General features: G+C 36.7%; 1 protein-coding gene and 1 long non-coding RNA gene across 2 annotated transcripts; one reads left to right on the plus strand and one right to left on the minus strand.

The window, feature by feature from the left end:
- Positions 1–6,587: 6,587 nt before the first annotated feature.
- On the minus strand, positions 6,588–15,746 carry LOC135971243 (uncharacterized). Its single transcript, XR_010587308.1, has 4 exons — positions 15,660–15,746; positions 14,350–14,525; positions 12,563–12,656; positions 6,588–10,879 (listed from the first exon to the last, which is right to left on the minus strand). It is a non-coding gene; the product is annotated as an uncharacterized lncRNA (long non-coding RNA).
- Positions 15,747–17,343: 1,597 nt separating this feature from the next.
- Positions 17,344–36,393, plus strand: PRDM9 (PR/SET domain 9). The gene is made up of 10 exons (XM_015451241.4): positions 17,344–17,412; positions 17,778–17,901; positions 18,228–18,335; positions 26,124–26,173; positions 29,916–30,072; positions 31,194–31,295; positions 31,503–31,774; positions 32,164–32,231; positions 33,219–33,412; positions 35,139–36,393. Exons 1-10 carry the CDS (start codon positions 17,344–17,346, stop codon positions 36,236–36,238), a joined length of 2,244 nt encoding a protein of 747 aa, XP_015306727.4. The 3' UTR covers positions 36,239–36,393.
- Positions 36,394–72,089: the final 35,696 nt, after the last annotated feature.

Genomic DNA, 72,089 nt, shown 5'->3' on the forward strand with positions numbered 1-72,089 from the left:
ATGCTGTCTTGGTTACTGTAGCCTTGTGGTATAGTTTGAAGTCAGGTATCACAAGGCTCCAGCATTTTTCATTTTGCTTAGGATTACCTTGAGTATCCAGGATTTTATTTGGTTTGATATACATTTTAAAATATTATTTTCCTAATTCTATGAAAATATCACTGGTAGTTTGAGAGGAAAAACACTGAATCTGTAAATTGCTTTGGGCAGTATGGCCATTTTAACAATGTTGATTATTCCTATCCACGAGCATTAAATATTTTTCCATTTATTTATGTTAGCTCTGATTTCTTTGAGCAATGTTTTGTAATTCTCATTATAGAGATCTTTCTCCTCCTTAGTTCGTTGTATCCCTAGCTCTTTTATTCCTTTTGTGGCTATAGTGAACCACATTACATTCTTGATTTTAATTTCAGCTTGGCCGTTGTTGGTGTACAGAAATGCTCCTGATTTTTGTGTATTGATTTATATCCAGAAACTTTGCTGAACTTGTTTATCAAATCTATGTACTTTTGAGCAGAAACTATTCAGTTTTCTAAGTATGAAATCATATTGTGTAAAAACAGAGATAGTTTGACTTTCTCTCTTCCTATTTTGGATAACTTTTATTTCTTTCTCTTCCCTGATTGCTCTGGCTAGCATTTCCAGTGTGCTTTATGGGAGTGGTGAGACTGGGCATCCTTGGATTGTTCCTGTTCTCAAGCGGAATGCTTCTAGCTTTTTCACATTCAGTTTGATGTTGGCTGTGGGTTTGTTATAGATGGCTGTTATTATGTTGAGGTATGTTCCTTCAACGCTTAGTTCATTGAGAGTTTTTAATATGAAGGGATGCTAAATTCTATCAAAAGCCTTTTTTTAGTCTATTGAAGTTATCAAGTAGTTTTTGTTTTTAGTTCTGTTTGTGTGATGAATCACGTCTATTGGCTTATGTGAGTTAAAACAATGTTGAATCTCAGGGTAAAACCTACTTAATTGTAGCGGATTAGCTTTTTGATGTGCTGCTGGATTCTGTTTGCAAGTATTTTGTTGAGGATTTTTACATCAGTGTTCCTCAAGGTTATTGGCCTGAAGTTTTCTGTTTTACTTGTCTTTGCCAAGTTTTGGTATCAAGGTGATGTTGGCTTCAATGAATGGATTACAGAGGAGTATCTTCTCAATTTTTTGGAATAATTTCAGTGTGAATGGTACTAGCTCTTTCTGTTTTGAAGAATTAACCTATAACCCCATGTGGTCCTGAGCTTTTTCTGATCTGTAGGCTTTTTATTACTGATTCAATTTCAGAACTTGTTGTTGGTCTATTCAGGGATTCAATTTCCTGCTGGTTCGATCATGGAAGGTTGTACATTTTGAGGAATGGATCCACCTCTTCTAGGTTTTCTTGTTTGTGTACAAAGAGGTGTTCATAGTAGCCTCTGAGGGTGTTTTTATTTCTATGGGGTTAGTGGTAATGTGCCTTTTGTCATTTATGATTATGTTTATTTCGTTATTCTGTTTTTATTAGTCTAGCTAGTGGTCTGTCTATCATACTTAGTCATTCAAAGAACCAACTACTGGATTCATTGACCTTTCATATGGTTTTCCATATCACAATTTCCTTCAGTTCAGTTGTGATTTCGGTTATTTCTTTTCTCCTACTAGCATTGGGGCTGGGTTGCTCTTGGTTCTCCAGTATCTCTAGTTTTAATATTAAGTTGGTAATTTGGGATATTTCTAACTTTTTGATGTGTATGTTTAGAGTTAAATGTTTCCCTCTAAACACTGCTTTACCTGTGTCCTAGAGATTCTGGTATGTTGTATCTTTGTTCTCATTAGTTTCAAATAACTTCTTGATTTCTCCCTCAATTTCATTACTTACTGAGAAGTTATTCAGGGGCAGGTTGTTTGATTTCCATGCAATGCAATGGTTTTGAGCAAATTTCTTAGTATTGATTTCTGTTTTTATTGCACTGTGGTCTGAGAGTTTGTTTGGTATGATTTTAGTTTTTTTCTTTAATTTTCAAAGAATTGTTTTATGGTTGATTGTGTGGTGGACTTTAGAGTATTTTCTATATGCAAGAAAAGTATAAGTCTACTTTCAAATAAAACTACCATTTCACATGTAGTGCAGGGACACTATAACACAGTGTTTCTAATACTTACCTCCCATCCTTTTGACATTATACCTTTCATTTTACTTATTCATATGATATGCTTACATAACACATTGTTATTATCACTGCTTTAAGCAAACAGTTATTTTTTAGTGGTTAATGGGTCGATTAATTAATATTTTAAGAAACATTTATTTTACCTGTATTTATTCCTTCTCTGACAATTTTTATTTCTTTGTACATAATTAGCAGTCTGACTTATATTAGTTTAGAAAATAAAAGAAAAAAACAAACACTAATGGAAAAGAAATTCTGGTAAAATGAATTCTGTCACTATAAGTAATACTGTTATTTTGTTTTTTCTTGTTTTTGTGTGTGTGTGTGTGTGTGTAAAGGATAACAATATTTACATAGAGATAAAGAAAGTAATGATATTCTACATATGCAGAATTCAAAATTTCTGCCCTTAGGAAGCTAACATGATTGGGGAATGTTCAGAAGAAAATGCAATTTGCTTTGTCAATATTGAATCAGAAAACATTTATTCAGTACCAGCAATATTACTGGTGCTGTCCTAGGGAGTGAGGGTGCAGTTCTTAATACATTCCATCTTTATTTAACCTTATGATCTCTATACTAGTATATCAAAAATACACAGAGAATAAGTAGAAATGAAAATCAAAACAGGATATTACCATACATATATTCCAAAAATTCAGACTTTTTAATGCAAATTTTAAAATGCTTTTATTAAACAAATCATTTTAGGTCAAAGCAGGAATTCAAACTGAAAGTGTTATATATTTCTCTAAGCCAGGGATAATGAAAACACAGTGTATTTAGAAAAAACTCATGCAGAAGAATATCTGTAGCTAGAAATCTTATATCACTATAAAGCAAAATGTAAAAAATAATTTTAAAATTTCATAATTTCAATAGCAAACAGAAAAAATAAACCAAAGAAAAGACAAAAGATTCAATGAAGAATGAGGAAGAAATTAAAGAGCCAAAAAAAAGTAAAGTGAATACATTATAAAGTATGTCCTTTGAAAATTCTGCAGAATAGTTCTATCACAAGCTAGTCTAGGCAGTCTTAAAGGGAAAGGGTATACAAACATGCACATCATTCATAAAAATGAGAAGAGAAAACTAATCAAGAAAATAGAGGAAATAAAAAAGTATCAGATACTTTGCACAGCTATATGCAAAAAAATAGATAGTTTTTAGAAAAATATAAATTTTATAATGTTGAACAAGAGACAAAATGTATATGAGAAAAATACCTAGAATAAATAAATAATGTTTTTCAAATACTACTCTTCCCTAGACCAGGCCTGATTCTCCATGTACCTGGCTCATTTATATTTACTAGATTATAATATATACTATCAAAGTTTAAGAGAAGATTTTCTCAGTGCTATTTAGACAATTCCAGATCTTTTTGAAAGAGATAGACAGAGAAAGATAAATATTTAAAAGCTTTATAAGAAGTGAATGTACTGTTTGTACAAATTCTGTTAACTGTTTCTTAAAATCTATAAGTACATCTCACTTACGTGTAGATGAAACAATACAGCATGATATTAAGGTGGGATTTAGTCTAGGAACAAAACGGATAACTCAACATTTGAAACTATTTTAATATAATTTATCACACTAAGAGATCCCAGGAGGAAAAAAAAATCACATAAATGTTACCTAATATACTGAAAAGTCACTTGGCAATATCCAAAACCATTGAGTCATAACTATTAAATCAACATAAGTTAATGAAAATTATTTTAAGTCATTATTTCATATATCTATATCTGTAACATATATATGTATATACATATATACCCAAATATATCTGTATATCTCAAAATCAAGTTTTCTTATTAGTAAAGGATTATTTGAGAAAGGCCTTCAAAAGTAATGTATTCGTGACTATAATGGAATTATTAGAGAATGCAATAAACAATTTATGGATACTAAAATTGCAATTAAAGAATTAGAAAAACATAAAATTAGATCTTTCTTTTAGATCATATGAAAGTATAAGTGGAAGTTCTATAAGATCAATTTAAAATGACAAGAAATGTTTTATTAATGAGATATAAAAAAGATACTAGCATCAATAAACTATATAAATATATTATTTTTACATATATATGATTTTTATATATCACATATACAGGCATATATAGATAAAATATAAACAATAGATTTTGCACATAAATATGAATAGACTATACAACATGCAATAGACTATACAACTATACAAACGTGTGAGTGCACAAACATGCACACATACACACACATGCAAGCAAGAACTGGTTTTAAAGTATAAAGGAGATCTATGTTACATCATCAATATTAACAAGAACAAGTAAAAACTATAAAATATATATAAAATGTATATAAAGAAGTCGTCTATAACATAATTTAAAATGAACCTAATTTAAATAAATGAATTAAATTAATTTAATTTACTGACACTGACACATGCACGAGTAAATAAGGAAAATTTTCTAGAAATTTTCTAGCACAAAGAAAATGTTATGTGGTTGGTGGGACATATTAGACATTCAATAATTAAAACATGGTATAATTTACCAATATTTAAACCATTATGATATTGAAACATGAACAGAGTACATGACTATTTCATATACTACAATTAATACATATATTTTTAAATGTGTATATTCATAAATAGACAATTTATATAAGACAAAGAAAACATTTAAAATCAGTGAGTTTATAAAATGACTTCCTAGTAAAAGATATTGAGATAACTGGAAGGTAATTTAGATTCAGAATTTTTCTTTCTGCATTTTAAGATAAATGTCAAATAGTTAAGAACTTACTTGTAAAACATTAAACCCCTAGAAGTATAAAAATATTGAGACACTTTTACAATAATGAAATATGTAATATCTGTTTCAACGTAGAAGCTATTAATAACATCACAAACAAAAAAGGGATAGGTAAAAACAACAAACTAGAAAAATACTTGCAATTCATACTACAAATAAAGGAGTAATGTTCCCACATTGTACAAAACACCTACAGTTCAGAAGAAAATAACCAACATGCTGATTTAAAAATAATGGGTTGAAGAAGGCACAAGGAAGCAGAAAAAGTAGCAACAGCATTGATATATATGAAAAAGTGGTCAAGTTGCCTCATGGTAAGATAAATGCAAGTAAAAACCAGCAATTCACACCTGTAACACGCTAGGAAGACAGCATTTTCATGCATTCATTGTGTGGGTAGAAAATAGAACAGCACTTATTGAGGAATATCTGGCAATACCTGACAAAATTATGAATTTTGGAATTCTATTTCAGAAATACAGCAGTATAAATATAGAATAAATCTTATGCAGGCACAATTATTGTAGAAATGTTTATAATAGAAAAATACAATAAAGATTCCATGTGCTCATTAATAGAAAATGGGTTATGGTACTCTAAAAGAAAAAAAAAAGCAGAAAAATTTAATATATGAATTTATTTTTACTAAGAAAAACTCACCAAGGTATGTTGATAAACTGAATGATCAGCTTCTAAATATTATATATAGTGTTCTCCTTTATTCCAAAAAGTATACACATAAAAAATATAATTTCATTTGCTTAAAATATTTGAGAACAATAAAGAAAATAATAAATAGCATACACATGAGAGTGATTTGGCAGAGACAGGAAGAGAGAAAGTCAAGGACATAACTTCTCTGCTTATGCTTCTTTTTATATTACAATGTAAATTGTGTTTATGTTCGAGAAAGCGTATTTTGCATTTTAGAAAAATGCTCCAAATAAACAAATGGTCCAACATTTATGGGAATCTAGTATGATTCAGGTAATGCTTTAAAGGCTTAGGACATGGTTATGAATAATGGGGAGAAAAAATTGGGTCCTTTGGAACCAGGACTTTGTTATAACTCATTTATGGTCTCCCCATGCTATCAGAAATTTTTCTATCAATATTCTTTAATCTTTTTTCTATAATTGGTAAAGAAAAAAGAAGTAAAAGAACCACCTTAAAGCTAGTTACTCAATATGACAAAATGTTTTGGGATGCCGAATTTAGTAATTATCTATATGGGCTATTTAATGAAATTTTTTGCTAATCTAGATAAAACAAAAATTGCTATATTTACTCTTTATTCATGAATGTTCTCTTTTCCCCTGGTTATTTCTCAGCTTTCCAAATTTGCATTGACAAGAATCAGAATGCTTTCTCAGTGACACATTATGCACCTGACAAAATTCAATGGAGGGTGATGATTCTTAATTTTAATGAGAGGCTTTCTACTTTCCATGGACTATGCATAAATCTTTAATTAAGAGTTATGAGGCAACACAGGAAACACAACAAATCCTCCATTTGGCTTGTGAAATTTAAACTGAGTAAAAAGTCTACCAGTAAAAGAGATTCTCCAAAGAGGTAATATAAATATATATTTTAAGTAGATATAAAAATAGAAATAATGTTACAAATTATAAACTGATTAATATTCAAATATGTTTATTTTATTAAATACAGATGACATAATCTCAGTCTTTAATGAATTTTTAAAAAGTAATGCACTTATTCAAAATATTAATAGCACAGCCTTAAAGCAATTAAGGAAACATGATTCCTAACTTCAGCTGGAGTTCTGACAACTGGAATGTGATTATGCACATTGTTCTTTACATGCAACCCTTAAATGAATCATTAAGATATGAGATACACACAATTGTCTTCTTAGCTTCAAGAAATAATTTTCTTCTTCATAACATTTTTCAATCAGAAAGGTATATGGGTGTAGAGAGGTTGATGTGGTAGTTTTTTGTAAATAAACAAGCTGACCAGAGGAAAAAACAATAGACTTGGTAAAGAGGAATCAAAGATTTGTTGTTTTAACTTACCATCTTTCATAATCTGCATGTCAAATAACATGGACACATGACATATGCTTACTCCACGTAACATATGCTTGTTCCACGTGACATATGTTTGTTCCATGTGACATATGCTTGTTCATTGGGGGGATTTTGAGTAAGGGATTATTCAATGTGTTAATAGGGCCCAACACATTAGCCTTACATATAAGATATATTATAACAAACAAGTAAGCTGTATTAGTCTGTTCTTGCATTGTTATAAAGAACTACTGGAGATTGGGCAATTTACAAAGAAAAGAAGTTTAACTAACTCACAGTTCAAGGCACATTTTACATGGCTGAAGCAGGAGGAAGAGGGAAAAGGGTGAACTGTTAGAGACTTTCAAACAACCAGATCTCATGAGAACTCACTCACTATTATGAGAACAGCAAGTGGGAAATCTATCCCCATAATCTAATCACCTCCCAGAAGGCCTCTCCTCCAACACTGGGGAATAAAATTTGACATGAGATTTGAGTGGGAAACAAATCTAAACCATATTATTCTGACCCTCGCCCATCTCAAATCTCATGTCCTTCTCACATTGCAAAATACATTTATCACTTCTGAACAGTCCTCCAAGTCTTATTTCATTTTAGCATTAACACAAAAGTCCACAATCCAGAATCTCATCTGAAGCAAGGCAAGTTTCTTCCATCTATGAGCCTGTAAAATCAATAACAAATTGCTTCCTTCCAAGATACAATGGGGTTACAGGCATTGGGTAAATACATCCATTCCAAAAGACAGAAATCAGCAAAACAAAGTGGATACAGGCTCCATGCAAGTCTGAAAACTAGTAGAGCACGTTTTTAAATCTTAACTCCAAAATGATCTCCTTTGACTCCATGTCTCATACCCAGCCACAATGATGCAAGAGGTAAGATTCCAAAACCTTGGGCAGTTCTACCTCTTGGGCTCTGCAGGGTATAGACTCCTCAGCTGCTTTTATGGACTGGCATTGACTGCCGGTGACTTTTCCAGGCACATTATGCAAGTTGATAATGAATCTACCATTCTGGGATCTGGCAGATGGTGATCTACTTCTGACAGCTCCACTAGTCAGTGTCCCATTGGGGATTCTCTGTGGTGGCTCCATCTCCACAAACCCCCTGTCAACTGTCGAACTAGGTTCTTCATGAGGGCTCCACCCCTGCAGTAGATTACTGCCTGGATATCCAGGTATTTCCATACATCTTCTGAAATCTAAGCAGAGGCTTCCAAGCCTCAACTCTTTCCCTCTCTGCACCTATAGGCTTAGCACCACCCAGAAGCTACCGAGGCTTATGGTTTACATCTTCTGTTGCTTCAGGCTGAGATGTGTCTGGGGCCCTTTTAGTAATGAGTAAAGTTGGAGGGCCTGGGCTATAGGGCACGTGTTCCATGGCTTCACAGAACAGTGGGGCCCTGGACCATGAAACCATTCTTCCCTCCTAGGCCTCCAGGCCTCTAATGGGAGAGGCTGCCACGAAGGTCTCTAAAATGCCCGTATTCTATGTTATCTTTGTTATCAATATTTTGCTACCTTTTACTTATGCAGATTTCAGCATCCAGCTTGAATTCTTCTGCAGAAATTTATTTATTTTTCCTACCACTTTCCCAGGCTGCACATTTTCCAAGCCTTTGCACTCTGTGTTGAGGTATGTTTACTCTATATCTAATTTATTAAGAGTTTTTAAAATCATGAATGGGTCTTATGCTTTATCAAATGCTCTTCATGCTTCTATTGAGATGCTTTTGTCCTTTATTCTGTTGACATGGTGTATCATATTTATTGATTTGTGTATATTGAACAATCCTTGCATCCCTGGAATAAATTATCTTGATCCTGGTGTATTATCTTGTTGATGTGCTATTGAATTTTGTTTACTAGTATTTTGTTAAGGATGTTTAACTTCTATGTTCATCATGGCTATTAACCTTTATTTTTTGTCGTTTTTGTGTCCTTGTTTAGTTTTAGTATCAAGATAATGCTGTCCTCATAGGATGAATTAGGAAGAATTCCCTCCTCTTCAATTTTTTGAATAGTTGAGAAGTATTGGAATTAGCTCTTCTGTAAAAGTTTGGTAGAATTCAGAAGTAAAGTCATCAGGACCTGGGCTTTTTGTTGTTGTTGTTGGGAGACTTTTTATTACGGATACAAGCTTGCTACACATTATTCATCTATTCAGGTTTGTTATTTCTTCTTGGTTCATTTTTGGCAGGTTGAATGTGTCTAGAAACTTACCCATTTTCTTCAGGTTTTTCTATTTGTTGGCATGTGGTTGTTTATAAACAAGTGTACAGTTTCAGACATTCATAAGCTATGATTGTGAATATTACACTGTCAGTCAAAACACTATTTGTAATACAACTGAGTGAGAATAAAATTTATATGTACCCATATGGTCTATCTCCCATTTATGTTTTTATCTTCATCTTTTTTTATATTTCTCACGACATTGGTCCATGTGAAATACTTTAACCTGCTCTCCCTCTTCTCATCAGACTGATTTTACCCTGTAGGCTAGTGTATTGTCATCTTTCAGATCTTGGTTCTAATATTGTTTCCTGTACCCTTTACCCTGCCACACTAGCAGAGGATCCTTCAGTTATGAACTTTTAGCACAATATACATTCTTCCTTCATAGAATTTAACATAAATTTATTTGGGTAACAATTTGATTAAGAATGTGGTATTAAGTAAAATACAAGCACTATAAGTAAAAGAGAAACTGTAACTTAGTTGCCTGTTTTATATCCAAACCATAACCATTGACTGGTACATAGTTGCCTTCAGTAAATATTTGGGAAATATATGGCTGAATTCTTGACAAGCTTTAAATAAATAAATGGTCCCTGACTTCCTCTCTGTGCAACTATGTACTCAAAGACTTACTATGCAAGTGTTTAAAATAAATAATGCTTATGTACCTCTTTTAATATTTGTTTTGAAGAAGCATCATCTTAGTTAATAGCTATGGTGGAAAATGTGAATTATACTCGATTACACCTTCCTCTTCAACTTCCATACCTCATTAGTCTCCAAGTTCTTTTGATTCCTCTATCTTACATCTTTTGATGTGACCCTCCAAACTCATCCATAATTATTCATCCTTTGGTGGCTTCATTCATGCCTTAGTTAGGGCAGTGATAATTTTATTTCCTAAATGTACTCAAGATGCCCCCCAGTATACCATTTGCAATTTAAACTTTTTAATATTTTGGTCTGAGAGCATAATTTTCTCCTCCTTTTTAGAAGAAAATTCCAGCTTTAGCTGGCAGGAAGGTTTGGAGGATGATGACCAAAAGGATATTTAATCATAGCTTCACATGCTCTTTGGTCGTCTGAGGATACCACAGGTAAAGAGATTAAAAAAGAATGGTCTTGAATCTCCCTTCTGTGTATTGCCTATTCTCTCTTTCAAGCAGAGTCTGCTAAGTTCATTAGTGTGGCTTTGTTTTTGCGGAAGATTAATTATTCTAGGACACACACTAATTTGTTATGAGGAAAAGTAGATATTCTAGTTATCTCATTGATGTTTTTCATGGTGGGTTGCAGGAGAAATAAACCAGAAGTTTACTCATATAAAGCAAAGTTACATAAAAGCAATATGTGGGCCGGGCATTGTGGTTCACACCTGTAATCCCAGCACTTTTGGAAGCAGAGGTAGGAGGATCACGAGTTCAGGAGATTGAGACCATCCTGGCCAACATGGTGAAACCTCATCTCTACTAAAAATACAAAAATTAGCTGGGTGTGGTGGTGTGTGCCTGTAATCCCAGTACTCGAGAGGCTGAGGCAGGTGAATCGCTTGAACTCAGGAGGCAGAGATTGCAGTGAGCCAAGATTGTGCCACTGAACTCCAGCCTCGCAACAGAGTGAGACTCCATCTAAAAACAAACAAACAAACAAACAAACAAAAAAGGAGTAATATTCAAAGTAAGTTTGCTCCACTGTTATTGATTGCACAAACTGCACGCAATTCTTTAAAGTTCACAAGATATTTTCAAACATTATTGAAATTTGAGTTAAAGTTTTTGAATCTTTAGAACTTGAACCTCACATATAAGGTAATAGCGGTTTTAACACATAAAAAGCATCATTACTATTCATTTGGAAAAAATAAAGATAAAATTAGCAAACTAAAAAGCACAAAAACAAATTTATTGAAGTATGTCTTTTCATCTACTAAATAGTGTGTTAAGAAATAAGATAATTTATTCCTTATTTTTCATCTCCCAATAGTCCTTAAAATAATGCTTCGTTAATGCAAGTTTTTACAAAATTGGCGTACGGTTTGCACTTAAAGAGACTGATTTGAAACCACTATCATCTAACACTTTATAAAATCCTGGAGAAAGTATGGATTTTCATTTGGTTCAGGTGTCATTCATCTTAAACTTACAGCTGGCTCTTTAAAAATATGGTCTGTAATTGTAGCTGTATAGATTCCCCCATTGACATGGCAAGAGATAAAAATGTTTTCTTTTTTTAACAAAGAAACACACACATACATACTTGAAGCGATGAAAGATAACACATTTCTCTTATACTTGTGATATGGTTTAGATTGGTGTCCCTGCCCAAATTTCATGTCATATTGTAATCCCCTATGTTGAAGGAGGAACCTGTTGGCAGGTAATTGGATCATGGGGGTAAATTTCTCTCTTGCTATTCTTGTGATAATGAGTTCTCATTAGATCTGGTTGTTTTAAAAAGTGTAGAATTTGTGCCTTCACCCTCTTCCTCCTGCTCCAGCCATGTAAGACATGCCTCCTTCCTCTTTGCCTTTCACCATGATTGTAAGTTTTCTGAGGCCACCCTAGCCATGCTTTCTGTACAGTCTGCAGAATCATGAGTCAATTAAACCTCTTTTCTTTATAAATTACCCACAAAGACACAAACTTCATGGCTCAACCAAAAAATCACCTAAGATAATCTATAGACTTAAATTTCCAAATATAAAATTGTAAAAGTTATAGAAGGAAACCTACATGGATTTGGGTTGGTGATAAATTTTTAGATACAATAGCAAAAGCTAGTCTATGAAAGAAAGAAATTGATAACATGGACTTTATTAAAATTTGAAATGTCTACTCTGAAACATCCTGCGACAATTATCAAAAACCAAGCCACAGACTGAGAGAAATTATTTATAAAATAAACCTGAAAAGGATTTATATGCAAAATATACAAAGAAATTCTAATGTTCAACAAGAAGACAACACAAGTAAAATGTAGACACCTCACTAAAAAAGATTTAAGATAACAAACAAGCATCCAAAAAAATGTTCATGGCACTTATCACAGGGAAAAGCAAATTAATGCAACAATGGTATATCACTGAGCATCTACTAAAATGACTAAAATCTTTTTTTTAATGCAATAAAAATTACAACAGAAGACTGGGCATAGTGGCTCATGCCTGTAATCCCATCACTTTGGGAAGCAAAGTCAGGAGGATTGCTTGAAACAGGGAGTTCAAGACCAGCCTGGGCAGCATGTGAGACCCCCACCCATCTTTACCAAAAAAAAAATAATAATAATAATTAGCCAGCCCTGGTGGCACATACCTGTAATCCCAGCTGAGGTGGGAGAATTGCCTGAGCCTGGAAGGTAGAGGCAGCAGTGAGCAGTGTTCGCGCCTGGGCTACAGAGCAGCACTCTCTCTCATAAAAACAAATAAATACGTGAAATTAAAATAAGTTTCAACAAGAACTCTCATTGAACTTTCATTCAATGCTAGTGGAATGCATAACGATACAGCAACTTCAGAAAACAATATGGCAGTTTTTATTAAAGTTATTATGCTCTCACCGTAGAGGCACTCCTAGGTTTTGGGGGATGTTTTGCTTGTTTTTTTGTTTTGTTTTGTTTTTTGTTTTTAGTTTAGTTTAGTTTTGTTTTGAGATGCAGTCTCTCTCTGTCCCCCAGGCTGGAGTACAGTGGTGTGATCTCGGCTCACTGCAACCTCCACCTCCCGGGTTCAACCAACTCTCCTGCCTCAGCCTCCCGAGTAGCTGGGACTACAGGTGCACAAAGCCACGCCCAGCTAATTTTTTGTATTTTAGTAGAGATGGGGTTTAACTGTGTTGTCCAGGCTAGTCTTGAACTCCTGAGCTCAGGCAATCCACCCACCTCGGCTTCCCAAAGTGCTAGGATTACAGGCATGAGCCACCGTGCATGGCCAACTACGAGGTATTTAGATAACCACTTTATAAACTTAAGTCCAAACAAAAGTCAATGTACAGTTGATCTCTTCATAATGGCCAAATACTTTTAGGGATCAAGATGACCTTCAATAGGTGAATGAATAACCAAGTTGGGTACATCCATGCAATGGAATGTTATTCAGGAAGAAAAAGGGGTGATCTATGAAGCCATGCAAAGACATTGATGAATCTGACATGCATATCGCTAAGTGAAAGAAGCCAGTCTGAAGAGATATCCCATTTCTGTGACATTATGGAAAAGTGTCACCATAACTCATTGCAGGCTCAAACCCCTGGGCTCAAGCAATCCTCCCACATCAGCCTCCCAAGTGGCTGGAACTCCAGGCAAGTGTCTCCACACCCAGCTAATTTTTTAATTTTTTGTAGACTTGAGGTCTCCCTATGTTGCCCAGGCTAGCCTTTAAATCCTGGGCTCAAGTGAACCTCCCACCTCAGCCTCCCATGTAGCTTGGACTTAAGGCATGGACCACTACACCCAGCTAATTAAAAAAACATAATTTGGTAGAGATGAGCCTCAATATGTTGCCCAGGCTAATCTGAAACTCCTGTTCTCAAACAATCCTACCTCCTTGGCGTCCCAAATTGTTGGGATTACAGGCATAAGCCACTGCACCCCACCTGATTTTTTAATCAAGTTTTTTTGTTGTTGTTGTTGTTGTAGCGTTATAAGACTTTTTTTTTATATAAGTTTCTGGATATTAACTCCTTATCAGTTATATGATTTGCAAATATTTTCTCCCACTCTATATAGGTTGCCTTGTCACTCTGTTGATTGTTTCGTTTGCTACACAAAAGTTTTTAAGTTTGATGTACTCCCATCTATCTAATTTTGCTTTGGTTGCTTATGCTTTTGGTGTCATATACAGGAAGTAGTTGCTCATTCCGATGTTATAAAGATTTTATTTTTTTCTTCTTGGAGTTCTGTACTTTCAGGTCTTACATTTCAGTCTTTAATTTATTTTGAGTTAATGATTATACGGTAGCATTCCATATAATGGAATGATATGGTTTGTATCTGTGTCCCTGTTCAAATCTTATGTTGAAATGTAATCCCCAGTGTTGGAGGTGGGGCCTGATGGGAGATTGGATCACAGGGCAAACTTCTTATGAATGGTTTAGCACCTTACCTCTTTGGAACTGTATAGTGAGATCTGGTTGTTTAAAAGTGTATAGCACCTCCCCGCTTTTCTCTCTTCCTCCTGGCTCTGGCCATGTGAAGTGCTGACTCTCCTTTCACCTTCCGCCATGAGTGTAAGTTTCCCAAGAAGCCAAGCAAGTGCCAGCATCATGCTTCCTGTACAGTCTGCAGAACAATAAGCCAATTAAATCTATTTTCATTAGAAATTACCCAGTCTTGGATATTTCTTTATATCAATGCGAGAATGGACTAATACAGAGGCCAATTCCCCAAGGCTCCCTATCTTCTAGCAGGAGGCTCTGGCAGCAGCTGACCTCTGAGCCAGGAGACAGCAGGGGCAACTTCCCTGTGGGACTTGGGTGCCTCTGTTCTGCCAGTCCTCCTGCCCACTGGCCCCTCCCAGGGTCCATGCCTAGCCACTCTGCAAGAGCAGGTGCACAGCGCAGCCTCTGCAGCCCAGCCTGAGTGCATCGCTGCACTTGAGTACCTACCCCGTGATCCAGGAGCACATTGGATTCCCCAGCGCAGCGAGAGCCCAACCCCAAGCCATAGGACTTCTTGGTGTCCCAGGGCTGTGGCACGTAGCTAGGGATACCGAGGGGGAGATCTGCGGCTAGCACTTGAACGGGGGAGGGGCCCCCACTCTCAGAGCACTGAGAGAGGTGAGACATTTGGGATACTGGGCAGCGAGGGATCGAGGTATGCCTCCCTCCAGAGAGCCAGTGCAGAAAGGGGGCGACCTATGCAGCCTCTGCCCGAGGGCGCCCCGCAGCCCAGAACACCTAACAAAAGAAACGCAGGCAGGCACCAGTGATCACAGGAGGCTCCACCAAGGTCCAGGAGCTGGTAAAGGGCTATCGCTCTCCCGTCTCACCGCAAAGCACGCCTGCAAACGCAAAGTACAAAAGAGCCTAGCTGCCAGAGATAGCAACCTTTCCTCTTAAGCACCATCTATTGGATCACGGCCCTAACTACGACACCAACATTGGCCAGCTAATACAACATCTGTGAAACCAAGCACAATTCACCCACACGTAAGGGTCCTGTACAGAACCCTGGCCCTCTGAAGCATCCAGAAACGAAGTCAGCTGACAATACCCAACTTACACCACAGTTAAGAGAACACCAACCCTCCCAGATGAGAAACAGTGCAAGAGCTCTGGCAATTCAAAAAGACACAGTGTTCCCTCAGACGACCCAGGCCTGCGGAGGGACGTGAGGAGCAGCCCCGCCTCCCGGCTCAGTCGCAAACACCGGAGTTGGGGGAAACCAAGTAATAAAAACTCGAAGAAACTGCACCTGCGCACAGGAGGATTACAGAGGGTTACACGCAGTCCCCGCGGGGTGGCGAGGGACCTTCTCCAACGGCGGGAAGAGCCAGGCCCCTCCCAGACCTCCTGAGCCCAAAACTTGTTTGTGCCCGTGACTGACAGGCAAGGCTCCGCCCTACTCCCCGCCCATTTAGCACTTCCTGACTGCCGAATGGCGGGCTCGCCTTGGTCTCAGCGCTGATTGGCTGGCAGCTCTACAGCTTGGCGCCTCGCCTTCCAGCACGGCTCATCTCCTGAGGGGGGCTCTGAGAGGACGCCCGGCCGGGGTGAACACCGCGGCAGTAGAGCACCGGAGACTGTGAAGAGCATGGGGAGCCTTTGTCGTGCAGCGTGAAACCCTTGTAAACCCTCGTAAATCCTCATCCCGAGACCTTCAAATTTTAGCCTGGGAGACCCGAAATCCCCTGACCCTGAGAAGCTCCAAATCCTCTCAGCCTCAAGAGACCCCAAATCCTGCCATCTTGCGGGACCTAAAATCCCCTCAGCATGAAACCCGCAAAATACTTCAGGGACCCCAAATCCCTTCACCCAGAGGAACATCTCCTAATGCTTAAGACATTCTGAGCCTGAGGAGCCACAATTCCCCTCACACTATGGCACCCTAAATCCCTCAGCCTGAGGAACCCTAAATATCTCACCCACAGAGACCAAATTTCCCCAACCTCAGATAACCTAAATAGCCTGAAAACTCAACCCCTTCAGCTTCAAGGACCAAATAACCTCAGCGTCAAAGACCCTAAAACTCTTTAATGAGAGATCCAAATTTCCTTTACCTGAAATCCAGAATTTCCTCAACCTCAAAGATCCCAAATCCTTTCATCCCAAGGAATCCCAAATCCCCTTAACCTGATGAATCTCAAATCCTGTCAACTTGAGCACCCCAAATCTCTTCAACCTAAAAGACCCCAAATCTCATCCTGAAAAACCACAGATACTATCAGCCTGAGGCATACCAAAGCTCCTCAGTTTGAGATACCCCAAATTCCCTCAATCCAATAAACCCCAATTTCTTCAGTCTAAGACATTTCAAATCCCTTCAGCCTGAGGGACCCCAAATCTCAACCTGAGAGATAGTTTCCCCTTAAAGATGCAGACTGCTTTACTCCTGGATTTTTCTAGAATCCTCAGGTAGAGATCCCGAAATTCTGTCTGTGAAAAATGTTCATTTTGCCTCCCTGAAACAGAACCCTGCTCCTCCGTCTGACCCAAGTCCCAGCAGTCAGGGGGTCTCAAGGTCTCCTTGGGACTCCTCTGGCTCTCACACCTCGGGACTCCCCTAAAACACCGGTAGCTACAACCCTCCAGCCACCTGTGCCACCCTTCTCCAAATGAGCCAAGCTGCAGGGGAACTAAAAGAACAAAACCCAGCTTATATTAGGTGGTAGCTCATGGCCAGTGGAGGCCTTCCCATCCCATCAGTACCCCCAGACCTCCCTGGGGTGCTTGAGACCTCACCAGGAACCCACATCTTTCTGCTCTGAACACCCCAGCCAGATGGAGAAGACAGAGCCTGGTTCTGGGTAGTGCTCAGGGCTGTTGCCTGCTCTCAGCACCTTCTCCTTCCACAGGAGCCTTTGGCCTAGGAGCTGGGAGACTCAGAGCCCTTCCCACACTTGGAATTGGAGCAAGGCCTTCTAGACAGTCCCAGCACCATGAGCCCTGAAAGGTCCCAAGAGGAGAGCCCAGAAGAAGACACAGAGAGAACAGAGCGGAAGCCCACGGTGAGAAGTTGGGGAGGCGAAGCCAGACTCCTGTCAGGAGCTGATCTCTAGAGTGCTGCAGACTCCTGGCCTGTACCCTTGGGTGACCCTGTCTGAATGTGCATGGAATGGGGGCAGCTGGTCCTGGGCAGGACATCAGGGAGAAAAGAACACTAACATCAGCGACTGCTCTGTGTCAGCAGAGAGCAAGGAATGCTCAGTGTCTGCTCAGTTAAATGGGACACAATCTGGAGAAGGAGGGAAGGTCTTTATGTCTCACAGAGACTCCCAGAGGCCCCAGGCTATGCCCTATACACAGGGTAGAGGAAAAGGACCAGCTTGATGTGTACTAGTAAATCACTGATAGAATCTGTTACTTCCTCTAGGTCAAAGATGCCTTCAAAGACATTTCCATATACTTCACCAAGGAAGAATGGGCAGAGATGGGAGACTGGGAGAAAACTCGCTATAGGAATGTGAAAAGGAACTATAATGCACTGATTACTATAGGTAACAGGAAGTGCTGGGCACAGACCAGTCTGGGAGACATAAAACAGGTCTTTGGTCCCTATATTATTTTAGTTCTCTGGTGGTGGCATCTGCCCACAATTCCCTTTTGCATGGAGACAAATCTGGAGGGAAATTTTATTCTTTTGCATCAGTGCAGGACTGAGTGTGGATACTGACCATGCAGAGGTCACATCTTGACCTTTTTCAAGACTCTCCCAGCTCAGCAGACTAAGCAGCACTGGCTTTGTGGTGCCTTCCATTGCCACTGCCCTTTGTTCCTCCTCCCAGCTCTTCCGTTTTAGAACAAAATTTTTGATTCTTTTCAGGTCTCAGAGCCACTCGACCAGCTTTCATGTGTCACCGAAGGCAGGCCATCAAACTCCAGGTGGATGACACAGAAGATTCTGATGAAGAATGGACACCTAGACAGCAAGGTAAGAGGGAAGGGAAGGAGGAATTTTTTTTTTTTTTTTTTTTTTTTTTTTTTTTGAGATGGAGTTTCGCTTTTATTGCCCAGGCTGGGGCGCAATGGTGTGATCTTGGCTCACTGCAACCTCCGCCTCCCAAGTTCAAGCGATTCTCCTGCCTCAGCCTCCCAAGTAACTGGGATTACAGGCATGTGCCACCATGACCAGCTAATTTTTTGTAATTTTTGTTAATAGAGATGAGGTTTCTCCATGTTGGTCAAGCTGGTCTCGAACTCCCAACCTCAGGTGATCTACCCGTCTTGGCCTTCCAAAGTACTGGGATTACAGCTGTGAGCCACCATGCCTGGCCTATTTTTATTTATTTATTTATTTATTTATTTATTTATTTATTTATTTTGAGACAGAGTCTTGCTCTGTCTCAGGTTGGAGTACAATGGTGCAATCTCGGCTCACTGCAACCCCTGCCTTCCGGGTTCAACAATTCTCCCACCTCAGCTTCTCAAGTAGCTGGGACTACAGATGTGCACCACCTTGCCCAGCTAATTTTTATATTTTTTGTAAAGATGGGGTTTCACCATGTTGGCCAGGCTGATCTTGAATTCCTGGCCTCAAGTGATCTGCCTGCCTTGTCCTCCCAAAGTGCTGGGATGATGATGATGATGATGATGATGATGGTTATTATTATTACAGACAAGGTCTCACTCTGTCACCCAGGCTGGAGTGCAGTGGTGCAATCATGACTCACTGCAGCCTCAAACTCCTGGGCTCAAGTGATCCTCCCACCTCAGCTTCCCAAAGTGCTGGGATTACAGGCATGAACCACAGTGCATAGACCCCAGGAAGATTTAGAAGTGACCTCTTGGCCAGGCACGGTGGCTCACATCCATAATCCCAGTACTTTGGGAGGCCGAGGAGGGTATATCACTCGAGGTCTGGAGTTCGAGACAAGCCTGGCCAACATGGTGAAACTCCGTCTCTACTAAAAATACAAAAAAAAAAAAAAAAAAAAAATTAGCCGAGCGTGGTGATGGGTGCCTATAATCCCAGCTACTCAGGAGACTGAGGCTGGGGAATAGCTTGAACCCAGGAGGCGGAGGTGGTAGTGAGCCAAAATCATGCCACCACCACCCTCCAGCCTGGGCAACAGAATGAGAAGACTCAGTCTCAGGGGGAAAAATGTGACCTCCTGAAACCAGCCTGGGTTTAGGTCTCAGCTACATTTCAGAATTTAACAAAGGAAAAAGAGTTTTCCCTCAAAAACATAAATGTTCAACAAACAAGCAAAAGGCAAGACAGTGTATACAGTAAGAGGTTATTCATATATCATTGTTGATTAGTTTTTGTTTTTGAGATAGAGTCTCGCTCTGTTGCCCAGGCTGGATTGCAGTGGCACAATCTCAGTTCACTGCAACCTCCACCTCTCAAGTTCAAACGATTCTCCTACCTCAGCCTCTCGAATAGCTGGGACTACAGGCACGTGCCACCATGCCGGGCTAATTTTTGTATTTTTGGTAGAGATGGGATTTTGCCATATTAGCCAGGCTAGTGGCAGACTCGCCTCGGTCTCCCAAAGTGCTGGAATTACAGTTGTGAATCACCACACCTGGCCTCATATAAAGTTTTAAAACCTGTAAACTATGTATAGTATTTATAGATATAATAATAAGTGGTAAATGCATAAAATCTAAATGTGAATAAGAATACCAAATTCAAACCATTTATTATCACAACAAAAGGAGGAAGGGCTGGCAGGTGGTTTCCCTATGGTTTGGTTAGCTTTTTTGTTTGTTTTTATTTTTGTTTTTAAATTTTGAAATAAACATAAAAAGACCTGAAACAGTTGTGGCAGAATGTTGACATTGGACTGAATAGTGATGGATGTATGGGTTTTCCAGTACTATTCTCCATTGTTTTCTATATGTTTAAAATTTGTCATTCTTTTTTTTTAAAAAAATTGTTTTTGCTAAACATTGTTAATAAATCATAGAAAAATTAAAGAAAATGTGATTAAACTGTAAATCCACAAAAAATCTTTCTAACACCAATCTCATAATAGTTTAGTTATTGAATTAAATATCTTAGAAGAAGAAATAATATTAAGATACATCATTTATGTACATTTAATCATACTGTATGATCCTCTTATACCAAAATGAATCTACTTCTTTGTCTCAATTCTGGAGTGGGTTTGAGAGAGCTGTTTAGTTTCACTGATCTTTCCCATATGTCACTGACCAGAGACAGCATCAGGTAAATAAAATAATGTGCCATAATTATAAAATGAAAGTGCGAAGCTCATTTTCTCTTCTACTTCTTGGTCAGGAGAGTTTAGAAGTAAAAAGAGTCAATCTGCTCAAACTAGAGAAAGCAACTTGGATTCAGTCTACAGTTTCCCCATCTATGAATTTTAGATTCGTTAGGACCTAAAAGTAGCATAAGAGGTATGAAAGGCCAGTGTTTGCTTTTCTGCAAATGCTTTGACATGAAAAGAATGTCTCTTTAGAGGGAATCTATCTCCTGTGGTTTATCACACATCTATACATCTTTATCTGAACTCAGTTAAAATCCCCAGCTTAAGTCAATTTATTTTCTATTGTGGCAAGAAATAAAATAACATATATTTACTTCTCTAACAATTTTTAAGTGTACAACTTTATTAATTATAAGCACATTGTTGTACAATAGAACCCTAGAACTTTTTATCTTGCATGACTAAAACTCTATACCCATTGAACAATAACACCCTATTTCCTCCTCCCTCCAGCTCTTGGCAACTGCAATTCTGTTTCTATGAATTGGATTACTTTAGATACCTTATATATGCAGAATCAGCCATGAAATATTTTTCTTTTTGTGACTGGCTTATTTAATCACTTAGCATAACGTCCCCAAGATTCACCCATGTCATAGCATGTGACAAGATTTTCTTCTTTTTTAAGTCTGAATAATATTCCTCTCCATGTATATACCACATTTTTAAAATCCATTCATTCGTCAATGGGTATTAGGTTGCTTTACCTCTTGTCTATTGTGAATAATGCTGTAATAACTATCAGTGTGCAAATATCTCTTTGAGATCCGGTTTTTAATTCTTTTTACTATATTGTATAACCAGAAGTGGAATTTCTGGATCGTAAGGTAGTTCTGGTTTTAATTTGTTGTGGAAGTGCCATACCGTTTGTTACAGTATCTGCACCATTTTACATTCCCACTACTATGGTTTGAATATGTGGAAGTTCACGTATTGGAAACTTAGTTGCCATCGTAACAGTATTAAGAGGTAGAGCCTTTAAGAGGTGCTTAGGCAATGATAGCTCCAACCTCATGAATGGATTAATGCGATTATCACAGGAGTGGGTTAGTTATTGCAGGAGTGGGTTCCTGATGAAAAGGATGAGTTGGGCCCTTCCCTGTCTTTCTCTCTGTCTCATATTGCACACTTACCCTTCCACCATGTCATGATGCAGCTTGAAGCCCCTTGCAAGATGCCAGTGCCATGCTCTTCAACTTCCCAGCCTCCAGAACCACAAGCCAAATAATTCTTTTCCTTATAAATTACTCACTCTGGGCCAGATGTGGTGGCTCACGCCTGTAATCCTAGCATTTTGGTAGGCCAAGGCAGGTGGATCACAAGGTCAGGAGTTCGAGATCAGCCTAGCCAGCTTGGTGAAACCCCATCTCTACTAAAAATACAAAATTAGCCAGGCGTGGTGGAGTACACTTATAATCCCAGCTACTTGGGAGGCTGAAGTACAAGAATCACTTGAACCCAGGAGGCAGAGGTTGCAGTGAGCCGAGATAGCACCACTGCACTCCAGCCTGGGCAACAGAATTGAGACTCTGTCTCAAAAACAACAACAACAACAAAGAAAAAACCACATAAATTACCTACTCTGTTACATTCTAGGAAAGTAGCAGAAAACAGACTAATCCACCCACCAACAATGAGCAAGTGTTCCAATTTCTCCACATTGTCGCCAGTACTTGCTATATTCTGTTTTTTTGACAGAAGCTATCATAACAGAATAAGGTGATATCTTATTGTGATTTTAATTTTCATTTCCCTGATGATTAGTGATGTTAAGCATATTTTCATATGCTGCTTGGCCATTTATGTATCTTCTTTTGAGAAATCTCTATTCAAGTTTTTTGCCCATTGTATTAGTCAGCCCAGGCTGCCACAAGAAAATACCATACACTGGGTGGCTTAAACAACAGAATTTTCTTTTCTGACATTTCTGAAGCCTGGAAGTAAAAAATCAGAGTGCCAGCATGGTTCGGTTCTGGTGAGGGCTCTCTTCCTGACTTGTAGGCAGCCTCCAACTCACTGTGTATTTACATGAATTATTTGTGTGCCCACAGTAGGAAGGAGAAGGAATATCTTCCTCTTCATATAAAAGCAATACTATCCACTAGAAGATTTTTTTTTTTTAGACAGCCTCACTCTGTTGCCCCAGACTGGAGTTCAGTGGTGCATTCTTAGCTCACTACAAACTCCACCTCCCGGGTTCAAGCAATTCTCCTGCCTCAGCCCCCGACATAGCTGGGACTACAGGGGCACACCAACTAATTTTTGTATTTTCAGTAGAGATATGGTTTTACCATGTTGACCAGGCTGGTCTCAAACTCCTGGCTTCAAATGATCCGCCCACCTCCTTGGCCTCCCAAAGTGCTGGGATTATAGGAATGAGCCACTGCACCCGGCCAAAAGCACTAATGTCATCCTAAGGGTCCCACCCTCATGACATCACCTAGCCCTAATTACCTACCAGTGGCTCCATCTTTAAATACCATCATATTGAGGTATTAAATATGCTTCAGCATATAAATTTGGGGGAAACAAAATTCAGTCCATAGCACTCATTATTTAATTATTTGTTTTGTTGTTGTTGTACTATAGGAGTTCTTCATATATTCTGGATCTTAACTCTTTTTCTTTTTTTTTTTTTTTTTTTTTTGAGACAGAGTTTTGCTCTTGTCGCCCAGGCTGGAGTGCAATGGTGTGATCTCAGCTCATTGCAACATCCACCTCCCAGGTTCCAGCGATCATTCTGCCTCAGCCTCCTGAATAGCTGGTATTACAGGCACACACCACCACGCCCAGCTAATTTTTTGTATTTTTAGTAGAGATGGGGTTTCACCATGTTGGCCAGTCTGGTCATGAACTCTTAACCTCAGATGATCCATCTGCCTTGGCCTCCCAAAGTGCTGGGATTACAGGCATGAGCCACAGCGCCTGGCCAGGATATTAACTCTTTATCTTCTTTTTTTGAGACAGAAGTCTCACTATGTTGCCCTGGCTGGTCTTGAACTCCTGAGTTTAAGTTATCCTCCCACCTCAGCCTCTGAATAGCTGAACTATAGTTACATGCCACTTCACTCAGCAACATTAACCCTTTATCAGATATGTGATTTGCATATATTTTCTTCCACTCTATAGGATGTCTTGCCACTCTGTTGAATGTTTTCTTTGTTACACAGAAGTTTTTAAGTTTGATATAGTCCTACTTGTCTAATTTTGCTTTTATTACTTATGCTTTTGGTGTCATATACAAGAAGTTATTGTTCATTTCAATGTCATGAAGATTTTCCTCTGTTTTCTTCTTGAAGTTCTGTACTTATAGGTCTTACATTTCAGTCTTTAATCTATTTTGAGTTAATTTTTATATGAGATATGTGGTAAGAGTCTGTCTTCTCTTTTGCATGTGTATATCCAATTTTCCCAATACCATTTCTTGCAGATTGTCCTTTCCTCCATTGTGTAGTCTTGGCATCCATGCTGAAGATCATCCAACCATATACACAAGGGTTTATTTCTGGCCTCTATTCTGTTCCAATGGTCTGTATGTCTGTCTTTATATCAGTACTATATTTTTCTGATTACTGTAGCTTTGTAATATGCTTTGAAATCAGGAAGTGTGAGGTCTTCAACTTTATTCTTCTTTTTCAAGATTGTTTTGGCTATTCTGCTTCTTTAGAGAGTCTGTATGAATTTTTGGATATTTTTCCATTTCTGAAAATAATGGCATTGGCATTTTGATAGAGATGACATTGAATCTGTAGATCATTTTGACAGTATGAACATGTTAACAATATTAAATCTTCAAATCCATGAACACAGGATGTCCTTCCATTTATTTGTGTCTCCTTAAACTTCTGTTGGCACCGTTTTGTAGTTTTCAGTGTTCAAGGTTTTTGCCTCCTTGGTTAAGTTTATTCGTAATTATTCTATTCTTTTTGATGCTATTGTGGTTGGGATTTTTTTCTTAATTTCCTTTGTGGATTGCTCATTGTTAGTAAATAGAAACACAACTGTTTGGGGTGTGGATTTTGTATGCTGAATTCAGGTATTACTTCTTCTTTTTTTTTTTCTTTTTGAGACAGAGTCTGGCTCTGTCACCCAGGCTGGAGTGCAGCCGCGTGATATCGGCTCACTGCAAGCTCCACTTCCCAGGTTCACACCATTCTCCTGCCTCGGCTTCCCGAGTAGCTGGGATTACAGGTGCCTGCCACCACGCCCAGCTAATTGTTTACAATTTTAGTAGAGATGGAGTTTCAGCATGTTAGCCAGGATAGTCTCCATCTCCTGACCTCGTGATCTGCCCACCTCGGCCTCCCTAAGTGCTGGGATTACAGGCGTGAGCCACCATGCCCGGCCCGAATTCATGTATTACTTCTAACAATTTTTTGGTAAAAATCTTTATAGTTTCATTTCTTTTTTTTTTTTTTCTTTTTTTTAGATGGAGCCTCGCTCCGTCTTCTCCCAGATTCAAGTGATTCTCCTGCCTCAGTCTCCTGAGTAGCTGGGACTACAGGTGCCCATCACCACGCCTGTAATCCCAGCACTTTTGGAGACTGAGGTGCGTGGATCATGATGTCAGGAGATCAAGACCATCCTGGCTAATAGGGTGAAACCCCGTCTCTACTAAAAATATAAAAAATTAGCCGGGCATGGTGGCAGGTGCCTGTAGTACCAGCTACTCGGGAGGCTGAGGCAGGAGAATGGCGTGAACCCAGGAGACGGAGCTTGCACCGAGATTCCACCACCACACTCCAGCTGGGTGACAAAGCAAGACTTCATCTCAAAAAAAAAAAAGAGGACTTTTCTTATATGACCTTTTTTTATGTTGAGGTGATTTCCTTCTATTCCTAGCTTGTTCAGTGTGTTTGTCATGAAAGGTCAGTCAATTTACATTTTAAAAATTAATGTAATAGATACCTTATTAGATGTACCTTAATAGGAGGAAACAAACAGAAAGTTTTGTCTATTTTTTTAAATCTTAAGAAAATTAGCAATGCCTCTAATAGAAGCATAGGCCTTAATGATACTTCAGAAAACATTTCCAAATCGCCTTTGGATAATACTTGGAATCATCATTCTCTGATTCAGAATTCTCTGTCTCTACTGAGAAACTCCAGAGTTAGGCCAGGCATGGTGGCTCACACCTGTAATCTCAGCACTTTGGGAGGATGAGGCAGGTGGATTACCTGAGGTCAGGAGGTCAAGACCAGCATCTCCAACATGGAGAAACCCCATCTCTACTAAAAATACAAATATTAGCCGGGTGTGGTGGCACACACCTGTAGTTCCCAACAACTCGCAAGGCTGAGGCAGGAGAATCTCTTGAATCCAGGAGACGGAGGTTGCAGTGAGTGGAGATTGTGCCACTGCACTCCAGCCTGGGCGACAGAGAGAGACTCCATCTCAAAAAGAAAAAAAAGTAATAAAAGAGAGTATCTCTAGAGTTTGGAAACATTTACCAACCAAACCACTGATTTCTCATCACCTTTTAGTTAAACCTCCTTGGATGGCCGTAAGAGTGGAACAGAGTAAACACCAGAAGGTAAGTATTTCCCAAATCCTGTTAACAAGAAACCTTCCTCATAGATCCAAACGCAGGTAAAAGAAGGAGAATGTACAGACTATCATAGGGACTATTACCTTCCTTTCCTGATCTCTTTAGCACAGTGTCTGACATCATCATTATTTTAAGAGTTAAGAAGAACAGCAACAACAATCGCTACCAGGGTGTTATTTTCTCAGTATTTTCAGACTTTATTTTAAGCATTTTAAGTGAATAAACTTTACATAAAGTTCCTATTCAACTTACATATAGTACCTATTAAGTAGATGCTATAACTATAGCCATTTTACAGATGAGAAAACTGAGGTAAAAAATGTTCAATTATATCGCTGGGATCACATTCAGTGTTGGTGCAGTCTAATCCAAAACTCTTTCTCTAAAGCACTTATAAGATCATTAAAAGTTTAATAGTTTTATAAAATTTATGCTGTGTTACCCATATGTCTTACATAATTCATCCAACTGACTTTTGAACCTCAGTTTTCCTCTGTTATGGTAAAGTGAGATTTGCACTAAAACACTCTGATTAAGGGAAGCTTCCAAGCAAATAGACCATTCACATTGTGGATGGTCCCAGAAGGAGATAGGGTCCTTACCCTCATAAGGGACCCATTCTGATCAGAGGAAGCAGCTTCCAGCCCTGAGGAGTTTCAGGTTTGAAGACTGAGAAACAACAAATAAGAAAATGGTTTAGGACTTCATATAGGTTACACCCTATTAAGTAAAAATAATATTCTTCTGGAATTGATTTCAAATGCTCATTCCTGTAGAAGGCAGTAAGAACTCCTTCCTCTGGGCTCCAGTTAGGAAACTGTCATGTTGTCTGGAATTATTCGTTTAGCCTGCCTGCTGCCTCTTCATTGTGAGCTCTTTAGGAGTCTAGTCCATATCTGATTTTTCTCAGAACTCCCAAGCCCAGCTCAGGGCCTCTGAGAGCCTCCTTAGTGTTTTCTGAATGACTGATTCCAAGTTTATGAATTAAACTATAAGTAACAGGGTCAAGGAGTGCTAAAAATATCTTAGAGTTAGATTTCAACTGTAGAGATGATATCAGGACTATGAGATAATTTTTGTTTGTTATTTTTCTGGGTTGGTGGGGTGGGTGATTTGAGACAGGGTCTGGCTCTTTCGCCCAGGCTGGAGTGCAATGACTCAAGCTCGGCTTACTGCAGCCTCCGTCTCCTAGGTTAGTGCGATCCTCCTGTCTTAGCCTCCTGAGTAGCTGGGACCACAGGTATGCACCACCATGCCTGGTTAATTTTTATGTTTTTTGTAGAGACGGGGTTTTGTCATGTAGCTCAGGCTGGTCTAGAACTACTGGGCTCAAGCCATCTTCCCACTTCGGCTTTCCAAAGTGCTGGGATTACAGATGTGAACCACCCCCCGTCTGTGAGAAAAAAAATAAATTTTTTCCTTTCTTTTCTTTTTCCTTTCCTTTCCTTTCCTTTCCTTTCCTTTCCTTTCCTTTCCTTTCCTTTTTTTTTTTTTGAGACAGAGTTTCACTCTTGTCACCCAGGCTGGAGTGCAGTGGCACGATCTCAGCTCACTGCAACCTCCACCTCCTGGGTTCAAGTTGTTCTCCTGCCTCAGCCTTCCAAGTACCTGGGATTACAGGCACTCGCCACCACACCTGACTAGTTTTTTGTATTTTTTGTAGAGACGGGGTTGGCCAGACTGGTCTCAAACTCCTGACCTCAGGTGAACTGCCTGCCTTGGCCTCCCAAAGTGCTGGAATTACAGGTGTTAGCCACTGCGCCTGGTGAGAAAAATCATTAATCTCATATTCATACCGTATTAAGTAGCTCAAAGAACACTTTGGTGAGCATTATTATCTTTCTTTTTTTTTTTTTTTTTTTTTTTTTTTTTGAGACGGAGTCTGGCTCTGTCACCCAGGCTGGAGTGCAGTGGCCGGATCTCAGCTCACTGCAAGCTCCGCCTCCCGGGTTTACGCCATTCTCCTGCCTCAGCCTCCCGAGTAGCTGGGACTACAGGCGCCTGCCACCTCGCCCGGCTAGTTTTTTGTATTTTTTAGTAGAGACGGGGTTTCACCATGTTAGCCAGGATGGTCTCGATCTCCTGACCTCGTGATCCGCCCGTCTCGGGGCCTCCCAAAGTGCTGGGATTACAGGCTTGAGCCACCGCGCCCGGCGCATTATTATCTTTCATGTTCACTATAATATTGAGAATTAGCACCAGGGGCAGTGGCTAACACCTGTAATCCCAGCACTTTGAGAGGTGGAGGTGGGCAGATCACCTGAGGTCAGGAGTTCAAGAGCAGCCTGGCCAACATGGTGAAATCCCATCTCTACTAAAACTACAATAATCAGCTGGGCATGGTAGTGGACACCTGTAATCCCAACTACTCGGGAGGCTGAAGGAGGGGAATAGCTTGAACCTGGGAGGTGGAGGCTGCAGTGAGCTGAGATCGTGCCACTGCACTCTAGCTTAGGCAACAGAGTGAGACTCCCTCTCAAAAAAATAAAAATAAAATAAAGAATTAGCATGGGCTGGGTGCGGGGGCTCATGACTATAATCCCAGCACTTTGGGAGGCTGAGGTGGGTAGATCACTTGAGGTGAGGAGTTCGAGACCATCCTGGTCATTCTAGTGAAACCCCATCTCTAATAAATATACAAAAATTAGCTGGGTATGGTGACACATACCTGTAATCCTAGCTTCTCAGGATACTGAGGTAGGAGAATCTCTACGTTGGAGGTGGAGGCTGCAGTGAGCTGATATCATGCCACTGCACTCCAGCCTGGGCAACAGAGTGAGACTCCTTCAAAAAAAAAAAAAAAAAAAGAGAATTAGCTAACAATACACCCTTATTCAAGCAGACAAGCAGAATTAGCAGAATTGGTACAGGAACTAACTAATCTAATTCCAAAGTCAAATATTCTTTCCAGGATATGGCAACATGCAACTTTGACATCGCTTTCTTAGTTGTCTAGATATATTTTTGCCAGTCATCTCTTTGTTCTGTTCCCAACCGTACTGCTTTATTACCTCATTTTCCGGATGTGCTTTGTCCCTCTGTGCTTTTCTACATTTCCCCTTCCATCAACAGTCTACTATTTTATGGAAGATTCCCTCCTTCTCTCTGTAAGCTCTTACCTGCTTCTTTTTTTTTTTTTTTTTGAGACGGAGTCTCGCTCAGTCACCCAGGCTGGCGTGCAGTGGCGCGATCTCGGCTCACTGCAAGCTCCGCCTCTTGGGTTCACGCCATTCTCCTGCCTCAGCCTCCCGAGTAGCTGGGACTACAGGCACCCGCCACCACGCCCAGCTAATTTTTTGCATTTTTAGTAGAGACGGGGTTTTACCATGTTAGCGAGGATGGTCTCGATCTCCTGACCTCGTGATTCGCCCGCCTCAGCCTCCCAAAGTGCTGGGATTACAGATGTGAGCCACCACGCCCGGCCTTACCTGCTTCTTTCACAGATCTTGTTGATTCTCCAGCTAGTCTTCCCAAGTATTCTTCCTCCTTCCCTTTAACTTACATAGAACATTTTAAATAAAGTTGAAAGAAAGAGCCTTAAGATATGGGTTAGAGTCCCAGATTCGCTACTCACTTAGACCTTCTTTTTTCCCTCCAGTATTTAGACACTCTAGATATTTCCAAGGTTTGAACATTAACTAGAGTCATGCATATGAAAACATGTTGCAAGCCATAAAGAACTAAAGAAATGCAAGTTGTCTTTTAATATGTGACTCTCACATTAAAGGGAATGCCCAAGGCATCATTCAATAATGAATCTAGTTTGAAAGAAGTGTCAGGAATGGCAAATTTACTGAATACAAGCGGCTCAGAGCAGGCTCAGAAACCAGTGTCCCCTCCTGGAGAAGCAAGGACCTCTGGACAGCACTCTAGACTAAAACTGGGTAAGAAAAAATATTTGGGGGGACTTTAGTCTCTCTATGTCCTCTAGAAAGGTTGATGAGTATGGTCTACCTATGTGGGGTGGACTTTGCATAGGCCTGGGCTTAAGCTGGACTCAACTGTGAGACCAGAAGGTAGATGCAGTATTTTGTTAAAATTATGTATTTATTTGTTCACTGAGACAGAGTCTCTCTCTGTTACCCAGGCTGGAGTGCAGTGGCGCGATCTCGATTCACTGCAACCTCTGCCTCCATGAAAATAGCCATTTTCTTGCCTCAGTTACCTGAGTAGCTGGAATTATAGGCATGCGCCACTGTGACCAGCTGATTTTTGTATTTTTAGTAGAGACAGGATTTTACCATGTTGACCAGACTGGTTTTAAACTCCTGGCCTCAAGTGATCTGCTCACTTCAGCCTCCCCAAATGCTGGGATTACAGGCTTGAGCTACCATGCCCAGCCTTGGATACAGTATTGAATAGCACGGAAGAACATTAACTTTGAAGTCGCTCACTTGGGTTATAATCCACAGAGAAGCATTGGGGCCTTGGGCAAATCTTATAAATTCTCTGAGCTCCTGAATGGTAATCTGTAAAATGAGACCAAGTATATATAGACCAAGAACATTGTTTGAAAGCATTAAATTAAATATAAATGAACTGATACATGCAAGGTGTCCAATAAACACCTCTCTGATAATAGATATTCTTTTCTGTGTTTCTACATTTCCTCTTCCATCACATGTCTACTAGTTTATAGAAGATCCCCTATAGAGAACATACTTTCTTAGTGTTGTATGTCCAGGCCTTTGTTCAATGCCTAAGATGTAATGTGCCCTCAAGAAATATTTTCTGAATGAATAAATGCATGAATAAACCATTTTGTAAGCAGAAAGGTTGGGAGGTTAATGGGATAATAAGAATAGCCAGAAACTAAAATTGAATAGGCATTTGCAGTCAGTGTGGGTGTGGGGCCTGAGTCTCTCTGAAGCAGTGAAGAGGGGGAGACTAGAGTATGTAGAAAGGTAGATGCTAATTTGATGGTAGGAGATTTCACATTTTCTTATGAAACAAGGATGGACACCCCAGACTCCCAATTTTACCCATCTACTCTTCTCCAACCTAGAACTCAGGAGGAAGGAGACTGAAGGAAAGATGTATAGTCTGCGAGAAAGAAAGGGTCATGCATACAAAGAGGTCAGCGAGCCGCAGGATGATGACTACCTCTGTAAGTGACCCTTTTGGCCACTCACACAGCTTGCTGTTACGTCCTGGTAAAATAATTTCATCATTTGACCCACAAATCATTCCCTTTCTCTAATGAATTAGAGTACAGGATTGGGGCTGAATGATGTGAGTGCCAAGCTCTTTTTGAAGCTCTTATATCAAGGAACATGCATTACAACTTTCCTAATCTCTGCTTCCTCACTTCCAGATTGTGAGATGTGTCAGAACTTCTTCATTGACAGCTGTGCTGCTCATGGGCCCCCTACATTTATAAAGGACAGTGCAGTGGAAAAGGGGCATCCTAACCGTTCAGCCCTAAGTCTGCCCCCGGGGCTGAGAATTGGGCCATCAGGCATCCCTCAGGCCGGGCTTGGAGTATGGAATGAGGCATCTGATCTGCCGCTGGGTCTGCACTTTGGCCCCTATGAGGGCCGAATTACACAGGACGAAGAGGCAGCCAACAATGGATACTCTTGGCTGGTAAGAAGAGCCTACCGTTTCCCCTGTTCTGTCTTCCCACATCCCTTCTGTGCCTTTGGTGGGACATCACCTTCTACATGTTAGGGTATAGGTAGGGATAACATGGTTAGCTCTGTGTACTCAAGGGTTTTTGCAGGAACATGGAATTCTTGTTTAGAAATCAAAGGGTATGTGGGAGCAGAGTGGTACAAAGACAAAGAAATGCATCCTCCCTTGTGGAGCTTCTGCTCTGATTGGACAAACCAACTCAGATGTGTAGATGATACCATGTGGTCTCAATTGGCAGTTGAATTTATGTATGCCCAAAGGCCATAGATGACAGTGGAGTAAAATAATTCTTCTGATTTTTACCCTTTAAAAAGCCTTTACCTTATTTTTCTGAAACTCAGATCACCAAGGGGAGAAACTGCTATGAGTATGTGGATGGAAAAGATAAATCCTGGGCCAACTGGATGAGGTAAGGCCAGTAGCTCTGTGAGTTTCAGATAGAACCTTCATTTCTCACAAACCTGGATTTCCTTCCTTCTCATCATGCCTCCCTCAATGATTTTCACATCCCCTACTTCTATTTTTCTCCATACAATGCTGTTTTATACCATCAACATTTACAAATAAAAATTAAAAATATAGATATTATGATTTATTGGTATCAAAACATAAATATGTATGCTAGACAAAATTGAGGCACCAAGATAAACCTTGAGAAGTCTAGATTCACGGGGGACACTGAATTCATGCTTTAGTTTATGTAATCCACGTTTATTAAGCACTTAGTATGTTCCAGGTTAGGAAGCAACGTTCACTACTTGAACAGAAGAGAGCTGCAGGATGACCCAGACCCTTTCCACAATGGGCTCTCGTTCTATCAGAGAATAGAAAAATGAATCAACTATTACTGTTCTATGTTATTGGGCCAAGAGAAAGAGACTTCTAAGTTTCTCTTGGAATCTGGGGAAGTCAGGTGAATGGTACCTGAGTGAACTATAGGGTGATTAGAGGAAGGCTTGTCAAAGAAAGATGGGCTTGGGCTGAGTGTAGAATGATGTGCACTAATCTAGAAGCAGACTACATAAGAAATATACCAAGCACCAAGTTCTGTGGTATCAAACAGAATTAATTTAGAGTTTAGAGAAGCTAGAGGTCAATGTGTTTCATGGCCAATCAAGGTGGAGGTAAGTCTGGAGTTGGGCTTTGAAAAAATGGTTGATTAGGCATGGCAGGGAAGCATTCTAGGCAGGATGAGCACTGTAGTCAGAAGTGCAAGTTCATATGACGTTGTGAAAGAGATTTAGGAATGAGCAGAAGGTTACCGGAGGAGTGGTGGGGTTGTGGTCAGCACTAGACCATGGAGGCCTTCACCAGCAGGTGATGGGTCAGACCTGGATCTGACAGATACTGGGAACTCACTGCCTCTTTTCTTTCCCTTTGCCTGCCTTGACCCCAGGTATGTGAACTGTGCCCGGGATGATGAAGAGCAGAACCTGGTGGCCTTCCAGTACCACAGGCAGATCTTCTATAGAACCTGTCGAGTCATTAGGCCAGGCTGTGAACTGCTGGTCTGGTATGGGGATGAGTATGGCCAGGAACTGGGCATCAAATGGGGCAGCAAGTGGAAGAAAGAGCTCATGGCAGGGAGAGGTAGGCATCACTGTTACTCTTTTAAAAGGACAGGAAAGAAACAATTAACCTAGAGAGTTTTCATGTTTTAACTCTTGGGAAGAGTAAAATGCTGTCTAAAGTCAGTAAGATTTCAAATCAGTGGCTTCCAAAATTAAAGATTCATGTTATATACCTTTGCCTCTATGGAACAATTTTTATATTTTTAAATCTTTGTTCTGATTTTATATTCTAAGTACTTCATGCACAAAGTATATAACAGCATAGAGTGCTGAAAGACTTAAAGACAAAAATCAAGTTCTCAAACACCTACCAGTTCTCCTAACAAGGTAGTTTCTTCTGGCATTTCCTTAATATTTCTTAATGATATGCATGTGTTGTTATTCATTCATTCATTATCTCAATTAGCTGTCATGTGAACTCCTACTCAGTGCCATACGATGTTGCAGGAAGTATAAATACACATTGATCCAGACAATCAGAAAAACTGCTTGTGAACAGATGACATGTGAATTAGGTAGCCATATGATTACATACAGACATATGTGTAATATCAGACAGTGATTAGTGCTTTGAAGAAAATGAATCCAGAAAGAATACCTGGGGATCAGTGTGAGGTGAGAGTAGAGTGTTGCAGGAGATTGTCAGGGAAGGTTTCTCTTAGGAGACAGCATTTGAGAAGTGCAAGTGCCTGTGGGCCAAGGGTTCCAGGCACAGGGCACAGCTAGTGCAACGGTCCTAAGGCCAGAAAGAGTTCAGCTTCGGTTCATTTTTGGAAAATAGGCTGCAGTGGGTCATCTGCTCAGAGCTGCTTCAGTTTCCAGGTGAGAGAGAATGGTGGGCAGGATGAAGGTGGGGAGCATGGAGGTAAGCCTGAGTAGGGATATATTTTGAAACAAGACTTCCTATTGTATTTGAAATGGGCTCAGACTGAATGAAATATCTCAAACATGAATACTTGATGTGCAGCCTGAGAAAGAGCAAATCCTCATTTTATGATTTGTGGAATCTGAAACAGAAGCAATCCATGCACCTAGTTGGGGCAGCAGGACCCAGAGTCCTTTAGTCAGTGGGACCTGGACAACTCTGTGTTGGCCAACCTGAATCTCACTTCCTGATGGAGAACCAGGCACATAACAGTCCTCAATCAAATATGTCCTTTTGAATGAGGAGACACAAATTCAGATTTGCTCACACAGCTTCTCTTTAACTACATTTGTGAATCTCCAGGCTGAGTGCCCCTAATAGATCCTTTTTCCCTCTTAGGAAGTCACTAAGGACAATCTCACCTAAGTCATCAAGAGTGTTATTTCTCAGTAGAATAAAATAGCTGAAGACCTCGTGTTAGCAAAAGTGCCCAGGGACCAAGGAGGGAGGATGTGGCAGAGGGTGATCAGGGAAGGCTTTATAGGACTTGGAAGATACCTGCAATGTGGGGGAAAGGTCGCTGCAGTTCCATCTATGTAAGGAATGACACTGCCCCTGATGCTGTTTGAGGTTACCTAGTCTGGCTGATATATAGAAAAGGCTCAAGATGTAGGATTTCTGGATTTTTTTTTTTTTTTAAGATGTAGTGAATAAAAGTGGAATGGAAAATGGACTGTAAAGGTCCATCCAGCACTTGGTGGGAGAGAGCTTGCATTGTTAACATATGAAGAATGCTTGGTTCTTCATTTGATCTTCATACCTTCATATGTGGTAAGGCCTGAACAAAACATTTACCCTGACCAAAAACTTCCTCTTTCAGAACCAAAGCCAGAGATCCATCCATGTCCCTCATGCTGTCTGGCCTTTTCAAGTCAGAAATTTCTCAGTCACCATGTGGAACGCAATCACTCCACTCAGAACTTCCGAGGACCATCTGCAAGAAGACTCCTCCAACCAGAGAATCTCTGCTCAGGGGATCAGAATCAGGAGCAGCAATATTCTGATCCACGCAGCTGTAATGACAAAACCAAAGGTCAAGAGATCAAAGAAAGGTCCAAACTCTTGAATAAAAGGACATGGCAGAAGGAGATTTCAAGGGCCTTTTCTAGCCCACCCAAAGGACAAATGGGGAGCTCTAGAGTGGGAGAAAGAATGATGAAAGAAGAGTACAGAACAGGCCAGAAAGTGAATCCAGAGAACACAGGCAAATTATTTGTGGGAGTAGGAATCTCAAGAATTGCAAAAGTCAAGTATGGAGAGTGTGGGCAAGGTTTCAGTGATAAATCAGATGTTATTATACACCAGAGGACACACACAGGGGAGAAGCCCTACCTCTGCAGGGAGTGTGGGCGGGGCTTTAGCCAGAAGTCAAACCTCCGCCGTCACCAGAGGACACACACAGGGGAGAAGCCCTACCTCTGCAGGGAGTGTGGGCGGGGCTTTAGCCAGAAGTCAAGCCTCCACCGTCACCAGAGGACACACACAGGGGAGAAGCCCTACCTCTGCAGGGAGTGTGGGCGGGGCTTTAGCTGGAAGGCAAACCTCCTCAGTCACCAGAGGACACACACAGGGGAGAAGCCCTACCTCTGCAGGGAGTGTGGGCGGGGCTTTAGCGATAATTCAAGCCTCCGCTGTCACCAGAGGACACACACAGGGGAGAAGCCCTACCTCTGCAGGGAGTGTGGGCGGGGCTTTAGCGATAATTCAAGCCTCCGCTGTCACCAGAGGACACACACAGGGGAGAAGCCCTACCTCTGCAGGGAGTGTGGGCGGGGCTTTAGCGATAATTCAAGCCTCCACCGTCACCAGAGGACACACACAGGGGAGAAGCCCTACCTCTGCAGGGAGTGTGGGCGGGGCTTTAGCCAGAAAGCAAACCTCCTCAGTCACCGGAGGACACACACAGGGGAGAAGCCCTAGTCTGCAGGAAGGATAAGTGAGTCATTAGTAATAAAACCTCATTTCCATAGTCACAAGAAGACAAATGTAGTCACCACACACTTGCACACCCCAGCTCTGAGGTGGCTTCAGCGGAAGTCTGCTGACCCCTTACATTCCCCGAGAGTGTAAAGAGATAGGAAATAACTAATTAAGCAAATCCACCACTTTCATGACTAGAGATGAGGAAGAACGGGGGATAGTTCTGTAAGTGTTCAGGGGACGTCAACATATGTGGTTCTTTCCCGCACCGATCCCCTCCATTTTTTGTTTTTTGCCTCCTGTTCTAATAAAGTTTGTCTCCATATAAATCTGAACCCCAAGTGTGTACCTCATTCTTCCCTTATCACTGAAGGCAAGAAGAGTCCAGAAGGTCCACAGAGAACTCATATGTTCAGCTCAAGTCTCCACAGGAATTCAACTCCCAGAAAGACATAAACTTGGAGTCCACCTGTTTAATTATTGGAGAATCGATTTCCAAGTCCAGGAAGAGAAATGTAAGATTTTAGAGAGTCGCGGCAGGAAAGGAAGTTCCTTGGTCTCCTGAGCAGTGTGGCCTCTTCTCTTAATGGACCCCTCCACTCTACTGCCATATTCCCCCTTTGTTCCTCCTGTCTCCTCTCCTGATTTCCTCCAATCTCTGTAGCCCCAGAGGTGAAAGCCAGACAAGAACACGCGTGTGTGTATATATGTGTTCACGTGAGCTATGTGTGTTAAGCCTGCATGCATGGGCGTGGGGGTATGTGCCCTCCGTGTATGTATCTGTGAGAGTGTGGGGGGTTTCAAGGGTGTGTTAGAAATAACGCTCAAATTCCTAAGGAAATTGAAGACTCGAACAAAAGATTCTTAGCAAAGCAATTTTACTTCTGTGAAGAGGCGTGCCTCCTTGGCCAGTCGCCATGAGAGCACACCTGAACAAAGGGACACGAAAACCTTTATTTCTGACACAAGTCCTACCCCTGTACCTTCTTCCATTGGCTGGGGTTGGGTCGTACAATCTAAACTAACCCCGGTTGTCTAAACGTTTGATTTTTTTAGATAAGGTGGGAAAGTTAAAAAAAAAAAAAAAAAAAAAAAAGGAGAGGAAGGGTAAGGGGTGTCTGTAATGATCTAGGAAGTTAGTCCTCTTTCCAAATAAGGAAAGGATTGTGAGTTGGTACTGATAACGCCTAGTACTGTAGCGTGCCTGGGCATCTAACAAAGGCAAAAAGGAAAGGAGAAAATGGAGAAAAGTGGGGTACTATGAATTAAAGGATAAAAGATTAATCAGGTTATTTGAAGAGAAACCTCATCATGTCCCACAGGTGTGTGTGCATGTGTGTGTATCTGCACACGTATGTGCATGTACTTGTGTGTGCCTGTGTGTGTCCACTTGAGGTCACCAATCAGAGAAGGATTGCCCCTGTTTCCTCCAGGGGAATCCTAGATCCTCACTCTCCTTCTACAGAGAAACAAAAATGAAAACAAACACCTTGTTCTTTTTTTAAAAAAAGATTATGAAAATAAATAACGGGATAGATTTTTTTTTTTTTAATTAAGATCCACACTCTCTGTCAAGACCCAGCCAAGCTCGAGGAGGGCAGACAGACCATCCCTGCAGGCCTAGGAAGAAGAATTCCTGTCCTCCTGGAAGGGCTTAGGTATCAAGCCTCCCTCTACCTCCCAGCAGACACACGACTGAAATGTGCTGAAGTTTCCCTCAGAATAAAGTTGAACAGGGGTGGTGCGGAGAAGGAAGTGTCCCAGCTGCATGGGCCATCAGCTTTGCTGCCGAGAACAAGCTCAGCCTTTGATCCTGAATCTGATTCTTGAAGTGAGAGCAGGGCTCTCAGACCAAAATGTACCCAGGGCACGCAGAGTCTAGAGGAGAAATGGAGTGCTTAAGATCGAGTCAGTTCCCCTCTTTGAACAGTCGAAGTCCCTTTTCTCATTCAGGTAAAGCCAGGAGAATCTCAGTTGGGACTTGGCAGTAGAAGGCATCTGCTAGATGATACTAGCCATCAGGCATTTAATGAGGGGAAATTTCTATGAAAATAAACAAAAACAAAGGCTAATAGTTGGAAACCCAATTTCTGAGTCCACAGGGCAGCCAGTGGAGAGGATTTCTAGATACCTTTAAACAATTGCCCCCAGGCATAGGTGTGGAGAGCATGATTGAAGCCCCACACTTATGTCGCTCTGGGTCTGATAAAATTTGCACACCTCACATAGCTCAGACTGCTCTGAGCTATTTTTCTTTTCTTTTCTTCTTTTACAATCGAGAACATGTAAAGGATTGTCCTACATATCAACCAGTTCAGAGACATTTCAAGTAAAGCAGCTTCAGATCTATATATAACTGTCATTATAGTTAGTGTTTTCTATTCCACTGCAGTGATCTAAGCCATGACTATGTAGCCTGACCAAATCGAGGGCCGGGCTGCTTGTTCTCATGGCCCAATAACGAGATACAGATGAACTGGGACAGAAGAGAATCTTTATTTTTGTAACCGATTACAGGGAGAAGACACACAGCTAACATTCTGAATGAGGAAAAGCTTAAAAGCCTTTCCTTTGAGAAAAGAAGTAAGATTAGGATGTCTAATATCACAACTGTTATTCAGTGCGTTACTGAAAGTTTTAGACAAAGCAATTAGGCAATATAAATAAATAAATGGCATACATATTGAAAAATAAGAAGTCAAATTATTTCTATTTGCAGATGATATAATCTTATATGCATAGAAAAGTCTAAGACTCTACCAAAAAACAACAACAAAAAAAAACAAACCTCTTAAAACTTAGAAATAAATTCAGTAAAATTGCAGGATATAATATCAGTATACACAAATCATCAGTACTCCTACATTCCAATAACAAACTACCTGAAAAATAAATCAAAAAAGTGATCTCATTTATAGTAGTTATGAAAAAAATATTTAGGAGTAAATTGAACTGAGGAAGTGAATGAAAATCTCTACAATAAAACTCAAAACCACCAATGAAAAAAATTGAAGAGAACCCCTAAAATAAAAAGGCATATTATGCTTATGAATTGGAAGAGTTACATTGTTAAGATAATCATGCTACACAAAGCAATCTACAAGGTCAGCGCAATCTGTCTTAAAATACCAATGACATTCCTCACTTCAGAGGTAGAGAAAAACAGCCCTAAAATTTATATGGAGTCAAAAAAGACTCAGAATAGACAAAGCAATCCTGAGCAAAAAAGCAAAGCTGGAGACATTTCACTACCTCACTTCAAAATATATACAAAGCTATCTTAACCAAAATAGCATGGTATTGGTATACAAACAGATGCACAGACCAATGACACAGAGTACCCAGAAATAAACTCAGGTATTTAGAGGCAATTGATTTTTGACAAATTTGCCAAAAGTATGCACTGGGAGAAAGATATTCTTCAATAAATTATGCAGGCAAAACTAAATATCAATATGCAGAAGAATAAACTAACTTCTTACTTCTCAGTGTATACATAAATCAACTCAAAATGAATTAAATACTTAAATTTATGACCTGAAACTATAAAAATACTTCTATAGGGGAAATGCTTCAGGACATCAGTCTAGGCAAATATTTTATGCATAAGACTTTGAAAGTACAAACAATAAAAACACAAATAGACAAATGTGATTATATCAAACTAAAAGCATTCTGCACAGCAAAGAAAGCCGCTAACAGAATGAAAACACAATCTGCAGAATAGTAGAAGATATATGTAGATTAGTCCTCTGACAAGGGATTTCTGTTCAGAATATACAAGGAACTCAAACAACTCAGCATAAAAAAAATTGATTACAAAATAAGCAAAGAATATAAACAGACATTTCTCACAGAAAGACATGCAAATGGCCAATAAACAGATGAAGAAAAAATTCAGCATCACTAATCATCAGGGAAATGCAAATCAAAATCAAAATGAGATTCTGTGTCCCATCCCTGTTAGAATGACTATTAAGAACATGAAAACTGGCAAATGCTGGGAAGGATGTGGAGTAAAAGGGATTGTTACACATTGTTAGTGGACATAGAAATTAATACATTCATTGTAGAAACAACATAGAGGTTTCTCAAAAAAAACTAAAAATTGAACTGCTGAAAGACTCAGGTTCCCACTATTTTGTATTTATTCAAAAGAAAAGAAATCAGCGTATCAAAGATATGCATGCACCCTCCATATTTATTGCAGCACTACTCACAATAGCCAAGATATAAAATAAACCTAAATGCCCATCAACAGATAAATGGATAAAGAAAATGTGATCATATATAATGAAATAGTATTCAGCTATAAAAAATGAAATCTTGTCATTCCCAGCAACATGGATAAGCATGGAGGACACTATGTTAAGTGAAATAAGTAAAAGTACAGCAAGATAAATATCACGTATTTTAACTTATATGTTGGAGCTAAAAAATAACTGAACAAAGAAGTAGGGAGCAGAAAAAATATTACTAGAAGCTAGGAAGGTCTCAGGGAGAAGAAGATAGAGATAGGTTAGTTAATGGATACAACATTATAGCTAGGTAAGAATACTTTCTAGTGCACTATAGTGCTGTAGGGTATATATAGTTAACAATAATTTTCAAAAAGCTGGAAAAAAGGATTTTGAAAGTTCCCAACACAAAGAAATAATAAACATTTGGGATGTATACATTGCATGCATGTATTGAATTATCCTTTCGTATTCCATAAATATGTACAATTATTAAATGTCAACTTAAAAGGGAAGAAGGAAAATAAATCTATAAACTTGGGACATCTATAGGGTAGATCTCATCTATAACCTTCATCCATAATCTATACCCTTCATCCATAATCAAGTTTTTTATAGAGGAGAACTCCAGAAAACTTCCTTTATTTCTCTCTATATTTTTGGATTACATTTTTCTCCTTTTGTAAAAAATCATATCTATGATACTTTAAAAGGTGTCCTAAAATAAATTCTTTCTCTATGTTCAATCACAAAAGAAAAGATATGACTTAATAATAGGTATAAGAGGTAGAGATAGTTAATAGAAAACAAAAGAAGATTTTTATTAACCTATTCAACAAATCCATATATTTAAATTAAACATTCTATCTGTAAAGGGGCAGAATATTTAATGACCATCACTTAAATTCATTGTCTGTGAAATATTACTTAAGGAGCACATTTTCATCAAAAAAGCCTCTGAGTGAGCATTGTGCTTCTGCCTTAGATATACAACATGATAATTTCCCTTTTCTTGTAAGAAATTTTATACTACTTTTGTATTATCCAACTGCCTTCTACAGAAAAAAAAGATCAGTGACTAAAATCTATACTTTGTCTAATAGCATTATTAACAACTTAAAATAGTCTGTCAGGTATTAAAATTTTAGAGAGATAAGCTTATTCCTGCAAAAATGGCTGTAAAAAAAAAAAAAAAAAAGTAGATGTTGGTATGGATGCAGTGCAAAGGGAACACTTCTAGACTGCTGGTGGGAATATAAACTAGTACAACCACTATGGAAAAGAGTGTGGAGACTCCTTAAGGAAGAGACTTTCAGATTTGCTTAATTAAAACCCCTCATTTTAATAGTGAGCAAAAAGAAGTGAAGCAAGACTAAATTATTTTCCTTAGCTTCTCATTCACAGAGTTGATATGTACATAGATCTAATTCCCACTCCAATTTATCCTTTCCTTGTTCACTGTCATTAATTTGTCCTAAATTTTGTAGTGGTTTACAGATGTCAAAGACTGTCTCTGATGTGGGTCCAAAGAGCAAACTAATCACTGTCTTACGGTGCTTTATATAAGCATATATAAATAAAGCATATATATGGTGCTTTATATAAGAATATATACATTCATAACTTCTTACAGTGATAATTTCTATGAGAAAAAAATTAATGTACTAGTGTGAAAAAGCTGAATGAGAGACCTAAGCTGAGGGATGTACTTTATAATGGGAGTCAGGAGTTGAGGCCAAGCGACAAGAAACAGCCACCGTTGTGAAGATCTGGGAAAAGAATGTTCGATGGAGATATAAGAGGTTAAGGGTTAGAATGTGAATGTAAGCAGAGTACATCTAACAAACATGTGGTGTAGACTAATGAGGAGTCTGAGCCCAGAGACCCCTGTACACTTCAATACAGAGCCTCGACTTTATTGACAGAATCCCTTTGGATCTTGTCTGGAGAATGGACTGATGGGTAGCAAAAATGAAAACAAGAAGAACAATTAAAAGGCTATTATTCTTTCCTTAATCAGACAATAAATTACTTTTTAGAAATGTAAACTCTTGTAAAAATTAAGGAACAAAGAATAAGCAAACATAATATTCTGTCAAAAATTATTGATTTTCTTCTTAAATCATGTATTTACTAAGTACTATATTTTGAATATCTCTGAACAAGTTGTGACAAGTAAACAAAATGAAGGACTTATTATAATTTACAAATCTGGGGAAAAGCAATATCGTTTAGTGAAGAGGATATGTATCTTAGAACATATTTAAATCTATTTACAAGAAAGCATAATGAATTTAAATGTTATAAGTCAGAATTCATTTTTAAATTTTAAGCTGTTTTTCAAGTATACATATAATTTGTGATTATTACTTATTTTGTAAGCTTACCGTTTATTTTTAGAATACTAAACATGTAGTGTTGTGTTACATAAAAAAGAGTGTTACTCAATAGGACTTTGTGAAATTCAGTGTGAGTTTCTATGCTAGCTAAACTCTATATATTATTTGTTTCTATCATGGATTGCTGTCCTTAAAAGTTGTGTATTTTTTTTTAATCGTGACTAGTATGCCCTGCCTTAATGTAATTATTAATATTGCTCTTAGTTTTAAATTTGGCAGGTTATAGGGTACATAATATAAGTTATAAAATTTCAAAACTTCAAATAATGACCAAAGCAGAGAAAGCTTTTATTTCAAAAAATGATGCTATTCTAGAACACTTGTTACTCAGGTGTAATTTTGAATTACTGTTTAATTCTATTACAATAATAAATACAATTTATCTATGATAATTCACAAATGGAACTAGTTAATCTTGAATTCCTTATTTCTACTAATAATACTTGATACACAAAAAATTTTCGAGTACTCTAAAATTGCTCATCATTTGTAGGAGTAGAAACCCAGAGTTCAAAATTTTAGGTATTTCGTTTATTTGAAAGTTCAAAAGGATGTCCAAGTAATAGCCTCTTAAATTTTCCCAAGGCACATCAGAAATTTAGCCCTTAATTAGTTTCTATTAAGCTACTTTGCAAAAAGCTGTTTCAAAATGAAAGTTGTTAATTTCTTCTAACACAACTCCAACCAAATTATTATGTGCTGTATAAGAGAAATATCACAAAAACCTAGCTTAATGAAGATACTCACATTTCTAAAAGTGATCAATTTAATCAATTTTATCTTGTTTAAATCATATGAAAGTATATGCAGGAGAGAGATAGATAACTACAGTTATCTAACTCTAGTTAGATAATAATAATGTAATCAAATAGCCAAGAATTCTAAATGTATTAATTTTACCATTATGTAAATACATTATCTAGTTGTCACAATCACATCAAAAGATTGAATTTCTATTTTTTGAATGAAAGATAAAGACTATAATGTGTTCATTTTTTTTCTGCCCCTCTTCTACTTGTGATGTTTTATTTATATAAATGGGGTTTTGGGTAAATATTGTCAATGTCAAATTATTGCTTTCTAATATTCATTAGAGAGATTTTCAAAGTTTAACTGAAATTTTCACTCAGTTCTCTAATAATGAATAAACATTTGGACTTAACTTTTAATATAACTTGCTTAAATAATTGCATCCTTTTAAACAAAATTTGCTTTTTTCCACTTATTTGTTTGGGCTTGAAATTTATATCATCTGATGTTTATACTTTGAGTGACACAAATTAGCTGCAATTGCTAAATGCTTATTATATGCCAAGGATTATACTAAATATCTCATATGCATAATCTCATTTGTTTCATGGGACAACTCAATGGAATAAATGTTATTAACTCCATGTTCCAGAAAAGAAAACTGTTGTATATTTAGATTAAATATATGAATTATTAAATCTGAATTGAAATCTGAAATTACTTGGTATTGGAGTCCAGGCTCTGAGTTCTGCAATGTATGCCATGTTCTAGGTCCTGCTCTGTTTCTCCTGCTGTGTATTTGCTTTTTAATTTCTTTTTGTTCTTGCTCTTTTTCATCCCACCCTCCCACAAACCCATGATATAAACATCTTTGAAAAGGTGTGAAATTGCAGATGAAAGGGAAGCAGATATTACTGAACTCCTACCAGCAGAAAGAATGAGTTGTCCAACAATTTTGTTGGTATGGATTTTTTATGAGCCAGGCTGTAGAAGGAATGAAGCCCAGCTTTCAATTACAGAGAATAGATCCTTAGTTTAATGAGATCAAGCATTTTTAGTAGCATTGCTCTTGCTTTTCTTTTCTGAAGATTCAGCCTAATAGGAATTTATAATTTATAGCAATATCTATCAATCTCTGGAAACCCTTAGTGTTTCATGACTTAGTATTTCATATTTTTGTTAAGTCCAATAATTTTTTGTATCCCCAGAAATATTTTAATACGCTGTGGCTGAATGTGGTCTGATATGCAAATATCAGTATAAACCAAAAGTTTTCATTTTTGTTTGCAAATATCTCTACAAGTGAAAGGCAGACATTTGCCTTAAAATACAAATAATATCTAAGTTTTATTTTCATATATTTTATACATTTGCTTTCTTTTTCTTGTGACAAGAATGAATTCAAATTAATTATGAGATTTTTAAAATTTTCAGCCTCATCACTCATAGCCTCTTAGTTTTGAAAGATAGTAACCATAAAATAGTGTATTAGAAGTAATTTACTCTTTTTATTTTACTATTTTTAAGTTGAAAATAACATTACTAACGTATTTAGTAACTTATTTAATCTGCACCTAGGGCTTCTTTCTCTGTCTTCTGCTCCATGGACAAATTCTAAAATATTAATATATTTCAGTCAATTAAAAAATTTTCCATTCATCCCCTTCCAAATATAGAATACTACTGCACTGGATTCCTCATTATTGGTTGTTATGGGTTGAATTTTGTAACCCAAGAAAGATATACTGAAGTTCTAACCCACAGTATCTCAGCATGTAATCTTACTAGGAAATAGGGTCTCTACAGAAGAAAAATGTCTTCAATTTCTAGTTATCCATCTGTTTCTTTATTTCTATTATACAATGTGTTATAGAGACAAGATGATAGCTGCTATGAATCCAATCTCTTCAGACTGTAGTAGCCCACAGCTCATTCTCTTTGTACATCTTTCTGTCTTACTAAATTTTATGAAAACGTATTACCTGTGCTTAATGTACCTAAAGAAAAAATTCAGTTCTTTTGTGGATATTGAAGTTTAAAACATATTGTGATAGTTGCCTTATATAAATAGGTCATCCCTAACCTCTGCAAACAACGAATCAGCACCCTATATTCAGCAACATCCAGCATCAACCATTACACTCTGAAAAATCTCTTTTAAGACAATTATGCATATAACCATTAAAATCAGTGTTCTGATTATCTGCTCAAAATCACAATAAAAATCAAACACAGAAGTTCCAGTTCTTTCATTAAAAAATTCTAAAATAGAAAAGTGAATTTTTAGAAAAAATATTTTTATGGAAAATAAAACATGGCACATATAATTACGCAGGGGACAAATGCTCTGTTTTCGTGATGAGCTCAGAGGAATGAAACTGCAAATTCAAAATTCTTTCTTCATTTTCACTTAGCATATAGACTCCAAAATAATAGTAAAATGTATGCCTTTACATTTCCTGTGATTTTAAACACATAGTCATCTATTTGTTAGATGTGTTTTGCGAATTCTGGTTCTCCAAATAAAAACAAATGTTACATTAAAAACAATTGTTCCTTCTAAACTTTGGAGTGGAGACTGACTACAATTCCAGGAAGCTGTTTTGTTTATCTATGAAATAAATAATTTGAAATTAAATATTCATATTTAGCAGTGATGAAAATGAATTTTACAAACTACCCAGTCAAGTACTAATAAAAGATACTCGAATTTCTGCATTCTGTTTTACTTGAATATTTATTTGCATATGACTATTTTACTATCTTAATGAAAAGCTGTTTCATATTAAGTGTATGTCATTCTTATTCATGTATCATTTAAATAGCAGCAATGTTGGAATTTAAATATTTTCCAATGTGAGATATTTGTTGAGGTTTTAGTCAAAATTAGAGATGGATATAATTGTTTTGAGTAATACTATAGATTTATATACAATTAAAGTAGAAATATTATAGTATTACAACATATAATTATTATTTTTGAATAGAGATAAACTCAGTGGTTACTATTTTATATTTATATTACGTTGATTTTTTCAATTAAATTTTCTTCTAATATACATTGTTTTATATCAGTGTAGCAATTTCTCATTTAGTCTATATTGTTTAAAAATATACATATATTTAAAATATGTATATATAATCACAGCAGAAAACAGTACTCATTTAAACTTTTATTTTAAGTTCAAGGGTATGTGTGCTTTTTGTTATAAAGGTAAACTCGTGTCATGGGGGTTTGTTGCACAGATGATTCCGTCACCCAGGTATTAAGCCCAGTACCTAATAATTATCATTTCTGCTCCTCTGCTTCCTCCCACTCTTCCCCATTCAAGTCGACCCGAGTGTCTCTAATTTCCTTCTTTGTGTTTGTAGGTTCTCATCATTTAGCTCCCAGTTAAAAGTGAGGACACGTGGTATTTGGTTTTCTGTTCCTGTGTTAGTTTGCTAAGGATAATGACCTCCAGCATCATTTACGTCCCTGAAGATTTTAATGAAAGTTCAGATTTACAAAAATAAAAAAGAAGAACATACAGAATTACTAAATCTTAGGTTCTTGAATGAATATCTAAAACACAGATTAGATAAAAATAAAGTCAACAGAAAATTTTTCCCCACTTCACCATGAAAAAATTATCTTATACTTGCCACCACTCCCCACAGCATCTTCCTGTCTCTTCTGTTTGTGCCAGTAAGATGACCCCAGAAAATCATGATAGGTTACACCATGTTGTCCCCAGGAGGACACCTGGAATCTTGAAGCCAGATGTCCTTCCACAACAGGGCTTAACATTCTATTGTTGTTTCTGTCTAATTTAAAATGGCAAACCTATGTGTTATAGCTGCTGCAAGTAAGAAAAAAATATTGAAATGTATGTTACTGAACATTAAAATTTTTAAAAATAGTTTAACATATTCATTTTGTTAGATGGATTTGTGTTTGTCTCTTGTGATTTTGGATTTTCCCTCCAAAAAGCTTTGTTCTTCTGCATGTAGTTGTTTATGAATTTGACAAGGCTACTGGGAGTAAGAGTGTAAATTTCAGAGTTATCTGTAAGTTACTTAAGAAAGCAGAGAACCCCACCACATGTATATCCTGAGGAAGTGTGAAATATTCAGGAATTTACAGAGACATTAAGCATGCAATCACAAAATAAAGTCAATAATTTTGAAGTCTGATTAGTTTATAATGGTTCTTCAGCAAAGAAACTGTTTCATTCGTTATTTCATTGGTTATTTCACATTTAGGATCAACATGGAACAACTATTAAATGAACCAAATTAAATATGTCAAAAGTGTACTAGAAAATGCTGAAACACTTAATTAAGATAATACCACTAAAAAACATGCATGTGTCATGACACACTTGGCTTATAACTCCAAGGATGACTCCCAATGAAGAATGCATAAAGTTGAATGAGAAACTACACTAGAAAGCACAAAAATCATGAAAGAAAAAATTTCATCTCAAGCCCCATTCACACCACAGAACAAAAACCTTCAGTTAAAGGAAGAATAACTATGGAAAAGAAGGAAATAAAGAATATTACAAAGGCGAAGAAAACAGAAAAAGCTGTAGACTAAAACTGTTAAATATCTTCATGCCATTTTCTTTTTTCAGGAGCAATTTGAGTAAATTGGCTAGAAATGCTAATGTATTATTAAGAAAAGGAGACTGATATCAACAGTTGAGGTTGCCAGTTGGTAAATGTAAGACGTAACAGAAAATTCCAGGGTTAGGTGACCCAGATAGTGTGAAACACATAATTATAGGTCAGTGGTTCTAGAAACTTCCTGATCTCTCCTTCAGTTATCTCCAAATCATCTGTGTTTCTGCCTCATTCTGCACTTCATTTCCTTCACTTTCTTATTCCCTCCTCTTTCCTTACCTCTTTAAGCTTAAGTTATCCTAGTTCATTGTTTCAAACATTATCTTGCTAGCATTCTCAACTCTTTTTTTAACATTGGACATTCCTGGCCAAACCCTTCCATATATTATTTTTTGCTATTGCTTGCAAGTTGTTAAGAGTTGCTGGAGAAGATCAGTTCAATGTAATAACAAAAGCAGATAAATTACACTATTGATCGATTCATGGTCTTTAATGACTTTCAGATTTGTATTACTAAAAACAGTAAATTCTCTCTTCCTGCTTTTCCACAGTTATTTCAGCTGTTATTTATTTTTCAAATTTATTTATATTTTTCTCCCTTCAGTGTTACAGATGACCTCTACCGCTACTTTACAAAGAAACTGAAATCTACCAAATAAAACCTCCCATGATTATTTGCCACCTCGGCTATAGCTATCTTCATTTATACTTTGTTCACATCTTTCCTTCTTCCTTCTGTTTTCAGGGAGCAAAGCATTTTTCTTCCTTTTCTGTAAGACTAGTTATTTTATTTCTCTAAATTTCATCCTAATCTTTATCCTCATACACTAATCTTTATTCATATGTATAAATTATCACTTCACTTTTGTAATATCTAATTTTCTCACTTTAATAAATCCTTTCAATCAGCATCTACTTTTCTGTAAATCTGTCTGTGTTTCACAGTCATCATCACTTATATCTCCATTTCTGAGTTCTCATTTGGCTTTTTATGGCCTCCATAATCGGATTACTTCTGATATGAGATTATTACTGACATCTCTATTTTGATAACTTACTGTGACACTAACATCAACAAATATGTAGGAACTATATTTAGGTATCCCTTCTCCCCAACCCTGACTTCCAAAATTGACTTCCAAAATCCCAGACATTTTGTTCTGTTCTTTGACTCTCACTTCCTTTCCAGATGTCTTAGGTCAGTCTCCTAATGTGATCTCCCTGAAGCCGGTCTTGTCTACTTTAATTTTGTCTCCAATGTTAGCTAGGTATGTTTCTTTCTTTAAAAAAAAATCATTTTATTTTTCAGATAAAAACATTTCAGTGAGTTCTAGTTATGGTCAGTAAAAAATGACCATATGGTCATTAAAAAGACTGACCATTACCAGTCAGTAAAAAGACTGACCATTATGGTCAGTCTTTTTCTTGCCCAGCTCATTTCACCCTTCTGCTCCACTTTTTGCAAGTCTCTCTTAAACATCCTTGCCTTGTAAAATACGTCAATCATTCTCTCACTTCCCAACCTTTTCAAAGACTATTTATTTAATGCATCTTTCAATCTTATCCAAACTGTGTTTGTAGTTTCATGATCTACTTATCACTTCCTCTCTTTAGCATTCTCTGACAACTTCAAGAATCATTACATGCCCCCAAGAACTCTCATGGTAACCTGTAATTTTGTGTCATTGAGTTCCTTAAATACTTTGTTCTTTATAGACTTCCATGTTCATTTTCTAACAGCTGATGCTTTCGTTGAAACCATTACAGTTCTATAAGCATGATGAGGAAATTAAGTGCCATTTCTGCTGTCTAATTTCTGTTCCCACTGTTTTGAAATGTATTTTCTCAAGCATTCTGACTGCAACACCTGCTGCTCATCTAGTAAATACTCATACATCAAGGCAATTTTAAACTGATTAAGATCTTTCTCTCCAATGAATAAGTTAGGCTATTTTAAAAGAATAACAGTGATAAATATAAACAAAATGCATCCTCCTCAGTGAATCCTTTAAGTGATATGCTGTTGTGCTATTGCGTCATTCAGCTTGAAGGTGACAAGAGACTTGCTGTCAGCTCACATCTACTGAGGAAAAATGGCTTTCTTCTCTTTCCTTAAAAAGCAGTCTCTGACAAGTAAATAAGGCAAATTATTTTTCATTAAAATGTGTATAATGATGACTCTGCAGCGGTCATCTCAGCACATAAACGGGTTTACTATTTTATTTTTTAGAACCATAAAGCACCTTTATACCATTGTTTGCTTACTTCACCCATATTCTCTCTCTCTCTTTTTTTTTTTTTTTTTTTGAGACAGTCTTGCTCTCTTGTCCAGGCTGGAGTGCAGGGGCACGATCTCGTCTCACTGCAACCTCCGTCTCTGGGGTGCAAGAAATTCTCCTGCCTCAGCCTCCTGAGTAGCTAGCACTTCAGGCAACTGCCACCACACCTGGCTAATTTTTTTTTTTTTTAGATAAAGTCTCGCTCTGTCACCCAGGCTGGAGTGCAATGGCGCGATCTTGGCTCATTGGAACCTCCTCCTCCCAGGTTCAAGCAATTCTCCTGCCTCAGCCTCCTGAGTAGTTGGGATTATAGGGGTCCACCACCACCCCAGCTAATTTTGTATTTTTAGTAGAGACAGGATTTCTCCATGTTGGTCAGGCTGGTCTAGACTCGCTGACCTCAGGTGATCTGCCCACCTCAGCCTCCCAATGTGCTGGGATTACAGGCCTGAGCCAGCACACCCAGCCCCAATTTTTATATTTTTTTTTCAGTAGAGATGGGGTTTCACCATGTTGGCCAGGCTGGTCTCGAACTCCTGACCTCAGATGATCTGCCTACCTCGGCCTTCAAAGTACTGGGATTACAGGCATGAGCCACTGTGCCAGGGCCCATATTCTCTTTTATCCCTGATAACAAAAGTGTTTTGTGTTATCAAATATCCATATTAATCCATCCTATATCCTGATATGTTCTCTTTTAAGTTGATAAAATATATCTCCCCAAAATGGTATTTTCTGATGTGTAGTGATAAATACCAAGTTTAAAAATTGTTTAGCCACCACAGTGAAGTGGAAAATTCTCATTCATCACTTATATTACCTCCTTCCCTTATTACAAAATGATTTTTAGAAATTCACAGGCAAAATGGAATGCATTTCAGCCATTCCAATTTCAGCAAAATGTGTTTAAGGCATATTTCTTTCAAATTTGTACTGATCAGTGAGTGGTTAATTGCAGTATCAAATTTCATTATAAATTGCAACTGTCGAAATCACAGATGCAATTTATTTATTTTTATTATCATTATAAAAATAATTTCACCTTTCATTTTAGATTTAGGGGGTACATGAGCAAGTTTGTTATATAAGTTCATTATGTAATGCTAAGGTTTAGGGAACAAAAGCTGTGAGTTTGTCATAGATTCCTCTTTTAAGTTTGAGGTATGTTCCTTTGCTGCCTAGTTTCTTGAGGGTTTTTGACATAAAGGAATTTTTTTGAAAGCTTTTTCTGCATCTATTCAGATCACCATATGTTTTTTGTTTCTAATTCTGTTATGTGGTGAATCACATTTACTAATTTGTGTATGTGGAATCAACCTTGTATTACAAGGATCACTTAATCATAGTAAATTGATTTTTGATGTGCTACTGGATTCTGTTTGTTAGTATTTTGTTGAAGATGTGTGTGTCTGTGTTCATCAGAGATATTGGCCTGTGGATTCTTTTTTTTTTTTTTTTTTTGGTCGTATCTTTGACAGATTTTCTATTGGGATGATGCTGGGTTTGTTGAATGAGTAAAGGAGAAATTCTTCCTACTCAATTTTTTGAATAGTTTCAATAATATTGGTACCAGCTATTCTTTGTATGTCTGGTAGTACTTGGTTGTGAATGCATCTGGTCCAGTGCTCTTAATGATTGGTAAGTTTTTATTACTAACTCAATTTTGCAACTCAGTAATGGTCTGTGCAGGGTTTTGATCTCTACTTTGCTCAGTATTGGGAGGTGGTGTGTCTCTAGGAATTTATCCATTTCCTTTAGATTTTCAAGTTTGTGTACATAGAGGAGTTCATAACAGTATGTTATTATCTTTTGTATTTCTGGGGGATTAATGATCATGTCACCTCTGTCATTTGTGATTATGCTTATTTGGGTCTTCTCTCATTTTTTTTCTTTGTTAATCTAGTTAGTGGTATATTGATCTTGTTTATTCTTTCACAAAACCAACTTTTGGCTTTATTAATCCTTTATATAGATTTTTGGATCTCAATTTCATTAAGTTCTGCTCTAATTTCAGTTAGTTTTTTTCTTCTTCTAGCTTTGAGTTTAGTTTGTTCTTATTTTTCTAGTTTCTATAGGTGTGATGATAAGTTGTTAATTTGAGATGTTTCTATCTTTTTTTATTTGTATATATTTTTTGAGACGAAGTTTCGCTCAGGCTGGAGTTGCCCAGGCTGCAGTTCAATGGTACGATCTCAGCTCACCACAACCTCCACCCCACAGGTTCAAACAATTCTCTTGCCTCAGCTTCCGGAGTAGCTAGGATTATAGGCATGCACCACCATGCCTGGCTAATTTTGTATTTTTAGTAGAGATGGGGTTTCTCCATGTTGGTCAGGCTGATCTTGAACTCCAGACCTCAGGTGATCCACCCACCTCGGCCTCCCAAAGTGCTGGGATTACACGCATGAGCCACCGCCCCTGGCCAATGCTTCTATCTTCTTGATGTAGGCATTTAGTGCCATAAACTTTCCTCTTAACACTGATTTTGTCGCATTTCACATTTTTGGGTATGTTTTTCCTCTGTTTTCACTTATTTCAAATTATTGTTTGATTTCTGCCTTGATCTTTATCTAAAAGTCATTCAGGAACTAGTTTATTTCCATATAATTGTACAGTTTTGAGATATTTTCTTGGTATTGATTTCTACTTTTATTCATCTGTGGTCTGAGATTATGCTTGGTATGATTTCAATTGCCTCGAATTTATTGAGATTTGCTTTATTACTGAGGATGTCATCAATTTTAGAGTGTATTCCATGTATACATGAGAGGAGTATATATTTTTTGGTTGTGGGAGGAGTCTTCTGTAGATATATTATTTGGTCTAATTGGTAGAGTGTCTAATTGAAGTCCAGAGTTTCTTTGTTAATTTGCTGCCTTGATGATCTAGCTGATGCTGTCAGTGGAGTGTTGAAGTCCCCTACTATTATTGTGTGGTTGTTTAAGTATTTTCATAGCTCTAGAAGTACTGGTTTGATAAATCTGGTTGTTCTCATGTTAGGTGCATATATTTTCAGGATAGTTAAATCTTCTTGTTGATTTAGGCCCTTTACCATTATATAATGCCCTTCTTTGTCCTATTTTACCATTGCAGGTTTAAATTCTGTTTTATCTGATATAATAATAAGGACTCCTGCTCTCTTTTATATTCTGTTTTTGTGTTAGATCTTTCTCTAACCTTTACTTTGAGTCTCTGGGTGCCATTACACTTGAGATGTATCTCTTAAAGACAGCAGATGAATGGATCTTGTTTTTTTTTTTTTATCCAACTTGCCACTCTGTGCCTTTTAAGTGAACGCTTTTAGACCCTTTATGTTCAAGGTTAATACTGATATGTGAGGTTTTGATTCTATGATGAAGCCGTCAGCTGGTTGTTTTGTAGTTTCTGTTGTATAGTTGCTTGAGAGGGTCAATGGATTATTCACTTCAGTGTGTTTTTATAGTGGCAGGTATTGATTCTCTCTCTCTCTTTTTTTTTTTTCTTCTTCATGTTTAGAACTCACTTAAAGATCTCTTGTAAGGTTGGGGTAATGGTAACAAATTCTCTTAGCAATTTATTGTCTATAAAAGATTTGCATTTCTCCTTCACTTTAGAAGCTTTTTGTTTGACGAGACATGAAATTCTTGTTTGGAATTTCTTTTCTTTCAGATTGCCAAATACTGGCCCCCTTTTATTCTGGCTTGTCTGGCTTTTGCTGAGAAAACCACTGTTGCCCTGATGGGGTTCCACCTAATGTAGTTGATCTTTTTCTCTAGCGGTCTTAAATTCTTTTTTACTTGGCCTTGTGCAGTGTGAATAGTGTATGCTTTGGTGGTATCTATTTTCTACAGTTTCTCACAGGCGTTCTCTGGATATCTTTAATCTTGATGTCTACCTCTCTAGCAAAATTACAATTTTTTTTTTTTCAGATTGTTTATGTTGTCTTTTTCTCTCTCATGAATGCTAACAATTTGTAGGTTTGGTTGCTTTACATAATCCCATATTTCTCAAAGACTTTGCTCATGTATTTTAAATTACTATTTTTTAAAATTTTTGCCTTAGTGGGTTAGTTAAAAAAAACCAGTCTTCAATATTTAACAGATAGATTTTAAAAGAGCAAATATTCTTTCTGAAAGTTTACGTGGCATCTTTTTTGTTGTAAGGTAAGAAAAACAACGATATTAGATTTATACTTCAAAACTGCAGGTCTTCTATAATACATACACTCTTAAAACAGTTACCATTATTATCACCAAAGCAATTATCATTACTAAAAAGTTACAACAAAGATGAAGTTATACTGGAATAAAATGTGTTCCTTCTCAGATGTAACAAGAGAATGACTAGTCATTGACAACAAAGTGAGGTTTCTATGATAAAACAAAGGGGCTTTTGGACAGTGTGAAAATTGATTACATGTGTTGAACTAAGAACAACTGAAGAAACAGTAGCAAATTCCCTGGTACAAGTCACTGTAAGATGAAACTCAGAAAACGCAAACATAACTTGCTTCATGGAGAAGGAAAAGGTATACAGAATATGGCTGCTGCCTAATGGAATACACACACACACACACACACACACACACACACGCAAACACAGTGTCCCATTGAGAACATGCTCTTCAATTTATTATAAAAGGTTTTTATTAAATTTTTTTAAATTAAAAATAATGTTTTTAATGTGAATATTTCTATACGTTTTCTCAAATTGTTAAAAAAGAAAACTATAAAGACTAAATTTATAAACCAGGGAGGTAGACACATACTATTAACTGAGAATGTTCCAAATAAGAATTTATATTATGAATATATATATATATTTATACAATCTTTTTGATGTTTCCCTCCAGCTAAGCTTTCTTTTCTTACCATCAAAGGTAGCATTATCAATGAGATTTTCACAGTCCATGTCTACAATTTTATCCATCTCCATACTACTTCTCAATAAAACTGTAGCAATTTCTACTCATAGCAGTGCACTGAACCTGATTTTAATAAACTCAGTGATTCTTTGTTGCTCATGCAGTGGATTTCTCATTCAGTGTAGAAGCTCAAAACGTTTGAAATTATTGACTTTTTATTGTCTTCACTCTTATTGCATGTAGAATTATTCCTATGACACTTGCCCTTTGGTTTTTAGGATTATTCTCTCTCTCTATATATGAATAACTTATGTCTTTATTTGGTTATAAGCAAATTTATTGACTATGCAGTATTGTTCTATTTTTGATGTGTAAACTTTCACATGTGGTGACAAAATGTTTGATGAATGAGAAAATTAATGTTCAGCTGTCATAAATATGCATTTCTCTCTCTTTAGATATATAAATATAGATATGCCTAAAGATGTGAATACCATACATCCCCAGTTAAAGAAGAGTGCTTTGTTTCACATTATTCATTCTCTAAAGGATTTAATCTGATATATACTTTACCTAAAGTAGAATGAGTTGAGGATGTCTCTACTTTTTATTTGTATATGTACTTAAGTGCCTATTTTCACCAGGCCATGTTCTAGAGACTAACATGCAGCCGCACACAACTTACTCCCAGCGCTCATTCTGTTGGAGCTCAGAAAATAATACTCCAAAATAAAGGCTTCAGAAACAGCCTCAGAAGCAAAAGTTTATCTTTGACTTTCTCATGCCCTCCTGACTCTCACCCTTATTCTCCCCAGAGCCAAGCCATAGAATCTGGAAGCCCTCTTCCTCATGGTTGATCGTAGAAACCAGAACCCTTTTTACCCACATTCAGCCGTAAAACCTAATAATGTTACTATTTCTCCTGCTGTTCTGTGTAAAAATTGGCCGTAAAGAAATTATCTGACCTACTTCTTTTGATTGTAGATCATAAGACCCTCATTTCAGAAAGGGTCCTGCCCCATAACCAGAAAGAAGGAAGCCTGCACTGAAAAATCTGGACAGACAGGCCTTTTGGGGCTTCCTCATTCAGTCTAATAGATTAAGAAAACATAACCCTTATGTCCAATTACAGTTCTACATGGCCATCCATTCTCCATTGAACCTAAGCATTCAAATGGACAATTTCTCTTGTATCTTTGGGTCTTCATTCCGAACGCATCCATGTCATGTAAGACTATGACCAAATAAATTGATATGCCTTTTCTCAGTTGATTTTTTTTTCAGTTCACTTTTTTAGTAAACGTTCAGAGGGTGAAGAGGAAATTTTTCCTTTACCCCTATAGTTCTATTGTAGACATAAATGATTTTCACTAAAATAAATCTTGATTTTTTTCATTGACTACATAAGCTAACATTTTAAAAGGATTATGAGGTCAAGAGTGACTAGTGCTATTTAAATTACACTGTCAAGGAAGTCATGTTGGAGGGAAACTCTTTGTGTTAAAGTTTGTTGATGTTTCAGTTTAATCTATGGTACGCTGTAATAACAATAACCCCAAACCGCAATGGCTTACAACAATACTTAATTTATCCTTCACGTGAAATGTGGAATGGACTTTTAGTGGAAACACAATAAAAGTCTAAGTAAATGTTTTTTAAAAAAGATATTTTCCAGTTGATTCTGTAATTATATGGAGATGCAGAGGATTTACAACTGTTAAAACAAATGTGAAAAAGAATAATAGTAAATGGCTCACATTAACTAATTTCAGAAAAAATTTACAAAGCTATAATAAGATGTAGTATTGCAATACTTATAGACAAAAAGATCAGTGAAGCAGAAGAAAAACACAGAAAACTGAACACACAAGTTTGGATATAGAATGAAATAAATTAGTCTTAAAAGTAGGCTGCTAAGAAAATTCTATGGCAAATAAAAGTTTCTTAAATGAGATGGGAAAATACATAAAAATAAAAATCACAACCCTTGCCTCTTAGTAAAAAAAGTAAGATATTAATACCAGACAGACTTTCGATCTAAAAATTAAAGGCAAAATATAAATCTTTAAAAGAAATCATAAAAAATATGCTTATGCCAAAAGAAAGATCTGCTTATTTCACTGTATGTAATTTTTAACTCTATAGATATTGATTAGAAAAATTTGCCGAATCATCAACAATGATTTAATATAAAAATATTATATCATTGTTGACTCAAACACAGTACTTAGGAAGAATAAAAATAAAAATAAGACACCACATATGCAGATAACAACTAAACCCTATATAAATGCATAGCATAGTAGTGGAACAGTAACACCAAAACACTATGATCAGGGTTCAAATAAAGGCACAGCACAAATACTATTGAATTATAGAAAAGAGTCCTGAACTTTTGAAGGATGGAGAGAGGAAAATAAATGCTTTATAGCATAAGGTGTTCCTTAAGCCTGCAAATCTTTTAACACTAACAATATGTTTGATTATGATTTTTTATGTTGTTACCATTTAAAAAGGCATTTACTGGATATAAAAAGATAGCAAGATATTTGATTCAGTTTGTCATATTTTTCTTTATAAAAAGTAACAGTTAATATAGAAACTTTTGAATTAAAGTGCATTGCAGACTCATAATGTCATTTTAACATGTATTACTATAGTTTGAATCCATTTATGGCTGAATCCTGAAATATATATTTGAACAGCTGTTAGTTGAAATAAAAGTACTCATTTTTTTACTAGACTAATTTTATGTAATGCTTAAAACTCTTTTAGCATTTTTATTTAACTAGGGGAATGGCAAAATGCCTAAAAACATATAAGTTATGTGGCTGTACCTTGTATATATGTTTTTCTTCAAGTTCAACATTTTTAGTAAGAATCGCTTTTACGAAGTCTCAAAGTAAAATTAGAAATGCTTTAAAAATTACAAAAAAAAAAAAAAAAAATAGAAAACGCTGCAGACCTGAAATGGTCACTTTGCCATTTAACTGACAAGGCACACAGAGGAACTCACCTATCACTTGACATTTTGCTTTTTATAATTGATCATCATTTACATATATTCTCTTTCATAATTGTGTTTTAATTCCTTAAGCGAAGGTTCAGTCAATATTCTTTAACTCTTCTTATTGTCTTTCACCAAATACTATTTTAATCATGATGGTATTTAAAAACCCAGGTAAAATGACATATCATAACTTAGAATAAATTTTAAATTAATTATTCAACTATCATATATATTCACCCACCATATAGGGCACAGAATTTTCTACTTTAAAACATGTCACTTCTTGAATTTTTTCTGTTCAGAATGTTCAAACATGACAATGTATTATATCTATTGTAACTAATGATGTTAATTTCTCCTTAAAATTGTAATTATTTTAGATGATAATTCTCCTATAGGAACATCAACTAATTGATAATCCCTCAAAAAATTTTGTTTCAATGACTTTATGTAGTTTCATTGATTAAAAAAAAAGTAGTAGACATTTATTTTTAGTTAAAAAATATTTTAAAATATATTTTAAAACATTCTTTTCCCTTCCACATTTATTTCAGGTTCAGAAGGTACATGTGCACATTTGTTGCATGGGTAAATTGCGTGTTGTTGGGGTTTGGTGTACCAATTATTTTGTCCATGTAGTGAGCATAGTATCCAACAGGTAGTTTTTAAATCTTTACTCTCCTCCTACCTTCCACCTTCGAGTAGGCTCCAGTGTCGGTTTGTTCCCTTCTTTGCGTCCATGTGCGCTAAATGTTTAGCTCCCACTTAGAAGTAAGTACATGCAGTATTTGGGTTTCTGTTCCTAGGTTAATTCACTAAGGTAATGGCCTTCTGCTCCATCCATGGTGCTGCAAAAGACATAATTTCATTCTTTTTTTCATGATGTATATGTTCCACATTTTCTTTATTCCAGTCCAGTGCTGATGGCACTAGGTTGATTCCATGTCTTTGCTATTGTGAATGGTGGTGCTGCAATGAACATATGCATATGCATGCGTGTGTCTTTTGGTAAAATGATGTATAGTCCCTTAGATATATATGCAATCATGGGACTGCTGGGTTAAATGATAGCTCTTTCTTCTCTTTCTTTCTTTCTCTTTTGTTTTTGAGACGGAGTCTTGCTCTGTCGCCCAGGCTGGAGTGCAGTGGCGCGATCTTGGCTCACTGCAAGCTCCTCCTCGCCTCCCGGGTTCACGCCATTTTCCGGCCTCAGCCTCCGGAGTAGCTGGGACTACAGGCATCCGCTACCACGCCTGGCTAATTTTTTTGTACTTTTAGTACGGACGGGGTTTCACCGTGTTCACCAGGATAGTCTTGATTTCCTGACCTGGTGATCCGCCCGCCTCGGCCTCCCAAAGTGCTGGGATTATGGGCATGAGCCACTGCACCTGGCCAAACGATAGCTCTTTCTTAAGTTACTTGAGAAATCTCCAAACTGCTTTCTATAGAGGCTAAACTAATTTACAGTCCCTCCAGCAGTGTATAAGTGTTCTCTTTTTTCTGTAAACCTCGCCAACATCTGTTATTTTTTTGACATTTTTATAATAAGCATTCTGACTGATGTGAGATGGTATCTCATTGTGGTTTTGATTTGCATTTTTCTAATGATTGGTGATGTTGAGTATTTTTTTCATATGCTTTTCGCTGCATGTATGTCTTCTTTTAAGAAGTGTCTTCTTATGTCCTTTGCCTATTTTTTTTAATGAAATTGTTTGTATTGTGCTTGTTGATTTGAGTTCCTTATAGATTCTAGATATTAGGCCTTTATGAGATACATAGTTGCAAGTGTTTTTTTTCTTATTCTGTAGGTTGTCTGTTTGCTCTATTGATACTTTTTTTCTTTCTCTGCAGAAAGAAAAAAGTTTTTGTTGCAATTGCTTTTGGAGTCTTTGTCACAAAATCTTTGCCAGGGGCTACATACAGAACAGTATTTTCTCGGTTTTCTTCTAGGGTTTTTATAGTTTTAGATTTTATATCTAAGTCTAAACATTTTAAAGAATAAGCCGGGCACGGTGGCTCATACCTGAATCCCAGGACTTTGAGAGGCCAAGGCAGGTGGATCACAAAGTCAGGAGATCGAAACCATCCTGGCCAACATGGTGAAACCCTATTGCTGCTAAAATACAAAAAATTAGCTGGGTATGGTGGAGCACACCTGTAGTCCCAGCTACTTGGGAGGCTGAGGCAGGGGAATCTCTTGAACCCAGGAGGTGGAGGTTGCAGTGAGCCGAGATTGCACCACTGCACTCCAGCTAGGTGACAGATTAAGACTCCATATAAAATATATATATATATATATATAAAAAATAGTAAAGTATGGGCCATTTGGAGAACACTTATTTCTACATTTATTTAGTTTTAATGAATTTTGAATGGCCCAAAGATGTGCAGATCACCTATAGTTTGTGTTAACATTTTCTGCTGCAAAAAACAAACAAAAAAACAGATCCATCATCATAATTCTGTAAAATGTAATATTATGTTATTTTGCTCCAGAAGCAAATGGGAAAAGGTATATCTATATCTGTATTTACACACAAAAAAACATGGGTGGTTGACATAATTATATATAATGTATAAACATATGCATGTTTTCATGTGTAGTTGACATAAGTGTGTGAATGTGACTAAGAAATACAGTAAAATCAGCTATAAAATATATAACTTCATTATGAGATAAACAATGAATGAAATTGCATCTAATAAAATCAAAATATTATTATACCTAAAGAGATAAATATGATAGCTTATATAAAAGAATTTACAGCTTCCAAAATTAAAAAGCTAAAATAATTCATACCTAGCAGGTATGCACCTTATAAAATATTAAAGAAAGGTCTTCAGGTAGAAGCAAGATTATAAACATTGATTAAAACAATGAAATTAAATTTTAGCATTAACGTTGAACAGAATTTTTTTCTTTTCTTAAATGACACTTGAGTTTCTTTGTGTCTCTATTAGAGGGAGACTGCTCATTTACAGTAAGTGACACATCTCCGAAGGAAGATGGAGTTGAGATTAATACACTTGCTCTCTGTGGATTACAGATTATTACTCCCGAAATGTCCATAAAATACCAAAATACCTGATCTTCAGAGAGTCATAATATTTCATACGACATCCTGTCTGCCTGTTCTCTTATGATCTCAGTGTCACGTTCTTTACCCTTTAAATAGTCTACTACATGTTTTACTGTTGTTTTCTATTTTATGTTTCATGTTTACTCTGCATTGATTAAAAGTTTATAAAAGTAACCTCTTGAAAACGATAACTACCTAGGTGTTCTTAACAAGGTCATTTCCAGTATACTTAACCACTTTTCTTCAGTCTCTTCAATTCTAAAGAAGACTCAAGGCTGTTACAGAATCACCTTGCTTCATCTATCTTTAAAACATTATTTACCTTTGTTTTTCATATGTCTCTCAAACTTCTTTTTTTCCCTCTAAACATTTTCTTAATTTTATGGAAACATTATATATCTTGGCAATTGTATCTTTTGTGTTTCTCTTAACATTGTCTTTCTGGCACTTCTAGTGAGATAAAGTTAGGCCACACTGTTAACCCTTCTCTTGCCATGTTTCTTTCTCTTTTTTAACAATTACTTGCATATGTTAGGAAACTTCTCAGTGTGCCTGACAAGATTTATTTTAATTTATCACCATTTGATGTTGAATCTATAATATTTTGGTTGCCACTTTTACAGTTTGAACTGCTCTTGCAGAGTTGTCAATATTTATGTGTTGCTAATTTTTATGTTTTATCATGTTTCACCATTCTATATTCTATGATGACACATTGTTCTATGTGCTGTTTTAAATGATGTTTTTCCTTTAGTGTCTTTGATCCTTTCTTTACAAGGTTTGACCTCTATTTCTTTTGGTGTTCATTTCAGACTCCTGTCCAAGACATATAACTGTATGATGTCTGTGTTTTCATATGCACGCGCGCGCGCGCACACACACACACACACACACACACACACAATCTTTATCAAGCTATTACGGAACATATTTTTGCATTGAACATGTCACTTAAAGAGATATTTGAACCATAATGCTTTGATACAAGAAGCATTTTAAAGAAAAGTTTAAGATGAAAGACTTTGGCTCAAGATACTTATCTTAACGTTGATATTTGCTACGTACTAATCATCCAACTAATAATATCACTAAGCATCTATTTCCCATCTAAGGAATTAGAAACTAAAATACTCTATACAATGAGAGAATGAAAACACAAGAGTGTGTAATATATCTGATGCTTATAAGACATATAGGAAATATCACTGCCTTAATAACTATTTGGCTCTGAATATGCTCCTACTAATAACAAAAGTATATAAACATAGAAAATGTCCTATCTTAGAAGTAATTTTGCAGTTTTTATGAGAGGTTATTCAATGCAACTGGGCTTTTGTGCATCATCTGAATTGTTTGTCTCATTTACCAAAAATTACATATTTAAAGAGATTCTATCCTTTTTATGGATATTAGGTTTGAAGTGATTATTGTTCAACATTGATATAATGAATTTAATCTAAATCTCAGATATTGTCCTGATGCCATTTAAAACTATTAGAGAATACAAGTATTGCATCCTTATAAATTCATTTAGATATATAGTGTTATCTATACAATGTCTCTTTTCATTATTAGCATGATTTGTTTATAATTATGCAATATGAGATGAACACACTCATGTCATTGTCAAATACTATAGAGCAAAATCAACACAAATGTAGAATGATACATAAAATGCTACTTCTATATTTTACATTCAAAGCACATAGATAAGAAGAATTTAATTAGATTAGATAATTTTCAAAGAAATTTTCATATTTTGATCATTTTGATATATATATGTCTTAAAATAATTTTTTTCTTGGTCAAGAGGACTTTGTATGATAATATCCTATAGCATGAGTTCATGTATGTGTTGTGATATATTTGACTCTCACTGTACTGATTAGATATTTAATATATGTATTTATGAATGTTTGTGGTACATATGTATGTGTATGTGTATATGTGTATATCACTGTTATACATTGCATGTAATTTTTTATTATAAGTGCAGTTTGTTTCCTTACACATTTAGATGTACTTAATGGGAAAAATATTTTCCATATTTTTGGTTGGTAATAAAAGTGTATAAGAGAATTTCCTCTTTATTATAAAATGATATATCTGATGCAGGACAAAGGCTAGGACTTTAATTAAATAGGATAAGATGTTAGATTCATTGCTGTGAATTTTTGAAAGGTAAAATGTATGTTGATTTTATTATGAAATAGGTATATTTTTGATCAGTACACATTCGCCTTCCACTTTGAAAGCCTGCGTACTGTTGACAGAGGAAGATTTTCTACTTGTTACGTTTTGAGTTCTACTAAAAGCCCATCATGCTGTTTGAGGTATTTCTAGGGCTATCACTCTGCATGTACCTCTCTTCTATCTTCAATCTTATTCAACCTTGTCGAATTTCCCTTTGTCTCTCACTCCCTCTCTCTCCTTTTGAAATTTTTTTTTTACATTACCTATCAATAATAATCGAGAAGTTTCATGTCTAGTAATGTGCATCATGGAATTGTATCAGCTGTACAGGATCATATTATTCAAGGAAAGAAATAAAATGAAATATATTCAGGCAAATATTTAATCTCAAATTTGGCTCTGCTGTCATTATATTCTCTGATTAATGTACCTAACAAGTCTACAAACCCTGGGAGAATGAGAAGTGTAATAGGCATGAAATCTTCCTACTGGTAAATAACAGGAATCATAGCACTTACATGTAAGAGTTCACGTTTTATTGGTAAAATGTTAATACTTATGATGATTATCAAAGAATAAGTTTTCATATTTATAATTAAACTACCACATTACAAAAATACGAATGTATCTATGGCTACAGAATTAATGAACATTTCAATGTTTAAACATTAGCTTTAGAGGAAAAAAAAAACCAGCTGTTTCAGGTAACACCAGTTGAGTAGGTAATTTGTAATTAATTATAGACACATATGGCCATTGCTACTCATGCACAGACCAAGTGTTTCCTTGCTAATAAAAAAGGCAAGCGTTAAATTATCTGTAACCATTGAAGAGTATCTTCTTTGCCATATTGTGAATTCGTTTGATGTAATAATCCATCCTAGATTTTATATATGAATCAGTTTACAAAACCGATTGTTTTGATTTGGCAAAAAAATGCCTATGTCTATAGAGAAAAAGTGAATTTCTTTTGAGTAACATTTTAACATTTGAGAGGTAGTTTCATGATTAAAAAAAACTAAAGGTGTTTCATTTATCTTACTAAAATGTAGCTAAACTTATTGATGAGAAAGAGATAAAGATAATACCCAGGTCATTAAATAATTCTCTATTGTTGTGAAACAAGGTGTAATTAATGCCTACATATCTATTTCATATATCTTCATTTAAATACTCTTTTTCTTTGTTTCACTGTCTCTTACAAGTATTCTAAAATAATCCTTGATACATCATAGTTATTCTCATTCAAATTATTGACACTTCCTCTCCTTTTGCTTTTGTTGGCTTTGTTTGCACACTTCGACATAAGACTATTTCTAAAGAAAAGCAAATCTAATTGTTTTAGTATTTTATTACCTCAAATCATAAGATTATGTGTATGGTGTCGACATATCTGCATTTCTCAATTTTTTAGCTTAATAACTCAGAAGGTTTAAATGAATTATTATATGTTTGTGGCTCAGAAATAGAAAATGCACATTTTTAAAAATTCCTCAATTCTCTCTGAAAAAACCCAGATATTTCCAAATTATTCACTTAAAACTGATATTATTATTTTAAAATATCTGTTTTTCACTCCTTTATGAATGACAACAATAAAAGACAGACTAATGCCCATTGTGTTAGAAACTGTGCCTTGTACTGAACAGAATATAGTTTTTACTTTTGTTTTAAAATTAATTTTCAATTCCATTTTTTCAAAGGACTCTGAATATGCTAAAGTTTGATTTGCGTATACTTTTCTTTAGATTTCATGAATTCTTTGAATGTTCAAAAGAATAATATTAATCATAATTTATATACTTGATTTGTGGCATAACTGTCACTTGATGTAATGTGAAAAATAAATATTATAAATAATGACTTTTCAGTTTTTATATAGTTGAAAAAGATAATATCAGATTTGGTGCAGAAAAATTTTGGGCTTAGATGGTTTAACTTGCTTGATGCTTGGTTCCACGTCCATATTTGAAAATCTGTATATGCTCTGATATCTCACACTTCTCCCCAGTAAGGTAGGATCACAAGCAAATTTTAAGATCAGTCAATACGAGGTCAAAATTTTTCAATAGGAAATTATGTACAAAACTAAAATGAAAATTAACAGACACACATGGATATGGGAATCTATAGTACAAAGTTCTCTGGTCCTGTTTACTGCATTTTGGTTAAATACTGATCCCAGTGATTCAGCTTCTGCTATACTATGCTCATGTCTTTTTTTTTTTTTTTTTTTGAGACGGAGTCTTGCTCTGTAGCCCGGGCTGGAGTGCAGTGGCCGGATCTCAGCTCACTGCAAGCTCTGCCTCCCGGGTTTTTTAGGCCATTCTCCTGCCTCAGCCTCCGGAGTAGCTGGGACTACAGGCGCCCGCCACCTCGCCCGGCTAGTTTTTTGTATTTTTAGTAGAGACGGGGTTTCACGGTGTTAGCCAGGATGGTCTCGATCTCCTGACCTCGTGATCCGCCCGTCTCGGCCTCCCAAAGTGCTGGGATTACAGGCTTGAGCCACCGCGCCCGGCCGCTCATGTCTTTTTAAAAATATTTGTTTTGCTATGGCAAAATATATACTATAAAATTTACCATTTTAACAATTGTTAGGTCTACAATTTAGTGGTATTAAGTATGTGTGCATTGTTGTGCAACCATCACCACTATCTATCTTTTTTGCTGGACGCAGTGGCTCACTTCTGTAATCCCAGCACTTTGGGAGGCTGAGGTGAGAGGTTTGCTTGAGTCTAGGAGTTAAGACCAGGCTGGGCAACATAGCAGGACCCCGTTTCTACAAAAAATACAAAAATCAGCCAAGCGGGGTAGCATGCTCCTATAGTCCCAGCTACATGGGAGGTTGATATGGCAGGATTGCTCGAGCCCAGGAGTTCGAGACGACAGTGAAACTGTGATCATACCACTGCACTCCAGCCTGGGTGACAGGTGAGAATCTGCCTTAGAAACAAAAAAATGTGGATTTTTTTTAATTAAAAAAAAGAAAAAAAGTATCAACATCTCTCCTTATTTACAACTGCATTCCCTTTTCCAAATTTCGCATACTGATATGCCTCAGAAAAAAAAAAAAAGTCAGAACACTTTATGATGTGACCATAAAATTAAATTTAGAGTTAACATGAAAAGTGCTTTACATACAATTTACACTATGTGCTATTTAATACACACACCCCCCCCCCCAATACACACATGCAATGCATGGGAATTAGTAATAACTTATATGGACGTTTCACATATAACTTCCTATGCCATAGATAACACAGTAGGTGTTAAACTCATGCACTTATAAATCAAGAAAATTGGCTTCACAGCCATTTTTTTTTTCATTTTTTCTAATTTTAATTAGATATGCACTTATTTCGGCATAACTAATATTTTACCTGCTGCTCTGTTACTTTTCTTCTTTACTTCTCTCCTTCTTTTCTCCTTTTCACCCATCTTACTTTTCTAACTTCATTCATTCTTTTATTTTCTTCTTTCAATAATATTATATGCTTCTAAGGAAAATATGAATTGAAGAAGAATGGAAATAAAGAAATTAGTGGTATCTGCAAAAATACTTTTATCAAAATTAATATTATTTCCTAGTCTAAATATATAACACATACAAAAATGAAAATTGCCGTATAAGATATAATATGTTTTTATTGTATATTTTTTCACAAAAAATGCTGAAATAAATTATTTTAAACAGAGTAGTAGCATATAATGTGAAAGTTACTTTTACCTGGAAATTTTCATTCTTACAATTTCCTTGTACTTATAAAGACGTAAATAATAAATCCAGATATAAATATAGCTATAGCTATATCTTTATTACACTACGGATATCATTCTATGTTTTTAGCAATATGTACATATTTAAAGTATAACATGCATATGGAAAAGTATAACATTAATAATTGTATATTTTGATGAATTTCCAAAATTTAGCATTTTTATAACCAAGACACAAATCAAGAGTCACAACATGACCAGCAATAGAGAACACCTCTTAGAGTCTCCCCTACAATCTTCCATCAGGTTTATCTGTTAACATTACGTTTATCTTTAGTTGATGTTAATATTTATAGATATAGTTTATTGTTAAATATAAACACAATTCTCTCAGAGAAAATTTTACTAAATTGTCATACTTAGTAACTTATATTTTGCTTATAGATATTTCAAATTTTTACTTTAAATATGACTGCAATAATCACATTTATACATATGTCTTCATACGTGTTGAATATTATTTTGGTGCAAAACTAATTGTGGTTTGCCTCTACTTTTAAATGGCCAAAACCACAATTGCTTTCGCACCAACCTAATACTTTCATGTTATGTATTCTAATCCTTGGAATTACTAAGTCGAAGAATAGACACCACACCAGTTGTTACTGAAATTAAAATAGAAGGAGAACTTCTACCTCTAGATCAAAAGTAGTAGGTTTATAAACCAATATTTCTGCTAAAAGGGTTAGAAAATATCACATTCATTAAATACATATATATGTCATATGTATATATATACACACACACACATGTCAGAGATCTGTGAACACATTAAAGTCTAAGTTAATTAAGATTACCAGGAAGGGAAAACATTTCTAAGGAAAGATGATGGTAACTGGCCATTTTTTCATCTGTGGAAATCTGCTTATACTAATTATAGGATAAAAGTAGGGCTTGGCCAAGGGAGAGACTCCCAAATGGGGCTAAAAGAAACTGCAAAGCTTTTCTTTATCGCATAAACTGGGAATATATCTTTGAGAGATCATACATGAATATTTAACTTACCCCAAAGGTCCACCTGATAAGTTTGTGGCGTTAAAGGGTATAAGGTGCTGACTTAAGAGCTTCTAAAAGAAATTTTGCTACATCTTATATTGCATAGTGCATAGGTAACAAAGACTCACCAGGAGAAAGGTCTCAAATTAAGCATGAGGTTAGTTTCTGATTATAGAAGCTGTTCTGAGTAGCTCTGAAAAATAGGACTACATTTACCAAAGTTTTAGTGTTGATAAGAAGGGTACCTGATAGGTTTTCATTCTCAGTTATGAGTCCACAGACACGACTAGAGGTGAAGTGAGTCTTATTAAAAGTACAATCCAGTCTTGGCCCAGTTCAATCACAGAATAAATTGAGATATTCAACCCCTCAGCCTCTCTTTCTAGCAAATGAAAGGGACTCTCTATGATTTGAAAATAAAATCACTCTATCTTGAGTGTGTGTGTGTATGAGAGAAAATGTGTGTGTGTGTGTGTGTGTGTGTGGCTGTGTATGTTTACATATATGAAGAATAAAGAATATATGACTAAGAAAAAAACAGATATTAGGTGCCATCCCAGAGATAATCAGTATATTTCAATTATCAGATATTATAAATAGGATAATCATGTTAAAATTAATTAAGGAATAAATGGGAAAAATAGGGAAATATTGTCAGAAAATTTGAATCTACATTCAGAAATCATAGATTCTTTTCTAAAACAAAAATTATAACTCCAATTTTTTAAAAGAAAAGTTTCATTGCATTTTGCAAAAATCAGATCATAAGATTATCAAACATGAATGTAAGACAAGTTAAATCACCAAAAAATAAAAAGTCAGACTAAAAAAATTGAAATAATGGAAAAGAGTGTATGTAATATTTAGGACATTTGCACAAGTTTTGTAACATTATTATTGAAATCCCAGAAGAATAAAAGATAAACACAGTCAGACAAACTATAAAAGAGATAGTGTCCAGTAATGCCAGCAAATCACAAGCAAGATAAACATTCAAGTAAGTCATACCTGTCGACATTAAAATAAAACTGATATGAACAGAGACTCACCCCACCAAAAAAAGAGACATTATCTTACATGGAGCAACAACAGAAATAATGGCTACCTTTTTATACAAAACAATGAAGCCTAGGAGACAATGCAATAAAATCCAAAACATACTGAATAAAAATACTAATAATAACTGTAATGTAGAAGTCTATGTGAAAGAAAACTGTCCTTCAAAAATGAATGTGCAGAAACAATTGTTCTGTCATATAAAAAGTAGGAAAATATACTGCAATCAGACTTGTACTACGAGAAAGCATAAATTTATTTATACAAAACAATACTAATCCCATAAAATATGGAAATTTAGAGAAAATGAAGATCACAAATGGATGAAAAGGTGAGAAAATATAAATACCAACAACACATTGTAAGCATGCTAATGTCTTATGTGGTTTAAACTATTTGTAGAAATAAAATGCATGACAATAATGCAAAAAAGGAAAATGAAAAAGATTTCAAGGACTCATAAGTTCTAACAGTATCAAGAACTTGGTAAACATAAACTTTTTAAGTTATAATAAGGTAGAACTTCTGGTTTTGGTTCTGACAGGCAAAGTGCTTAGACGTCATCCCTGTGGTCCTTACCAAAAGAAAGGGTGCACCAACTGAAATTTTCTCCTCAGAGAACTCTGGTTACAGGAAAATCTATGACCCTGCTCTGGAGAGATAGGTGCATCCAGAAATTCACAGCTGAGATATGCTCATCTGGATCAAAAGACACTGGAGTCTTCAACTAGCAGGAACAATTAAAATTTTAATATTTGTAAATTGCTGGAGGATAAGTATGAACTAGCTTTAAAGTAACAAATTCCAAAAAAACACAGTATTACAGGGGTCCCCAAACTCTTTTTTTTTTCCTTTTTCCTTTCTTTTTTTTTTTTTTTTTTTTTTTTTTTTTTGAGACGGAGTTTCACTCTTCTCGCCCAGGCTGGAGTGCAGTGGCACCATCTCGGCTCACTGCAACCTCCGCCTCCCGAGTTCAAGCGATTCTCCTACCTCAGCCTCCTGAGTTGCTGGGATTACGGGTGCCTGCCACCACTCCCGGCAATTTTTTTTTCTTTTTTTCTTTTTCTTTTTCTTTTTTTGTATTTTTAATAGAGATGGAGTTTTGCCATGTTAGTCAGGCTGGTCTCAAACTCCTGACCTCAGGTGACCTCCGGTGATCCGCCCGCCTCAGCCTCTCAAAGTGCTGGGATTACAGGCGTGAGCCACCGTGCCTGGCCCCAAACTCTTATAGACTTTATTTCCAGGAACCTCACTAGGTTTTCATGAGGAAGATCCAAGGAAATTTCCCTTACTGCTTCGACAAGGCGATGACAAAAGTTAATTGTTAATCAATGTTCCCAAATCCTTACTCTGGGGAAAGACTTTGCCTGGGTCTTTTCCTAAGACGAAGAATGGCAACCCTCTTACCCCAGGTTCCTAGAGCCTTCCTGGCTTATGTTCCTGGAGGTGGCGGGAGCAAAACAGAGTCAATAGAGTAAGGGATTCAAGGAAATAAAGTTTCAATGATGCTAGATGAAGAACTTCTAGAGATCTGCTGTTCAACATAGTGCCTAAAGTTAACAATATGGTGCTATGCTCTCAAAAAGCTATCAACAGAGTAAATCTCAGGTTAAGTGTTCTTACCACAACACAAAGCAAAGCAAAACAAAAACTTAAATAAAAGGACTTAAGGAGTCCTTGGTAGGCGTTGGGTATGTCTATTATCTTGATTATGATCATTGTATCATGGGTGTTTACATAGGTTCAAACACATTAAATTGGGTATATTAAATACGTGGGATTCTTTGCATATCAATTATACCTCGATAAATTTAGAAAACAGAATTCTGCAGACATGAAACAGAATATGGGGCACGGGGGGAAAAATAGTTATAACAGTGGAGAAACACTTGCAAAGGTCATAGACATGAGACCGAGGCCCACTGAAAGACTGAGATTTAATTGGAAGATTATAAAACTCGTCCCTCATGCCTTTCCATTGCATACATAGCATAATAACAATGACTTCAGCTGAAAGAGCTACAAGATACAGACTCGCTTATTAGTTTTTGGAGAGGCACAAAGTCAAGACGAAAGATTAAGACAAGAATGCTAAAGAAATTTGAAGACTTTGGCACAATGAAATTAGAGTAGAATTAAATAACAAAAATAATATATTAAGGATATATGTGCTAAAGTAAGAATATTATTATTTAATAATAAAAAAATCCAATTAACAACAGATGGAATAACCAGACAAATTTAATCAAAAACATAAAATACCTGAACAAAAGAACAAAACTGATCCATGTATTACATTACATACATGTTACATGGCAAATAACAATGATAGAATCTAAATTAGTTTTAATGGCATATGGAAGATTGATTAAAATCAATCAAGAGCTGGCCTTAATATGTTTTCTGGTTGCAGAAAAGGAAAAAATATATATAGCAAAAAGATAACTACAAAATTCTTAATGAATCAAATAAAATAATATACTTAGACACATTTCATAGAAAAAAAATATCAAATATTGTTTTATTAAAGCATATCAAAGCCTAATATATACTTTTATTTATTAGGTCTTATTTAATGTTTCAAATTTCTATGTACAGTTTTTATACTTTTTAATTTTA

The sequence above is a fragment of the Macaca fascicularis genome, chromosome 6 (genome assembly GCF_037993035.2).
Source record: "Macaca fascicularis isolate 582-1 chromosome 6, T2T-MFA8v1.1".
Taxonomy (NCBI): Eukaryota; Metazoa; Chordata; class Mammalia; order Primates; family Cercopithecidae; genus Macaca; species Macaca fascicularis.

What these genes read in the sequence shown, in the direction of transcription:
- PRDM9 (XM_015451241.4), top strand. Translation starts at nt 17,344, where the DNA reads ATGAGCCCTGAAAGGTCCCAAGAGGAGAGCCCAGAAGAAGACACAGAG. An exon ending in ACAATGGATACTCTTGGCTG is followed by an intron (nt 31,775 to 32,163) that starts GTAAGAAGAGCC and finishes TCTGAAACTCAG; the next exon opens with ATCACCAAGGGGAGAAACTG. An exon ending in TCCTGGGCCAACTGGATGAG is followed by an intron (nt 32,232 to 33,218) that starts GTAAGGCCAGTA and finishes CCTTGACCCCAG; the next exon opens with GTATGTGAACTGTGCCCGGG.